This window comes from Castanea sativa, chromosome 5 (genome assembly GCF_040712315.1).
Source record: "Castanea sativa cultivar Marrone di Chiusa Pesio chromosome 5, ASM4071231v1".
NCBI classification, from domain to species: Eukaryota; Viridiplantae; Streptophyta; class Magnoliopsida; order Fagales; family Fagaceae; genus Castanea; species Castanea sativa.
The window spans coordinates 57,554,263-57,626,351 of record NC_134017.1 but is presented as its reverse complement, the minus strand read 5'-3'; the positions used below and the strand labels follow the sequence as shown (position 1 = coordinate 57,626,351).

Below are 72,089 nucleotides of genomic sequence, written 5' to 3'. Positions count from 1 at the left end.
TGACAGGTTAATTCCGCCATAGCGGCAGCCATGGACTGTATATGTTAAACGGAAGGCGGTTGCATGATAGGCGCTGACTGACGATCGCGGTGGGGATTGCTAGAAGCATCCCTACTCTCCTAATGGCCTGGGCTGGTAGCCTTTGATCTTGTCCGAACCATTCAGCCTTTTATCTGGGAAAGGCTAGTCACTGAAAACAAATAATCGAACGAAAAAAAATACTATTCCCATAAACGGCGCCAACTGATGATGCGAAGAAAATCAGTAGGCTGGATGCTTCGGATTTCAAAGGTGTGGTGATTGTCTTGATGGCCTGAAAAAGAAAGAACAATGATCAAAGGTGACCAGGGTCGCCAACCAAGAACCCTCGATGCCAAAGTTAGTTTTTCTCTCTTAAATTTTAGAGTTCCAACTTTTTAGGAAATGTCAAAACGTACATTTGTTTGGTCTGAATGGGCGTTTATATAGTGCACCCTAAAAACAATTATTAGACTTGTAATCTCCCCTATATTTGAGGAGGTTTGAGGGTTCAAGGATAACTTCCACAACCGTTTAGGAGCTACATTTTTTCATATAACTGTCACTGGAAGTTATGCATGTGATAAGGAGTTGTAGTATTGAACCAGGAATTCTTCTAAGTGTCAAGGGCTCGTCCAGGGATCTTCTTGACGAGCGTACCTTGCTTCCAAGGAAGGTCGCCCTTCTATGGACGACCTTCTCTGGGACGATCCTCCTTACATGGACGACCTTCCTACCTGGGGTGCATCTTCTATAGGCAAGCCTCTTCCTGCAAGGACAAGCTTGTCACTGACAAGATTTTTACAACGTTTGCTTTCCCGTCCTTGTCCTAGACGACCATCATGGGCGACATTGGAGTTGGTGTATTTTATCATACCCATCAATTATTATTATTATTATTATTATTATTATTATTATTATTATTATTATTATTATTATTAGTTTCTCAAAATATTATTATTATTATTATTATTATTAGTTTCTCAAAATATTATTATTATTATTATTATTATTATTATTATTATTATTATTATTATTATTATTATTATATGATAAAATTATCCAAATCATGCTATGTAATAAAATAATATTATATTCTTTATAATGCAATAGAATAACATTTAACAATTAGATAGAACAAAAAAGAAAAAAGAAAAAATTTAAACACAAAACTAAATTGCATCAACTCAAAGTAGAGTTATTAAAAATTTAAAAAAAAATTAATAACCCAAAGCATAGATGCAAGAAAAATAAAATAAAATAATTCACCAAAAAATTGAGAGAGAGAGAGAGAGAGAGAGAGAGAAATAACCTTTTTTGAGAGGGAAAATTATGCATAGAAATATAGAATGGAAAAGATAATGAAAAAATTATAATAAGAGGATAAGAATAAGAAGAAACGAAATAAATGAAATTAAAAAAGGGAAAGATAAAGAGTGATATTAAGGTAGAGGGCAGTGCGGAGATGAAAATGTGAAAGGAATGAAACATGTTGGAGAAAGTGTAAATGTTAAAAAAAAACTTTTTACGATTTTATAAGGAATTTTTTATTTATTTGTATTTAATTAAAACATTATATGTTAAATTTTTAAAAATTAAAAAATATATATTAATAATTTAATGATATGAAGGATATGGCTAAATTTAAACGGCCAATTGTTGTAGTGCTATTGAGTTTAGCTTGAATATATATATATATATATATATATATATTTGCAACATGAAAAGTGATAAACCCATTCTTATAACTAAATTAATGTTACTCTATGATGTTGAGTTAACAAAATGAATTGGTGGTTACCAGAAATCTAAGCATTTTTTTTTTGAAAGAATAAACTTGAAAGCTGAACATGAATTATCTTATTTTATTGCTTGTCATTTGGGTGAGATTGAAGCTTTGCATAAAGTAATGGAGCCTCATTAGACCTGTACGTACCCAAGTATGGTGGTTGGGCTCGACCCCTCCCTAGGCTCACAATCTATTTGTATTGTGGGCTTTGGATTTCCTACAATGTGTGGTCCTATGCTTGATGACTTGAATGCTCTCTTATTCCTGCAAACCCCCCCCCCAATGTTGTTCTCCTCCCTTAATCTGGTTGTTCCTTCTCTTCGTTCTCTCTCTCTCTCTCTAGAATTACCAACCCCTATTTCTTATTCTTTCCTCTTATTTATAGTCTGAGACAAGTGGAGATGTTATGATTATCCTTGACTATTACTAGGGATGGGGGTCCAATTCCATCGCTTCAAAGTGGTCCTAGTGGACATTCCACTGGGGATTATGGCAATGGCATTGGAACTGGTTCCTGCGTCCAGAAGGTTGTTCGGCAGCGATACTCCCCAAGACAATATTGAACCACTAGGACCTTGTACCCCCGAGAAGTAGCATCCTCGGGAGGAGGGTTTGCCAGGCGCTGAGGTATGTTCAAACCGAGGCTATCGATACAACGAGGATTAAGTCAAGTGTTGTAATTCAAGATGAGGGTCCATGGCCTAACAGGCCTGGGGCCCTGTCTTGCACGTTTCCACGAGACTAGGGTTCAAGGCCTAATAGGCCCAGGGCCTCTCCTCGTACAATAGCCCCCTTTGATTCGTGTCAAATCACCGGGAATGAATCAAGGATAATCTAAGCGGCGTTGATGGTCTACTGAGAATCCCGAGTATCATTTGCTGTGCAGACAGGATGATTATCAAAGCCTTCTTGAAAGTAGCATTGCACCAAGCTGTCACATACGTCAGTAATTATGACCTGACGGCTCGTGAACCATTTGACGGTTTTCGAACGATTTGACGGTTCATGAATCGCACCCACATGTGTGGGGGGGTTACCAAAAAGGGTTAGGGGGAGTTTTTCCCGCCTCCTGCCTCATTAAATGCTTTAACCTCTATATATAGCTTCTCCTGACTTCCTATTTCACTTTTTTCATCCTCTCTTCCTCAGTTTCCTCACTGCCGAGCACATTTCTCTTGTGTACACATTCTCCATCCCACAACATCGTTCCCTAGAGCCCACCAGTAAGTTCATCTTTCTTTTTTAATCTATCTTCTATCTTTCCTTCAGTCTCCCCTTGATCTTTGAGTTTAGGAATAGGCTATTCTCACCTCCTCTCTTCTAAAGCATCCTTGGATAGCTTTAGAGCAGCCTATAATGTTCCTGGAGATGTTGATATTGCCTACTGTCATGAAGGCGATATCGACCTCCATAGGCATACTGGCTCAAACACATATTTTTCCCCCTATGGCCATTCTTGAGGGTGGGGTTAGGTTCCCCGTGGACCCTCTTATTATAAGCACCCTTAGATTTTACGGCTTGTGTCCCAACCAACTCCCCCCCCCCCCAATTTTTACCAAGTGGTAAGCTGTGTTAGTAGGTTAAACCAAATATTTAGTCTGCAATTAAACCACCATGATATTATCTTCATGTACCGTCTGTGCGGAAACATTAAGACTGATTACTACCTAAAAATAGAGAACCTCTGTTTGCTTTAAATTCAAATGTTTTACTTAGCTATTTATGCGTATGCTAATCGGTCTGTTTGTCGATTTGTTACAGAAAGAGGAAGATTTGAACCAGATCTCAAAGTCGTGCACGTGAGAGATCTTAACTTCATACTTAGGTCAGAAATTTTTGTACATGAGGACGGACAACTCCGAGCATCCCATTTGATACTTCGCGCCAACCCGGTGTATACTACCTGGGAATCATTCAGCTAGGCATTGTTGGTTGATAGCCCGCTGCTATCGTATATCGACATTCGACATGCCAATTTTGCTTCCCCCCCCCCTCTCTCATGGTAGGTGAAGCAAGGGACCTTGGCCCCCGGTACACTACTACGGATGATCTTACTCCGATAAGGGATGCCTTGGCTGAGATCATATCGCAAAGCCGTAAAACCCATATGCCCGTTGGAGAGTCCGAAGCCCCCACCCAAGTAATTGACCCAAAAACAGTCGAGCCGATTAATCCTCTGGGCGCAGAGGCCGATCAAGATGAAAGGATGGTGAAGAAGAGAGTGATAATCATTGACTAGTTTTTGCCCAGCACCCGCCCCACGGCTATACCTCAATACCCTTAAGGAGGGGTTCCGGCTCTTGCTCTTGCTAGTCAAGCTAAGAAAAGGAAGTGCATTGCCGAGAAACCACCCCTGGTCCCGGGCAATGCTCCCTCGAGGACCCCTCCCCGTGTATCTGGTGGACCCATGATCTAGGAGTCGATTGGTGGTTCTCAACCAACCATCCAGGTCAGGACCAATGTGGCATCTTCTTCTCAGTCCGAGGTGGGTTGGCAGACCATCTTTAGACTGGGCAATAGGCCTTTATCGGTGATTGCCAATGTGCGGACATGGGCACAAGGTGAAGGGGGACGAGTCGCCCAGAGTTTAGCATGGGGTCTCCTTCTGCCCAAGGATGCTCATTTCTTCTTAAATGGGGATGACAAGTCATTGGCTAGGCAGCTACAGTGGCATACCATAACAGTAATTTACAATCTCATCTCTCTTTTTTTTTTCTTTTTCTTTTTTGTAGCAATGCATGTGTACCCTCTTTGTCTACACATACTGTTTTATCTTTGCTGCGTCATCAGGCTGCGCAGCTGACTTGCATCATTGGCGAGAGGTTTAAAGAGGCTACCAAGGATACCAAATGGGAGAGGGTGTTGAAAGACGTTGTTGTTGCTACGGTGGATGAGAAGGGCAAAACTGCTAAGGTTTTCGAAAGGAAGGCTCAAGCTACTGAGAAAGCTTGATTGGCGACAAAGAGTAAGTTGACAGACATAAGGGCTAAACTAGGGGAAACTAAGCTCAAAATGGCGAAGGTAGACAGCCAAAATTTGGCCCAAGCTAACGAGATTGCTGACCTAAAAACAGCCATTGAAACCTGTGAGGACAAGTGTATAACATAGGCTCCACAGAGGCTGAAAATTCTGTAGAGCCCATTGTCCACCATGCCCGACATCATAGGTTCGGGGAGGGGTGGTTGGCTGCCCTACAAGCAATGGGGGTAGCCGAGGATTCTCCACTAAGAAATCCTGAGCAAATTCCCTATCCAGCCCCTCCTCCCCCCATTCAGAGTCAAGTCGATGCCGTGGACAAGAAAGATACCCCTAGCATGAGAGAGCTGGTGCGGGCAATTAACTCCCATGTGGAGTTGGTCAATCTGAAAGTCACCAGTAACATTTGTACCACTATCGAAGACATCCAAGCCCTAACACCCCCAACAACCCAACCAGCCGAGGATGCATCAGGACAACCTGCTACCTATCTTTCGACTACCAATCCTGCAGTATGAGTATTGATGCTCCACTTGTGTCAGACCCTCTTTTATTTTATTTTTTTGTTACTTGTTACGTGCTCGGTTTGCCTATGTCGCCGAGTTGTGAAGACAAAACGATTGTTTAACCTTTGAATTGTTTTAATTAGTCATCTTAAAATGGAAACTGGACGTTTTTCTCTTTTCTCTCCCCCTCTTCTTTTTTAAATATATCAAGGTTTGTAGATAATTGCTGAGTTTATACACAATTGTGGTTGTTAATCTACTCATCATACCTTACTTTCTCATTTATGATGGCTAGGTACCCTCATCAGGGTTTACCCCGTTTTAATGATATAAGCTCACCCTTTCATTCAAGAGGGACAGACCACATTGGTGATCAAAGCTGGGTCCGAGGTGGGCCTCTATGTTTAGGAAGGGTCGTTAGATTTACCCCTCCCCGACGCTTGATTTCATTTGTGCTAAAAGCACTGTCCCCTATCCAGTGGTTAATGTCCAGCCAGGAGTGTGTTTCTGCCCACAAATGTTTTGATTCATTGTTACCAACTGCTCGGTGATGATGATCGAATCGGGAGTAGGTTTCTGCCCTTGAATAAAGTTTAAAATTAAGTTTCCACCTACTCGGTGATAAAGATCGAACCAGGAGCAGGTTTCAATTAGATATAGTTTAAGATTAGCTTTCCACCTGCTCTATGATAAAGATTGAATCGGGAGCAGGTTTCAATCCTTAGATATAGTGTAAGATTAGGTTTCCACCTGCTCAGTGATGAAGATCGAACCGGGAGCAGGTTTCAATCCTTAGATATAGTTTAAGATTAAGTTTCCACCTGCTCAATGATGAAGATCAAACCGGGAGTAGGTTTCAGTCCTTAGTGTTTAAGATCAAGTTTCCACCTGCTCGGTGATGAAGATCGAATCGAGAGAGTAGGTTTCTGTCCATAGGATGATTTCTCAGCTCTTACGCTTGTTGACCGAGGATAATGGGTTAACAATGGACGTATAAGTATAAATTCAACTGCATGGATAATCAACACTTTTGTATTACTCGACAGTATGCACATATATCATTACATTCAATCTATACCTCCCCCCCCCCCTCCCTCCCGTACTAATAATCAGTGGTAGAATTTTTTCAAATTGTGAACATTTCACGGCCGAGGAAGTGGTCTTTCATCCAAGTCTTTCAAATAATATGCCCCTGCACTGGCAATGGCGGTGACTCTATAAGGTCCCTCCTAGGTCAGTGCTAATTTCCCCACGTTGATATCTTGCATATTCCCCACTACCTTCCGAAGTACCAGATCTACTGCTCCGAACTCCCTACTCCTCACATCCCTATTGTATCTCCGAGCAAGTTTTTCCTAATATCCTGCCAGTCGTATGGTTGCTGATTCCCGATGCTCGTCCAACAAGTTTAACTGTTTCAACATCAACTCCGAATTCTCGGCGAGGTTGAAGCCCAAAACTCGAGCATTACGCAAGTTTATTTCTGCTGGAATGACGGCCTCCGCTCCATATGTCAGAGAGAATGGGGTTTCCCCCGTGGACCTTCTCGGGGTCGTTGGGTATGCCCATAGGACACTAGGCAACTCCATTGCCCAACTACCCTTAGCACCTTCTAGCCTTCTCTTCAGCCCGTTCACAATGGCCTTATTTGTAGCCTCGGCCTGGCTGTTGCTCTGCGGATATACCGAGGTAGAATATCAGTTTTTGATGCCAAAACTGCTGCAAAATTCACAAAAAGCTCGGCTATCGAACTACAACCCGTTATCCGATACTAGAGACTCTAGTACCCCGAACCTTGCTACTATGTTCCTCCATACAAACTTCTTAACATCCACATCCCGGATGTTAGCCAACACCTCTACCTCTGCCCATTTGGTGAAATAGTCCACGGCTACCAAAACAAACTTTTGGTTTCCCGTAACTCGGGGGAATGGACCAACAATATCTAGCCCCCACTGTGCAAAAGGCCAAGGGCTACTAGTGGGATTTAACCTCCCCGCTAGTTGGTGGATCATCAGGGTGTGCCTTTGACACTGTTCACATTTCCGCACATACTCGGTAGCATCCCCTTGCATTCGCGGCCACCAAAATCCCTGAGTCATTGCTCGGTACGCTAATGAACGTCCTCCCACATGACTGTCACATACTCCCCCATGTAACTCGGACAGGAGTTCTTCAACCTTGCTGGGGTGTAAACACTGTAGGTAGGGCCCGTTAAAAGACCTTTGATACAGCTTGCGATCAGCTAATATCCAATACTAAGCAGCTCTCTAATGTACTTTTTCTGCTTCCTTCTCATCATCAGGTAGTCGATCCTTGGGCAAAAAGTTGATGATTGGGTCCATCCAACATGGCTCAACAATGGTAACAAGTGAAACACTTACTCCTGCATTAATACTCGGTTCTACTACTAGTTCCACCTTAATTAACCGTGGGATCCCCTCAGTTAAGGAAGACGCCAATGTGGCCAAATAATCGGCGTGTCGATTCCGCCCCCTAGCTACCTGGATCACCCTAACATTTAGAAAACGGTCCATAGTTTGTTTTACCAACCTTAAGTACTCCATCATCCAGGGATCCTTAGCCTCAAAGTTTCCCTGTACTTGATTGACCACCAGCCAAGAGTCCAAGTAGACCTCCACTTCTTTAACACCAAGATCTGCAACAACTCTCAATGTGGCCAACAAGGCCTCATACTCAGCTTCGTTGTTGGAAGCCTTAAAGCCTAACGTAAAGGAATGCTCTAATTTTATTCCTTCTGGGGTGATGACTACAATCCCAGCCCCGGCTCCTAATACACTGGACGCACCGTCCACAAATACCTTTCACGGGATTACCTCGACAGGGCAAACCATCTCCTTCCCCACCCTCGGGGAAAACTCTACAATGAAATCAACAAGGACCTGACCCTTCACCAAGCTTCTAGGCCTGTATCTAATATCAAAAGAGCCAAGCCGTGTTCCCCATTTAGCTATCCTTCCTGTGAAATCAGATCTTTTCAATAACGACTGCAGGAGATACTCGGTCAATACGTAAACAGTGTGAGCCTGAAAGTAGTGGGGCAACTTCCTCATAGCATGAACTAACACCAATACCAACTTCTTTAAAGGCAAATACCTTGTCACGGCATCGACCAAGGTTTTGCTGATATAGTATATAGGCTGTTGTACACCCTGGTCTCTCAGCAGCACAACACTTACTACATGCTCAGACACCGAGAGGTACATGTATAGATCTTCTCCAGATTCAGGGGCCATTAGTAGTAGGGCTCATGTCAAATACCCCATCAGACCCTGGAAAGCCCTCTCACACTCTTCGTTCCAGTGGAATCCCTTCCATTTTTTCAGAAGTTGGTAAAATGGATGGCATCGATCAACAGACTTGGAAATAAACTGACTAAGGGCAGCTAGCATACCAGTAAGTGCTTGATCTTCCTTCGGATTGCTCGGTGGTTTCAAGCATTTTACCGCTTCAAGGGGTTGACTTCTATTCCACGATTAGTGATCAAGTACCCTAAGAACTTGCCAACCCCCACTCTGAAAGCACACTTCTAGGCATTGAGGTGCAGCTTATGCCGTCGAAGCATTTCGAACACCTCTTTGAGGTCACCAATATGCTGCATCTCCCGTTTGCTCTTTACCACCTTATCATCGATGTAGACCTCGACTGTGTGCCCAATCTTATCTCTGAATATTCTTATCATCATCCGTTGATATGTGGCCCCAACATTTTTCAATCCAAATGGCATCACGGTATAATGGTAGTTAGCGTCAGGTGAAATAAACTTCGTCTTCTCTTGATCTTCAGCAACCAAAGCAATCTAATGATAGCCCTGAAAGGCGTCCAGAAAGCTCATTCTCGGGTGCCCATAAGTGACATCTACCAGCTGATCAATCTTCGGCATAGGAAATGGATCCTTCGGACATGCTAGGTTCAGGTCGGTAAAGTCAACACAAACCCTTCACTTGCCCTTTTTCTTTTTTAAGACTACGGTATTCACAAGCCACTCCGAAAAAAATGCTTCCTTTATTGCCCTAGCTCCTTTGAGTTTATTAACCTCTTACCTGACAACTTCGACATGCTCCTTAGTTGATCTCTTCGACCTCTATTTCTTAGGGGTGTAAAGGGTCCACGTTAAGTTTGTGAACTATGAACCCGGGATCCACACCAGTCACCTCATACAAACTCCAAGCGAACATGTCCACGTTTTGTACAAGGAACAACTGCATCTCTACCCTCTCTTTGTTCTCTACGCCTGCTCCTATTAGAAAACTCCTATCATCATTCGGCAATATTCTCACTCGTACTAAGTCCTTGGCATAGCCAGCCCCCACTTCCACTTGGGATTCCTGTAATTGCTATGAGGGCGCCTCCTCAGTTGACTCCTTTTGTTTTGTTCCTTGGACAGTTGTGGCCACCAAGCATTACTTGGCCACTTACTGGTTACCCCTCACTGTAGTAATACCCTGCTCTGTGTAGAATTTGACCTTCATATGTAGGGTAAAGGGTATTTCCCCCATTGTATAAATCCATGGCCTCCTTAGGATCGCCATGTAAGGAGAAAAAGAAGCGACCACTATGAATGTTACCATCACCTCCTTGCCTCTCGTATTCGCGGGAAGCAAGATCTACCCTTCTAGGATCACCATCCAGCTATCAAACCCCATCAGCGATGTGTCGTACTAGGATAGATCTTCCTTCTTTATACCGAGCCCCCTGTACAGGTCTGGATACATTACCTTGGCACCACTCCCTTGATCTATCATTACCCTTTTTACTATGAATCCATTTATCCGGACTATAACCACCAACACATCATCGAGTGGCTGAATCGTGCCCTTCAGGTCATCGTCATCAAAGGTGATGGGCTCCCGAGTATACCTCAACTTCTTCTCAGCGGGTTGATCACCTGTGCAACTTTTCATCGGTACCACGGCCAGTACCCCTTTCTGTTAGACATCTGAGTGCCTCTTGGGGCTACATGGATAACTTATATCACTCCTAGTAAAGGTGGGAGATGATTCCCTCGAGGTTGGGCACCCTGCTCGGCTTTTTGATTCTTAGGATCCACCACAAATTCTTTCAAGTATCCCACCTTCACCAACTGCTCTAGATGGTCTTTTAACACCCTGCATTATTCAATGGTATGCCCCTTATCTTTATGGTAAGTACAATTTAAGTTCTGATTTCTCCTAGACAGGTCTCCCCCCATTTTGTTTGGCCACCGAAAATATGGCTTATTTTTTATCCAATCCACGATTCTATGCGCTAGCTCTTTGAACGCTGCATTAAATTCCCCGATTCGCGAGCCCAGCCCCTAGACCCTCAAATCTTTCCGAGGTCTTGCCTAAAAACCGCTATCTGAGGCATATTTATGACCGGGGCCTTACCTTTGCTCTGTAATCAATCATCTTCTAACCATTTATACTCTTCAATGTGCCTCATTAACTGTCTCATATCCTCGGAAGGCCTCTTTGTCAACAAGTCTCATAACTCAGAATCTTCAGGCAATCCCATTCGAAAAGTACTTACTACGATCTTTTCATTGCCTCTGCCAATTTCGTTGTACAACTCCCAGTACCGATTAGCGTAGATAAAAAGGGTTTTGCCAACCCCCATTTTCATTGATAGCAAAGCATCCACAGGCTGCGGAACTCGGCTATAGGTCATGAACCGGACACCAAACTCTTGAATTAGCTCGAAAAAGCTGTGGATCGATCTTTTTCTCAGTCCGTTTAACCACCTCAAAGCGGTGGGGCCAAGACTCGAAGGAAATACCTTGCACATCAGTGCATCGTTATGAAAGTGCAAAGACATCATTTGAATATAATGGCTTACATGTTCTATTGGGTCCGTCTTTCCATCATAAGAATTGAACGGCAGCCACGTGAATCTGCTCGGCATAGGGGCCTCCTCAATGTTCCTTGAAAATGGTGATCAGGCCACTCAGTACAATGCGCGGGCACATAGAATCCATAGCAGCATTTCGAGGTCGTTGCTACTCGAGGGAAACCAAGTCCCGGTCTACATACTCTGGTATCGATGAAATCCGGATCGATGGGATCCTGCTCCATAATGACCTCTCATACTAGTTGACTCTTCTCCCCGCTCCTCATGGACTCTTCTCCGTCGCCTATCTCTTGCCTCCATCTCCAAATCCCTTACCAACCTATGAAAACGTTCAAGTTCTTCATCCCTTAATTCCGGTTCTGCATCCCTTTCATTGTAACGATTATGCCCAGAAGCATCAGAGATTGTCCGGTATGTTTGAAACCACCTTTCTCTAAGGCCAGACTTCCCTTGATCCTCATACTCCCTATCTTCGGGTCTTTTCAGCCATCTTTCCCTCCAGGTGGAGCCTCGAGAGGACCTCCCAAAGCCACTTTCAACATAACTCCCTAGATATTTTCCCTTGCAGGTCTTGATAGAACTACAGCTTCATAGGAGAGCCCCACAATGGGAGCCAATTGTGCGTACCCAAGTATGGTGGTTGGGCTTGACCCCTCCCTGGGCTCACAATCTATTTAAATTGTGGGCTTTGGATTCCTACTATGGGTGGTCCTATGCTTGATGACCCGAATGCTCTCTTATTCCTGCAAACCTCTCTTCCCCCAATGTTGCTCTCCTCCCTTAATCTGGTTGTTCCTTCTCTCTGTTCTCTCTCTCTCTCTCTCTCTAGAATTGCCAACCCCGGTTTCTTATTCTTTCCTCCTATTTATAGCATGAGACAAGTGAAGATGTTATAATTTTCCTTGACTATTAGTGGGGATGGGGGTCCAATTCCATCGCTTCAAAGTGGTCCTAGTGGAAGTTTCGTTGAGGACTATGGCAATGGCATTGGAACTGGTTCTTGCTTCCAGAAGGTTGTTCGGCGGCAATACTCCCCAAGGCAATATTGAACCGCTGGGACCTTGTACCCCCGAAAAGTAGCATCCTCAGGAGGAGGGTTTACCGGGCGCTGAGGTATGTTCGAACCAAGGTCATCGATACAACGGGGATTGAGTCAAGTGTTGTAATTCAAGACGAGGTCCCATGGCCCAATGGGCCTAGGGCCCTATCTCGCACGTTTCCACAAGACTGGGGTTCAAGGCCCAATGGGCCCAAGGCCTCTCCCTATACAAGACCTATCAACCATTATAGCTATAAAGAATACCAAAAACTAAAACTTAGCACAAATCAGTACTTAGCCTTTGCAAGCTAAAAGGCTACACTAACAATCTAACGTACATCACTACCCAACAATGTTTCAACTCACCACACAGCAAATAATCATGCAAATGAACTTTGAAATATCCATTTGGTGTTACGATCGATGGTATGTAGCTTTTAGGGAAAAAAAATGTAATAGTGGTAAAGTAAACAACACTATTCAACTACCCAGATTTATCACAATACAAGGAGAACATGAATGCATTATGGACCTCTTTGTTTCTTATGGCCCATACAAAACTAAGAAGAAATAGAATTCTAAATATATAAATAGAATAGTTTTTGTTAGAAGTCAATCACTACACATGAGGATAGAAAAAAAAATCAAATGAAAAGATAATGTATCAAGTCTAAAAGCAATTTCATAGAACAAATTTCATGTTGTACAAAAATAACATATATAGAACAACTAAATAGGTGAATTCAAAGCAACCCAAACTAAGAATTTAAAGAAAGACACATGTAATAAAATTAACAATTAATCACAAAACTAAATCCCATCAACTCAATATAAAGTCCTAAAGAACACAACAATTAATCAACCTAAAGCAAAGATGAAAGAAAAATAAAAATAAAAAGTCCACCAAAAAATTGAGAGAGAGAGAGAGAGAACCTTTTTTGTGAAGGAAAAATATGTGAAGAATGGAAGAGAGAATGAAAAATTTATAGTAAGAGGTTGTGAATAAGAAAGGACAAAAAAAGGAAGATGAAGGGAAAGATGAAGAGTGTATTAAGATAGAGGGTAGTGGGGAGATAAAAAGGTAAGGTAAAGGGTAGTAAGGAGATGAAAAGTGATATTAAGGTAGAGGGAAGTTGGGAGATGAAAAGGTAAAGGATAGAGAAATGTTGGAGAAAGTGTAAATATTTATAATAATAAAAAAGACTAAATACTAAGAAAAAATTATAGGAACATTGGAAAGAAAAATAATAATGACGTGGACGCTAATGTGGCTCAACTTGAGCGTAGCAACAATAAATGCTACGCTTCAACTTTTAGATATATATATATATATATAGGTGTGAAACTACACTCATACATGTATACCAAACAAGAAAGTTTGCAACTACATGAAACTCATATATGCAGAGACCTCATGTGGGAGTGCATGAGATTCTGCCATGTGCTGCATTTTATGACATTCTTCTTATTTAGGCTTTCACCTCATCAAAATTTAGCACTTATGTCAAACCATTAATTAATGGCAGATGTATTTATTTCAATGTATTAATAAAATTCAAAAAAAATTTATGCATTTATAACTTTAAATGCTTTGGATACAATCAAATGGATTTAAAAAGTCATGGGAAAGATAGGAATTAATAAAGCTTTTTAATTTTCTACAAAAGACTTGTTAGGATTAGTGCCCTTAAATCCTATTGTATGATGCTATGTATGATATTATGTATGACATTATGTATGACTTAATATTGTGATTAATAAAGTTATTTTATTATTATCTAAAATAATAGTAACATGAATATGGGACATTATCATATAGTCCATGAGATGCATTGTATGTGATTTATGTGAAAAGTCACAGAAGATGTAAATCACAAGTTCTTTGTAAACTCAGAATTAATAGTTCGTAGTCGGTGATGAAATTGGGCATTTTATCTGCGAAGACTATAACGTGTCAACTACGATGATTTGTCTTGATCATGGAAGTGGAAACTTCTAGTTGATATGTTGATATGTTTTAAGAGTTAAAACATATTGAACAGGACCGCTGTGAGATTTATTATTCTTCTAACGACTGTCAAATGAATAATAAATCTCACGACTTCTATTTGCATGAACTCTTAATCCTGAGAGAATAATGGACCTGATCATGAAGTGTAGGTTGCTTTGATATATCAGGAGTGAGACCTGAAGTGACGGTCAAAACCTCAGTATGTTGGGCAGCCACATTTAGTGTTGATGGAACATATATTCTCAAGATGGAATTCATAGTCTCTTGATGGAGATATAAAATATTCCCTTGAGATAAGTTTAATGGGTTCAGTTATTCAGAGAGTTAGGCCTAACCACTTTAGTAAGAAATTACTAAAGTATATATTTATGAAATTGAATTTCATAAATATATAATGAATAACTTTAAAGAATTAAACCGGGTACTCAAGGATAAGATGTAGTAATTTACAAAGTGGCAGTCTACATTTATGACTTTGTGTTACTACGAATATTTTATGAAGGGGTTACGTGTATAATAAAGTTTTGGGATATAATTTATTAATAAGGCCTAGAGTGCAATTATATTTATATAGTGGTATTAAATATAATTAATGGTAACTTTGGACTTGTCAAGAGTTGACGGAAAAGCCCAAGGCCCATTGGAGCTAGTGTCTTATTGGTCCCTTTTGGTCCCACTCCAAGCCACACACTAAAGCCCAATTGGAAAGGCCCAATAGGCCAACCCAATTAGATAATCAGTTAGTTATAAAGGGAGAAACATACAGAATTTTTATTAGAGGTGTTTTGAAAAGAAAAAGAAACTGTGTGTAAGAGAGTGTGAGACACACTTTCATTCTCCCTTTGAAAAACTGATTGAGAGACCACACATCTTGGGCGTAAAGTGGAATTGGAGTGAAGATTAAAAGTGTTCCCAAGTGCTTCTAATCTTTGTTTTGAATTTCTCCACACCAAGGTACGCTATCTTGTTCTTAAATTCTGAAATTTATATTGTGCACGTTATCAATCATGAATGAAATAGATCCTTGTTCATTGCTTCCGCTGTGGGTTTTGCATAAGATGCAAAACCAGAATTTTTCCTTCAAGACTAACTTCAAAGCATAATTGCAAGAGTCAAATTGAATGAATTGAGTAATATGATTATTTGTCTCCATATTTATCCAATATAAATTCTCATTGCCTTTGGCCTCAAAAATTAAACTTCCATAATTTCTTTCACAATATCTTTAGTTCCCTTTCTGAGAGGTATGTTAGTTTCTAAAATATTATGTTCATCTTAAAAAAAAAAATTTTAATTTTATGTATACATTTTTGCTGATGTAGCATTGTAATGTGTTTAGATTGGTTTTTTCATATTATGTGCCTATTCAGATTTTTGGTTTTCTGTATGATGCATATACTTGGTTGGGATTTGTAGTATTTTTCGTATTTTGGCTACTTTTAATTCAATCAAAATTTGGAGGTTGAATTGTGATATTATTGTGTCAATATGACATTATTTTTTATTTTATTGTATTATGAAATTCTAGCAATTTTTATAGCTAATTGATTAAGATATCCTTATTTCAATTTTCACCCTATTATAATTAGGATCTTAGGAAATCAAACTTTTCTTCAATTAGAATGTTAATGTGCCTTAATTTTATCTCTGTTGATGTTGGGCTCGTGTGGCTTGTATTGCCAAGCCCAAGTTAGTATAAGATGACCGAATTCCAATTGTAATTTGAATTACATCTAGCTGACTTAACATATATCTCTATATATATGTGATTAGGTGCGGCAAAGTAAAAAGAGAGGAATTCTTTATTAAAAAAAAACCTAGCAGCAACCGCATAAGAAGAAGAATAGAGTTTTCTTGTCTTGTGGGTGAGAGAGAGCTAGGGTGTCTTGAGATTTGGGTTTCTTGAGAGTGTTCTTATGCACCATTGTATTTCCCTATTTTTATAGTGAAATTTCCCCATCGTCGCTATAAAGGTAGGCAGTTTGCCAAACCACGTAAATTCTTGAATTCATTGTGTGTGCTTTTTATTTAATATCTGCTTATATATTGTTATTGATTTGAGTCCTAGGGTGTTATTTGCACAACAAGTGGTATTAGAGCAAGGCTAGAGTTCAATCCTTTGAATACAGTAAATATGTCAAGCACAAAGTATGACATAGATTAGTTTTGTCAAGCACAAAGATGTCAAGCACAAATGGTAATGATACTACAAGGAAAAGTTGCAGTCTATACACTGACAACACAAAATTATGGCATATGCGACTTGGCCATATTGGTGAATGTGGTATGTTAGAGCTACACAAGAGAAATTTATTGAAGGGGGTGAAGATATGCAAGCTATACTTCTACAAGTATTGTGTGTATGGGAAGCAGTTTAGAGTCAGTTTCAAGATAGACCCTCATACAAGTAAGGGTGTTCTTGACTATGTTCATTCAGATGTCTAGGGACCAATATCAATTTCTTCTCATAGTGGTACTTAGTATTTCATCAATGTCATTAATGACTACTCTAGAAAGGTTGGATTTATTTTATGAAGCATAAGTTTGATGTGTTTGGCATATTTAAAAAGTGGAAAGCATAGGTTGAGAATCAAACAGGCAAGAAAACAATATACCTTAGAACAAATAATGGCCTGGAGTATAGAAATAAAGAATTCATAAGATTTTGTGAATTAGAAGGTATTACTCGTCGCTTCACAATTAAAGGAACTCCATCGCAAAATGGGGTTGCAGAGAGAATGAACAGAACCTTAGCAGAAAGAGCCAAATGCATGGGATTGAATGCAGGGTTGCCTAAGGTGTTCTAGGCAGAGACAGGTAACACAACAAGCTTCATTATTAATAGATCTCCATCATCATCCATTGATTTCATCAAGATTCCAATTGAGGTTTGGTCAAGTAGACTAGTTAACTATTCGAGTCTAAAAATATTTGGTTGTCTAGCTTATGTGCATGTGCAGAGTGGAGAACATTCTAAATTGGATTCAAAGTCAAGAAAATGCATATTCCTCGGTTTTGAAAATGGCATTAAAGGCTACAAGCTTTGGGATTTAATCTCAAAGAAAACGGTGACTAGCAGAGATATCATATTTGATAAAGCCTTTATGTTAAAACAGAATGAAGCAGAGACATGTGATGATAGTTCATAAATATAAATTAATTGTTGAGGTGGATTTTGATAAGAATAGTTCACCCAAAGGGTGGTGATGATAATGATATTGATCCATAGCAGTAACAAGAAAAGCCTTATTCAGTTGCCTAAGGTAGAAAGAAGCGGGTTCACAAATCACCACAAAAATATTTTGAAGACATGGTTTGCTTTGCTCTCATAAGCAATAGTGAAGATCCATCGTCTTATAAGAATGTAGAAGAGATGGGGTCACTACAGAAGAATAGGACTTGGGAATCAATCAAATTGCCCAATGGTAAAAAGGCTATTGGTTACAAGTGTGTATATCGCAAGAAAGAAGCATTATTAGAAAATGAAGATGAAAAATTCAAGGCACAGTTAGTGGCTAAGGATTACTCACAAAAAGAGGGAGAGAATTGCTTGGACTTGGTTGGTGTTTGCAGCTTGTGAGCCCCTAAGGGTTAAGGTGAAGAAAATGGAGGAGTTTGCTAGTGTATCTTGATCAATTCAAGCCAAGGTGGAGATTTATTGATGTTGGGCCTGTGAGGCTTGTATTGTCTAGCCCAAGTTAGCATAAGATGACCGAATTCCATTTGTAATAAGAATCCCATCTAGCCGACTTAACATATCTCTCTCTCTCTCTCTCTCTCTCTCTCTCTCTCTCTCTCTCTCTCTCTCTCTCTCTCTCTCTATATATATATATATATATGTGTGTGTGTGTGTGTGTGTGTGTGTGTGTGTGTGTGTGTGTGTGTGTGTGATTAGGTGTGGCAAAGTTAAAAGAGAGGAATTCCTATAAAAAGAAAAACTAGCAGCAGTCGCATAAGAAGAATAATAGAGTTTTCTTGTCTTGTGGTGAGAGAGAGATAGGGTGTATTGGGATTTGGGTTTCTTGAGAGTGTTCTTATACACTATTGTATTTCCCTATTTTTAGAGTGAAATTTTCCCGTCATCACCGTGGAGGTAGGCAATTTGTCGAGCCACGTAAATTCTTGTGTTCATTGTGTGTGCTTGTTATTTAATTTTCATTTATTTGCTATTATTGATTTGAGTACTAGGGTGCTATTTGCACAACAATCTCTTATGTCAATTCGAAAACTAAAGAAAATCTACTTTCACTAACATAAAAATTGTAGGTGTTGATATAGTGGAGATAGAGACTTTAGTGTATGGTAGAAATTAACATTGTAGAATCTATATGTAAAGCATAAATCAACCAGAAAGACACCTAGGAACCAACAAGTTTGTAGGTGACAATGTGAACGGTGATGTGGTGACATTTGTTGGTCACATGGATCTTTCCACCAATGTATTTAGTTTGAATTTAATTCTACTAACAAACTTTGTAGATTAATTGTGACAAACAATAATGGTATCGATGAAGTCAATGGGTCATAAATAATTTCATACAAAATTTATCAAAATGCATTGCACATCTTGCATAATATCGACTAGTTATATTCTAAAGACATTCAACTCAACCAAATTAGTAAATTACAAGGAGTTATTCATCATCTCTTGTGATCCTGAAACACTTTTTACAGTAAATTTACCTAAAGATGACTAACATGATTTACTAAGAACAATTTAGGGACGCAGCAACAATTTACCTCACAATATTTCCAAATTAATCTACTACCCAGTCAAGCCAACACTTGGTCTAACGAAAAATAAAATAAATGCAAAACCTGCTTAGCTTAAGAAAATACAATTTTGATAAAAATTCTTGTAGAAAATTTAATTTTTTACGATTAATCAGGGAAAATTACACTTTATCATCATAAACTATACCCTACATTACAGTTTGCACCCTAAAATATTCGAATTTACGTTTTGCACCCTACATTACACTTTACATCCCGATGTCAAGTTTGCAGTTAACTTAGATGAAAATCCAAAGTTTAGGATGCAAAATGTAATTGAGAGTATAGTTTAAGATAATAAAGTGTAATTTCTCCTTTTTTTTTTAAGAGATTGAAAAGATGAGTAACTAGGTCTTTTCATGTAATGTCATAATTTTTAATCAAAGTTAATAGCAAACTTAAAGTTGGAGTGCAAAGTGTAACAAGGATCATAGTTTAGGGTGCAAAACTTGTATTTGAAAAGTTTAAAGTGCAAAGTGTAATCTGGAGTATAGTTTAGAGTAATAAAGTGTAATTTTCCCGATTACTCATAGGTTGTTTAGCATGGTGGTGTTCAAATATATTTCCTCAAACGATCTGAATTCAAAAGGAATTCCTCAAGGTCAAGGAAGAACTAGTGGCATTAGGTATATGGGATAGTTATATTCACCATTTTGCTGGCAGCAGCTACGCTCTCCTGCAGTTCCAGTGCATGTTCAAGGCAGATCCTCATGTCACCTCCTCCAAGCCGAAGCAGCTGCCTTGCTATGGGCAGTTGAGATTGCCAACCGGGAAAAATGGACCCATGTGATTTTCGAGGGTGATGCTGAAGCATGTTTTGATTGCTTATCGACTGAAGACACCATACCAGACTGGTTGATCAGCACCTATATCAGCAATATCCGTAGTCTTTCTTTTAGTTTTATCTCTGTTAAGTTTAGTTGGTTTAGGAGCTTAGGCAACGCAGCAGCACATGAAGCTGCCAAATTTGCTCTAACCTCATGTCAGCCCTTTTTCAATAATGGTAAGCTCCCTGCTGTTTTACAGACTGTTTGTAGGGCAGATTACCTTCTTTGTTCTCCTTATCTGGTTTAATGCTATTGCAGATTATCAACAACAACAAAAAAGAAGTGCATGTTCAAGGCCTACATACATTTCATTCATCGCGACAATCCTTTCGCTTATTTTGCACACAAGAAGTTGCAATGTCCATGTATATGTTGAAACACTCTGAAGCTATCTTTCCCATTAGATATAGATCAATTATTTTATTCATGGTCTCTTCTCGTTTGCATTTTTTGTCCCAACTAGCTAGAGGCCACTGATGCTTTAACGATCTGATGCCTATTGCTTTTCTAGCACAGAGTAATTCAAACAGTGCCACACCAAAATAGTAGACGTCGGTCAGCCCACAGGTAATGCGATATATGGGATTCAGATATCTCAAAGTACTGAGAATCATAATATCCTGGTTTTCCCAATTTTCCTTGGTGATTTCGAAAATAAACCACTGACAAACCCAAGGATAACCATCTTGGATGACTTGAAATCTGACAACTTGAACTCCCAATTCTCATCCAACAGAACGTCGGCCGGCTTCACATCACCGTGGATAATAGTTTGCTTGACAGCAATGTGAAGGTAGTGCAGTGCAAGCGCCACTCCAATGCGAATCTGGAGTCGTAGACTAAGATATTCTCGCCTTCAGCAATACAATATTCAATGGAGGGACGAGGATAGGGTGGTGTAGCTGGCAAAGCAACACCACCTGGATCCTTAAGTCCTCGAAAACGAGACCCTGTCCCAGCTTGAATTTCAACCACTTAATTGCAACGATTCTGGTACAGTCATCAATAGACCCCTTATATACCCTGCCAAAATCCCCCTCACCAACTAGTAATTTATCATTGAAGTTATTGGTAGCAATCTTCATCTCGGCCAGTGAATATTGACCGCATAATCCCTCAGGAAGATCTAAAGACGGTTTTGCTCTCTTCCCAGACGTTCTGAATAACTTTGAAACACCTTTCATTGGCGGTTCAATCAATTGAGAAAAAAGTTGTTGAAGTCACTGCATGCTAATTTGGGTTTGAATTTTCTCAATTGACTTAAGCGTCAATGGAAGGACTTGAGAATATTTGTTGCAAAATAAGATTTTAGAATTTGGCAAGTTTGTAAATGTATTAGTTTTTTTTTTTTTTTGAGGAAGGTAAATGTATTAGTTAAGTAGCACCTCCGGCCTTTAAAATTTTTTCAATTATAAAATCCATGGTTTTAAAAACCGAATCGGACTAGTCAGTCCAACTAGTTGAACAAGGAATTGGCCACTAGTCTAATCTGGAAAAACCGGCTAAAACCAGTCAAAAACCAAGTTGAACCGAGAACCACAGGCAAAATTGGTTTTGTCTCCAGTCCAGTTTTTAAAACCATGATAAAATCAAAAGATCTTGAGTTTCATAAGCATATCAAGATGCGCTAAAAAAAAAAGTCCAAGAGAACTTTTTTTTTTTTAAGAATCAATTCAAAACTAATTAATATTAGGAATCATGATAAAATGGTTAAAGGTCAGATACCTCATTCAATTATAAGAACTTAAGTAAAACTCTTGTCAAAATATAGAGTACTACATTGGTCGATAAGAAAGTATGTTCCTCAAAAAAAAGAAAATAATGCTAAACAAACAAGTCACGCCATCACCAAGAATTTTGATATCCCTTCCCTCTACCACTAGCTCAAGAAACTGAAGAGTAGCTGTAGGAGGCAAAATTTTAAGTCAATTATAAAATGTCACATCAAAATTTAGTGACAAATTTTAAATTAATATGTCATTAAATTAATTAATGACATGTGTCATTCAAATTGACATCACATTGGCATATCAAAATTTGCCACATGTCATTTGACACACAAGATAAAAATAAATTTCCTATTCAAAATTTATCAATAATTATCTTTATTAAAATAAATAAAATAAAAATAAAGATAAATTTTCTATTCAAAATTGACGGATAATTATCTTTATTAAAATAAATAAATTAAATAGAGATAATGATTTATCTTTGTTGATTATTATCTTTATCAAAATAGATAAATAGAGATAATTATCTCTAAGAAGAATTTGGGCCAATCAAGAGTCTACTACATATTTTCAAGCATATCAATTCAAAGTGAAGCTTATCCTCTGAAACCACTATAAATAGATGACATCCCCTCTCATTTTCAACACGAAGTTTTCAAGAAGCCAAAACTCTGGAGAAATTCTGCCTCAAGAACGAACAAAGAACATTCAAAGAATTTCACTTGAATCATTCTTCCAAGACTTGAAGTTAAGAACATTCAAAGAATTTCACTTGAATCATTCTTTCAAGACTTGAAGTTCTATTGGAATCAAGCTCAAGAGCCACCACAAACTTCAAAAGTTCTAAATCATTGAAGTTCAATGGATCAAGCCTCTAAAGTACTGAAGAATTTCAGTCAAGAATCTTTGAAGAACTTGAAGAACATTTGAAGGACTTGAAGAACAAAAAATCTCTAACAAGATCAAAGTTGAGATTCATTGTAAAAATTGTTCGATCTATCTTCCAACCAAAGCCAAGGAGATTTCGCGTTCAAGTCAAGATAGAAGATAGAATTAGAGGAGAACTTTTTGTAAAATAGTCAAAACAGAGATTGTACTTACTACTTGATTAATACAAAATTATATTTGTACAACACATTTTTCAATTTGTTTGATTTTCTCTACTATTGAGAAATTGTGTTTTAATATTCCAACTCTCTCATTGTGTCACATCATCCCCCTGTATTTGTATTTGCCTATCAATTATCTGAGTAATATCAATTGTAATTGTGTGAGATAAGTTTTGATTATCATGATAATCTCTTTAAGTGAATAATAAATTTGAAACTTAAAAATTTTAGTTGTACCCAAAAAATTAGGAAAATATAATACATAATAACAATTGTTAGAAGAATATGGATCACTTCAAAAAAGAATTGTGGGGGTAAAATAATTAAAATATGCCTTTAGGCCTTGGGCCTGATTTGGTGGAGTAAGCCTGTCCAAGCTAAGCCTGTCCAAGCAGAGCCTTTGAGGCCCGCAAGCCAGTTCATGCTAAAAGGGTTGGAGGATCTGTCCAAGGAAGAGTATCTCTTCGGATGGGTCAAGTAAAGGTCATAGGACATGCCAAGGTGTTTAGAGAGAGAGTTCCAGAAGATCTGTTGGATAAAGGCGTAATCCACACAGTTATTGGAAGGAAGAACGTATAAGAAATATCAGAGGAGAAACGGCTGCTACCACCGCATTAAAGACCCTGCACCTACCTCCCTGTCCACATTAATGGAGAAATGACCTCTGAACAATAATGTTCAGCCTTCCGGCTAGCGTTTGAAGATTTCAAGAAGGTGCTGGATGGGACAAGTATCTAATTGGAAAATATGTGTTACACGTGGAAGAAGAAAAGAAGAATAAGAGGAATATAAGAGAACAAGAGAGGTAGAAAAAAGGGGGGAGAAAAGAAGAAGAAAAAGAGAGAGAAAAGGTTGAATACTTGAACTGTAATTGCAATATATTTTCTGAAAGAAAGAAAGGTAATACAAGTGGTCCTCGGCTTACGTCCGAGGAGAGTTTCTCTGCCATCTTCATCTATTGAATACGTAGATAATGGCAATCTAGCTTGTTTTTTCTCTTTATCCAATATCCATAGTCTAAGTTTCAAGCCCAAACTCTACAAATTTTATTGTATAAGACTCTTTGGGCCTAAATCCATCTAGTGATTGGATTGGGTACAAATTGTGCACTTACAAGAATAATATCAATAAAAAAAAAACAACAAAAATGATAAATTTATATATTTTTTTAAAATAAAGAGATAGAAATTACTTTTAAAATTTGTTTAATTTTTAGGATAACAAATTATCTACAATTAAACTTTATAAAGTAAATTATACATTATACCACATCTCAAAATAATTATAGACTAGTATACTTACAACTCAATGCATATCTATTTTTTATAAATTTAATTATGAAAAGCTAGTCTATATATATAACCGAATCTTTTGAAACTCCCACAATTTTCCACATCAACAATAGTTATATAAATAATTATAAATCTTTTTGTTTTTCCACCTAATACAAATTACAAACTCGATTCATATTAAAACTTGTTGGAAATAAAGGAGAGATAATACTTGAATTTTCCTTGAAAATTGCACAATTTGATTTTACCAAAAGAGGTGGCGAAGATGAGGCGTGGACCAAGTCACTGTCTTGAGACAAATCGTGCTGTCTACGGTATATCCGATGTAGTTAGACAAATAGTTTCTGCACGTTATCCCCAGGATACAACAGCCCAACCACCTTTGCTGATTATCCTTGCGAGCCTACACTGCTCATAGGATATAAGCTCTCTATAGTATTTTCTTTTCCCAGAAAATTTTGTAAAAACATAGAATATTTTTGTGAGTAGTAAGAAGCAATAGATGAGAAGTGTTTAACGGGAAAAAAAATTGTTCTTGAAAAGTTTGCAGCTTTGTAATTCAAAAAATAAAATGTGTATATCTATTAAACTTTCCCCCCCCCCTCTCTCTCTCTCTCTCTCTCTCTCTCTCTCTCTCTCTCTCTATATATATATATATATATATATATATACATGGCCATACATGTGCTTGTCCTTAGCCAAGAAATAAAATGTTTGCTATCTCTTTTTTTTTTTAACTTTTAAATGAGTCAGTATGTTGAGAACAAAAAAACAAAAACGGAAGGATCATAAAGCCAAGCATTTAATGACCCATTATTACAATAACTTTTCAAAAGTCTTCTTTCTGAATTTATGTTACAAACATTGCTAGCTAATATTTCCATTTACTCTCAACAAAAAAAAAAAAATTGCTAGTTGTTTGATCACTTTCCATTAAACCAAATAGTAAACATTTGTGTATATATGGTAAATTATTGTAATATAAAATAATTTAGCAATAGCTGTACATTTAAGTGCTGAAGATTCTTGCATATATAATGTTATTATGTCATATTTAAATAAGAACGTTTGAATACAAAACGTTTAGAATGGAAAGTACACTAAAAGCTGACAATATATGGTATTAAAATTCACATTAATTTTCAGAGATTTCCTAATTAAAACCATTGACAATAATTATTCAAATTTTGAATTATATTTGAATTTTCAAAATTTAGCAATTAACGTATCTGACATTAAGGGATAATTGATTTCCTCAATTCACATAAATGAGTATTAAAATAAATATGATATTTTTTATAAAAAATATCCAACAATCCCCCACTTATTTTTATAAAAAAATAAATAGGTAAATATATATATAAAAGAACAATTTTTTTCTGGGTTAAGTAGAACATTATGCATAATGAGAGTGCCAATGGCTTGAACCCTCATTTAGTGTTTCAGCAACATTGTTCCAAAGTTAATAGTGATCTAAGTCTTGAACTATAACTTTTTCTATGAATACAAAACATTACATCACACATATAATATTCCAATACTCTACTACAAGCTTTTAAGCCAGCACATTACGGCCTTCTGCTTTATCACAGCATTCATGAGCTATTTAGAGAACTAGCCCCATTCTCAAAGGAAGCAGCCTCACTTCCATACTCACTTAGGTGTGGCTATCAAGGATGTTCTTGTAACTCTAACATCCCACTCATAAGAGCTATAGTCCACATTAAGAGTTTTTAAAAAATAAAAATAAAAACTCATCCTATATAACATTACAAGATACATGCATGCACACCATAGGGAGTGAGATGAGTATTATTACTCATACATATATTTAGTGCATGTTAATCAAACTACTCTATGATTAGTTTTTCCCTTTGAACCTAGTTCTTGGGATCTCCAGTCCATAGGTAGGGTATCCTCATAGGTAGTTTATTCTTCTTTGGGCTTAAGTCCCATCCCCCTCGATGCTATCCGGATCTTTTCTCTAGCTATAGCTTTAGTTAATGGATCCGCAATATTATCATTTGTACTAATATAATCAACATTTATGGTACCATTGTTTATGTATGATCTCACAATACTGTGTTTTCTTCTAATAGATCTAGATTTAACATTATAGTATTTATTGCGCACTCTACCAATAGTGGCAGTACTATCACAATGAATTAAGACAGGTGAAATAGGTTTCTCCCACATGGGAATTTCAAATAATAAATCTCGTAACCAACCTGCTTCTTCACTAGCTGAAGATAAGGCAATTAATTCTGCCTCCATGGTGGATTTAGCAATAATCTGTTGTTTTTTAGATTTCCAACTTATTGCTCCACCACCTATAGTAAATACATAGCCAATGGTAGACAAAGAATCACCTGATAAAGTGTTCCAACTAGCATCACTATATCCTTCAAGAATAGCAGGATATCTTTGATATAGCAAACCATAGTGCGCAGTTCTTTTTAAATATCTCATTAATTGAGTCATGGCATTCCAATGCTCAAAATTAGGTTTGCTAGTAAATCTTGCTAGAACTCCTACGGCATAAGCAATATCAAGTCTAGTACAATCAGTAGCATATCTAAGACTTCCAATAATACTAGCATATTCCTTTTGATTGTAAATATCATATTCATCTTTAGTAGGAAAAAGATGCACACTAGAGTCAAAAGGAATACTTGCAGGTTTACAATCAAAGTAATTATATTTTTTCAAAATTTTTTCTATATAGTGAGATTGATCTATAAATATGCCATTTGAAGTTCTATAAATTTTCATGCCAAGAATCACATTAGCTTCTCCTAAATCTTTCATATCAAAGTTATTTTTAAGAAGCATTTTGGCAGCATTTATAATATCCATATTAAGACCAACAATTAGAAGATCATCAACATATAAACAAATTATAACATGAGCATCATCAAAACTTTTATAATATATACATTTGTCACTTTCATTTGTTTTAAAACCATTAAAAAGCAAACATTGATCAAATTTCTCATGCCATTGTCTAGGTGCTTGTTTTAAACCATATAGAGATTTTAATAATTTACATACGTTATGCTCATTACCTAGCATTGTAAAACCTTCTGGTTGGTCCATGTAGATTTCTTCTTCTAAATCTCCATTTAGAAATGTCGTCTTTACATCCATTTGATGTATCATCAAATTATGAATAGATGCTATAGCAATCAATAATCTAATAGACGTAACTTTAGTAACAGGAGAAAAAGTATCGAAAAAATCAATATCTTTTTTTTGTTTAAAGCCTTTAGCTACAAGCCTTGCTTTGAATTTTTCAATAGATCCATCAGGTTTTAATTTTCTTCTAAGTACCCATTTACATCCAATTGTTTTACAGCTTGGAGGTAAATCTACATGTTTCCAAGTATTATTAGAGATAATAGAATCCATCTCATCATTGATGGTTTCTTTCCAAAAACCTGAATCGGGAGAAGATAAAGCTTCCTCTAAGGAAGTAGGGTCACCTTGTAAATTCTACACATAATATTTAGGACCAAAAACCTTTTCAATTCTAGGTCTTTTACTCCTCCTAGGTTCAAACTCATATTCTTTAACATCTTTTGACTTAGATGTTGAACATTCAAAATTCTCTTGTTGTTCAAGACCCCCACTATTTTTATATTTAAATGGAAATTTATTTTCATGAAAAATTGCATCTCTAGATTTAATTATTGTATTATTATCAATTTCAAAAAATCTATAAGTTGTGCTATTTAAAGAATAACCTAAAAATACACATGTAGAAGCCTTTATCCCAAGTTTAGGTCTTTTAGGGTCAGGTAGTCTCACATATGCTAAGCAACCCCAAACTTTGAAAAAATTCAGATTTGGTTTATATTTTTTCCATAGTTCAAAAGGAGTTAAAAAAGTCTTTTTATGAGGTACTCTATTCAAAACAAAATTTGCAGTTAAAACAACTTCACCCCAAAAATATTTAGGAGCCTCAGAACTAACAAGCATAGCATTAGTTAAATTTATAAGAGTCCTATTTTTACGTTCAGCTACTCCATTTGAAGATGGAGAATAAGGGGCAGTAGTCTCATGAACAACACCAAGAGATTGAATATAATTATTAAGACCAAGAGTATCATATTCTTTTCGTCTATTAGTTTTAAACCTTTTAACCTTTTTATCAAAAGTATTCTCAACTTCTTTTAAGAAAATTGATAATTTTTCAAAAGCATCACTTTTATTTTTCATAAGATAAACATATGAACATTTTGAAAAATCATCTATAAAGGTTATAAAATACCGATTACCTCCACGTGTCAAGTGTCCTTCAAATTCACAAATATCACTATGGATAAGCTCTATTAATTCATTATTTCTTTCAATTGATTTATGAGGCTTTTGAGTAATTTTAGCCATGCTACAAATTTCACATTTTTCAAGTTCATTTTCAAGTTTAGGAATTAAACCTAAACCACTCATATTTTTCATATATTTATTATTGATATGACATAATCTACCATGCCAAACATTCACACAAGAAACAATATAAGCAAAACTTGAATTTTCATTCATCTCAACATTAAGTTTGAACATGTCATCACAAGCATAGCCTTTGCCAACAAACATTCCCTTTTTAGAGAGTACATATTGATCAGCATCAAAGACTTGTTTGAAACCAGCCTTATTCAACAAAAAACTAGAAACTAGATTTTTTCTAATGTTAGGAACATGAAAGACATCTTTGAGAGTGACTTCTCTCCCAGAAGTAAATTTGAGAAGCACCTCTCCAATACCCACAACGTCAATGGTATGAGAATCACCAAGCATAATTTTCTTTTTCTCATCCAAGATGGTGTAGGTCTTGAACTAGTTTTTATCATAACAAACATGTCTGGTTGCCCTAGAATCAATCCACCACCCTCCTAAGCCTTCGAGAATATTAATCTCGGTAACCATAGCCACAAGAGGCTCTTCAATGACATTGACTACGACAATTTCTAGCTGAATGTCTAGGCTTTCCACATACAAAACATGCATAATTGCTATTATTAGTGTGGTTGCCATTATTTGGAGCATGCTTAGGATGGTGTGCTTGGTTCTTTCTTTGATTAGAATGGGTCTTATGTTGAGGCTAATTTCCATTTGGCCTACGTTTGAAGTTTCTTTTCTTAGGCCTTACATAGTCATTATTTTTTGCACTGGCTTTTGGCATGTTTTCATTTGAAGAGATAAAATTTACCTTAGGACCATTTGCTCCATGAAGTTCAACAATTTTGTCTTGGTTTCTTGCCTCTTCCTCCACTCTCAAACAGGTGATAAGGGATTTAATGGAGAGTTCATTTTGCGTGTGTCCCAAAACTTTGGCAAACTCCTTCTAAGATTCAGGCAGCTTGTCAATGATGGCTGAAACTTGCATTTGTTCATCTACACAAATGCCTTCAGATCGAACATCTTGTGCAATCATTTGGAGTTCATAGGATTTTTCCACCATAGACTTGCCTTCAACCATTTGAAATCTGAAAAATCGGCTACATGCATATTTCTTGGATCCAGCTTCCTTTCTATCATATTTTTGATTCAATGCCTTCTATATCTTTTTAGCTGATTTGTAAGCTTGATCATAAAAATCATACAAATCATCAGAAAGACAATTAAGTAAATAATTTCTACAGTAAAGATGATCCTTATCCCATTTCTTAACATCTTTTTCATGTTGAGAAAGATCTTCTTCAGTCAATTGTTCAGATTTCTTTTTCTTTGGTTTTTTTCTCAGTTAACACATAAGCCACATTCAAGAGGGTAAGATAAAATAAAGTCTTTTGTCTCCACCTCTTAAAGTTAACACCACGGAAGCGGAATGGCTTATTAAGATCACCCACTCCAGAGGAATTAGACATAACATTACCATTTTCCAAGGATGATTTTGTGTTCTCCATATCGATTTGTCTCAAATTGTTGGAAATAAAGGAGAGATGATACCTAAATTTTCCTTGAAAATTACACAATTTGTTTTTACCAAAAGAGGTGGCGGAGATGAGGCGTGGACCAAGTCACTGTCTTGAGACAAATCGTGCCGTCTACGGTATATCCGATGTAGTTAGACAAATAGTTTTTGCACGTTGTTCCCAAGACACAACAGCCTAGCCAATTTTGTTGATTATCCTTGCGGCCTACACTGCTCGTAGGATATAAGCTCTCTCTAGTACTTTATTTTCCCAGAAATTTTTGTAAAAAAATAGAATATTTTTGTGAGTAGTAAGAAGCAATAGATGAGAAGTGTTTAAGGAAAAAAAAAATTTGTTCTTGAAAAGTTTGCAGCTTTGTAATTCAAAAAATAAAATATGTGTATATTTATTAAACTTTTTTTTTTCCTCTCTCTCTCTCTCTCTCTCTCTCTCTCTCTCTCTCTCTCTCTCTCTCTCTCTCTCTCTCTCTCTCTCTCTCTCTCTCTCTCTCTCTCTCTCTCTCTCTCTCTCTATATATATATATATATATACACAGCTAGACATGTGCTTATCCTTAGCCAAGAAATAAAATGTTTGCTATCTCTTTTTTTAAAAAACTTTTAAATGAGTCAGTACGTTGAGAACAAAAAAACAAAAAAGGAAGGATCATAAAGCCAAGCATTTAATGACCCATTATTACAATAACTTTTCAAAAGTCTTCTTTCTGAATTTATGTTACAAACATTGCTAGCTGTTATTTCCGTTTACTCTCAAAAAAAAAAAAAATTGCTAGCTGTTTGATCACTTTCCATTAAACCAAATAGTAAACATTTGTGTATATATGGTAAATTATTATAACATAAAATAATTTAGCAATAGTTGTACATTTAAGTGCTGAAGATTGTTGCATATATAACATTATTATGTCATATTTAAATAAGAACGTTTGAATACAAAACGTTTAGAATGGAAAGTACACTAAAAGCTGATAATATATAGTATTAAAATTCACATTAATTTTCAGAGATTTCCTAATTAAAACCATTGACAATAATTATCCAAATTTTGAATTATATTTAAATTTTCAAAATTTAGCAATTTTCAAAATTTAGCAATTAACGTATCTGACATTAAGGGATAATTGATTTCCTCAATTCACATAAATGAGAATTAAAATAAATATGATATTTTTTATAAAAATATCCAACAAAACCCAACTACAAGAGGAGCCTAAACGTAGAAATCAGCCGCAAACAAAAAGCCACACCCACAGTCCAAAATCTATCAAACAACTAACCAACCATTACAAATCTGTATCAAATCCAAAGACTCGACCTCTACCAAATCTCCCTCTTGTCCCTTCACCTAAAAGTAAAACGCAGACCTTCAACCACCCCTAATTCTCTCTCTTTTGCTCAGAACTTCCACACCCAAGACTCCCAATGAGAAATAAATGTGTAGGTGGCTATCGCTGCTCAAGTCGACGTCATTGAGAGGCTTGCTATGGGTTAGTTAGAGACATAGAGATGTGGGTTTTCATTGGGTTTGAGGATGTGGAACGAAGGTTGGGTTGTATTGTGGTGGTTGTCTACTTTGGCAATTGGGTTGTATGTGTTTGCTACGATGTGGGTTAAGTTTTCCCCTTCTTCTTTTTTGGGTTGTGGCTATACTGGATATCAGCTGATGGTGGTTGGGATGAGATTGGTGTTTGTAATTGTGGAGATTGGAGCAAATTTGGTCGGATTTTTAGATTTGAGTTTTTGGTTGTCTATCATAACTTTTGTTTCCCTTATGGATCTAGATTTTGGGTGGTTGTCGGTGGTGGTTTATGTGCGTAGTTGTGTAATTATGCTTGTATTTGGTGGGTTTTGAGAACTATGGAATTTTTATTTTTATTTTGATGAAAAACAAACACTGAAAAATGATAAATTTTACAGGTAAAATATTGTACATTATAAAATATTTTATTTAGAACAACAATAAGCGTAAACATCATGGAAAACTTTCATTTGTTATATATTTTTGTTCTTTTACCATTTTTGCAATAGTTGATATTGTTCAATTTCCTTTTAATCAAACGTGATTCTAGTTTTTTAGTATGTTGAGTCATATTATGAGTAGAAAGCCAACCTATTCATTTTAAAGTGAGTTTTTAAGCAAAGTAAATATACATTATTTTTCTCAAATTATTCTGTGCATTGCACAGGTTAGCGACTATGTACAATCAAACTGGAAGAGACAAATAGTTGTTAACATCTACTTACATAATAGTTTTCCCGTGCATTACACAAGTTAGTGATTAGTTTACCTAAAAGTATAAGCTTAGAAAAGTTCAAAGGATTCTCAAAACAAAAAAAGAGAGAAAAAAGTTCAAAAGAACTTTTTCTTTTTGAAGAATCAAGGCAAAACTAATTAATCAATATATATATATATATGAGATGGGTTCAAGTTACACCTGGTGTAACTTCACAAGAATTACATTTTTTATAGACCATTGATTACTATCAGATCTAAGGGTCAAAAAATACTCATAATAATGTCATTATTACTCCTTAGAAATTAGTAATTTAGACATTAACTCTTCTTATTAAAGGAAAAGTTAATTTATTTAGTAAAAGGGATCACTCTTGGTAAAAGGACACATACTTAAATTTAGAGTCATACGTTATCTCTTGGAACTAAATATTATGGAACCCTTAACAAAAAAAAGTATTATTTTAATCTTCATTAATGGGAATAGAAACAAAATCTCTTTTATAATATCCCAGGAATCAAAGTTCAATATCAGCTTATAGCACAATAGAGTTCTCTATGTACTTTTGATTCTTCAGCAATTTAAACACTTCAAAGTAAGATTCTCAACAGCAGGAATCAAAAGAAATGGAGTTATTTCATAATTTTTAGGATGACAAACCCACACATGCAATGCATATAACAGTTTTTACTCACCAACAGATGGGGAATCAGATTTTTCCCCATTGACTGCTGGTTGGCTATTGACAGGGAGGAATCCCTTTGTAATAATCTTCCCCAGCTGCTCATTTATGATTCGTGTCTCTGGCTGAAGCCCATCTAACTCTGACCATGGACTGCTTCTCAATTTTCCAAGGCAGTATTTCTTAAATTTCTGATATAGTAAAAATTCAATGTAAAATTATGGAAAATTCACTGGCAATGAGGAAAGACTATTATGCCCAAATTGGAGACTGTACCTCCTGAATATCATCAACATTAGTCAAGGGTGTAGCCCATTCTTCAATAAGTTTCTTGTCACGTGCTCCTGGCTGCATGAACTGTTCAATAAATTATGACTTAGGTTATAGATGGCCATGACTAAAGAAAATACACATAAGATAAGAGTACATGCAGCGTAACCAAATTATGGTTACTTCCATTTAATTAAACTAAATTATTCAACGAATATTTTACGGAGGAAGAAGATGATGACATGAAAGAAAAAAAAATTTATGCTGTGGTTTTTTTTTTTCATTTAATAAAAAAAGTTAATGCCTAAATTACTAATTTCTAGGGAGTAATAATGATATTATTATGAGTGTTTTTTTACCCTTAGATCTAATAGTAATCAATGGTCCATAAAAGGAGTAACTTGAACCCATCTCTCTCTCTATATATATATAACCGAAACCTCTAAAACTCACACAATTTTTCACGTTAACACAATATTAAAAAAAACATAAACCCGACCCCATATACGTTCTGCCTTCTCCTTCTCCAAAATGCAGACCTTAAGCTCCTTTTATCAACTCCCCCAACCAAACGCTCCTCCACTACCAGCTCTCCCAACGTTCAGACCCAAGGCAGATCTCCTTCCTCAGACCTATGGCAAAGACACCATACCCACAGATTCCTCAATCAAAACCCACCATACCCACAAACCAACAGAGATCTCCAAGAATAAAACCTACCATACCCACACAAAAAAAAAAAAAAAAAAGAAGAAGAAGAAGAAGGAGCTAAAACCCGAGAAAATTTTCCTCAATTCTAAAAATCTTCTCTACTCTCTCTTCTCTACCCTTCTCTTCCTTCAAACGCAATTCTCTACATCAGCTTCCTCCAATTTGTTTTAAAAAGAAAGTCCAACTCCTTCGCTCCACAAACTCTGTCGTCTCCTTCTTCCTCAACCCTACCTTGATGCCGTAGTGGCAGTAGCAAGACACTCCGTGTTTTCAAATCAAAGTTCTTAATTTCATTCCGTGTTTATTTTTCCCCACATCAATGATCAAACATAAATCTTCAGATTTGCTACTAAATGATTGGTGAGGGAAAAAAAAAAATTAGAAGAAAGAATTCAGCCATGGGTTGGGATGGACGAAGAAGCATTCCTCTTGGTTCTTGAAGGCTTGCATCGAGTTTTCAAACTGGTATAGTGAGATGACTAAATGAGACTTGGAAATATAAAAAGGCAAAAGCATTGGAATGTGGTATCACGTGGGTAGGTTGCTGTACTTGGGAGTGGAGAAGTTTCATGATTTATAAAATTATAAATATGCTAATATATTTGTTTATTTACAAGAAAACCCAAAACATGAATTATTTTTTTCTCAATAACCATTCTGATCACTTTATTATGATTTTCTTTTTTGAAATATTGTAATAAATAAAATTCATTAAACTATATCATTTGGCTTAATCATAGTCATATATAAGTAATATATATGACTATTGGATATATGACTAGTATGCTGTGTGTCCAAGAATTAAGTCATTTTAAATATACACTACTGTAAGTTGTTTTAAGACATCTTCTCCTCTTCCTGTATGTGTGTTAAAATACTTGGTATCTTCAACAACAAAAAAACTTACATCGCAACATTTATTGGATTATTGAATACTATTTTTTATTTTTTGTTTTTTGTTTGATTGATATTTTCCAAGAAAACATTAATGCTAAAACAAAAAGAAAGTTAGTAATTTAATGTTTCATATCAAATTTTTAAGATTGGAATCTTAATATGTGACCAAAGAGGTTACAAAAGTTATATTTGTAAAACATTCATATAAAATAATAAGTCATACTCAATAGCTTTCCAACGCATTGCATAGGTTAGCGACTAGTATTAGGAATCATGATAAAACGGTGAAAGGTCAACTGCCACATTCAATTATAAAAACGTAAGTCATAATCTTGTCAAAATATAGAGAGTGCTACATTAGGCTATAAGAAAGTATGTTTCTCAAAAAATAGAAAGTAAGGTAACACAGACAAGTCATGCCATCACCAAGAATTTTGATATCTCTTCCCTCTACCACTCTAGCTCAAAAGCTGAAGAGTAGTGTTTAATGCTGTTATTCTCTCACTGTGCCGCATCATCCACCTGCATTTGAATGTGTCTTTCAATTATTTGAGTAATACCAATTGTACTTGTGTGATAAGTTTTTATTATTATCATAATCTCCTTAAGAAAATAATAAATTTGAAACTTAAAAATTTTGGTTGTACCAAAAGAAATTAGGAAAATATAATGCATAATAACAATAGTTAAAAGAATATGGTTCACTTCAAATAAGAATAATATCAATCATAAACACCAAAAATGATAAGATTATATATTTGCAAAAATAAAGAGGTAGAAATTACTTTTAGAAATTGTTTAATTTTTAGGGATGACAAATTATCTACAATTCTTTTCAAAAAAAAAATTATCTATAATTAAATTTTATAAAGTAAATTATACATTATGCTACGTCTCAAAATAATCATAGATTAGTGTACTTACAACTCAGTACATATCTAGTTTTATAAAGTTAATTATGAAAAGCTAGTTTACCAGAAAGTATAAGCTTAGAAAAGTCCAAGAGGATTCTCAAAAACAAAAAATCCAAAAGAAAATTTTCTTTTTTAAGAATCAAGGCAAAACTACCACCGCACACCTTTGGTGTGATGGTCACTCCACAAGTATAAGTACTTGTGGGGTGTGGAGAGTAAGGGCCGGAGTTCAAGTCTCCAAGAGGGTTTCACACACATATACACTAAGATTAAGTTAGAGTAGAAATTCTATCTTGTATTAAAAAAAAAAAATCAAGGCAAAACTAATTAATATTAAAAATCATGATAAAATGATGAAAGGCCAGCTGCCACATTCAATTATAATAACGTAAGTCAAAATATTGTCAAAATATAGAGAGCACTACATTGGGCTTTAAGAAAGTATGTTTCTCAAAAAATAGAAAGTAAGCTTAAAAATATTGTCAAAATATAGAGAGCATTACATTGGGCATTAAGAAAGTATGTTTCTCAAAAAAATAGAAAGTAAGCTTAGATAGACAATTTACACCATTACTAATAATTTTGATATCCCTTCCCTCTACCACTCTAGCTCAGAAGTTGAAGCGTATGATTTAATGTTACAACTCTCTCATTGTGCCACATCATCCACATGTATTTGAATGTGTTTATTAATTATTTGAGTAATATCAATTGTAATTTTTTGATAATTTTTTATTATCATAATAATCTCTTTAAGAAATTAAGAAATTTGAATAATAAGTTTAAAACTTAAAAATTTTAGCTATACCAAAAGACATTAGGAAAATATAATACACAATAACAATATATAGTTAGAAGAATATGAATCACTTCCAAAAAGAATAATATCAATCAAAAACACCAAAAAATTATAAAATTGTATACATGTAAAAATAAAGAGAGAGAAATTAATTATAGAAATTGTTTAATTTTTAGGGATAAAAAATTATCTACAATTAAATTTTATAAAATAAACTATACATTATACCACATCTCAAAATAATTATAGACTAGTGTACTTAAAACTCAATGCATATCTAGTTTTATAAGTTAATTATGAAAAGCTAGTTTACTTAAAAGTATAAGCTTAGAAAAGTCCAAAAGGATAATAATAATAATAATAATAATAATAATAATAATAATAATAATAATAATAATAATAATAATAATAACAACAACAACAATAATAACAATAATAATAATAATAATAATTGTTGGGAAATATAGACCCCGGTTGATAGAATTATCAAGTTTTAAATCCAAGTTGTTAATTAGATTTATTATGCATAAACTTGTTAAAATAAACAAACATCAATATCATGTCAAAAGTAAGTGCAACGGAAAAATAAATAAAACAAGATATGATGATCCCGGAAAACCAATGAAACCAACCAATTTCACAATAAAAAACCTAGGGGAAAACCTTTCCGAAAACAATTCACCATAATAAAGAGAATTTTCAGATCTAGTACAAAACATTTGTCCCTAGACTCTACAATTTTCATAGATGAATTCACAGTAGAAACTTTCTACCGCTTCAGAATCTCTGAACTCTTCAATATATGAACGCCACCCTTTGATGCACGGATCCCAGTACGTGACTCACTCCTTTGCATGATCTCAGTACATGACTCACTGACCAACTTGAGAAAGAAGAATATTGGCTGCAAAGTTCTTCACTTCATCAACAATGAAGATCAAGAAGCACTTGGTTACAAAACCCTAAGACGCAAAGACGCAGTAGCTTCATTTAGAGATAATAAGGCTTCGGTCATCTTTTGCATATGTTCTCCTTGTATTCTTTTATATGACGGCCTCAAAAATAAGCCTTATATATGTCTAGGGTTGTGAGAAAAGAAACCCTACACAAATACAAAAACTTGACCCAAAAATCAGATCTGAAAATTCTGATTTCCGTAACCTTGATAGATCGGATCCAAAAATCAGATCCAAAAATTCTGACCCAAAAATCAAATCTGAAAATTCTGATGTCGAGAAGTTGTCGAGCAACTATCCACAAGTGTCCACAGGTGTCTAGCTATCTGTCCAAATTAGTGAACACTTTTTCTTCACTTGTTTCTTGGTCCAATCTTCATGGCTTTAATACTAGACTTGAACAACATGTTCTTTGAAGTATTAAACACATTCTAGATCTACCCAAATACAAGTAACGTGTGTTTTGTCAAAGGATTAGCCAACTATATAAAATATGTCCTTAACAATCTCCCCCTTTGGCAATCCGTGACAAAACCACAACAAACAAATGAACATATGAGAGAAGTCATAAATCACTCAACTCATACTCACTTGTTGAATACAATAAAATCTACCCTAACACAAACTCTTGAAAAATTTTGTAAGAAAAGAGTTCATAGCGTGGAAGACTTTAACAACTTGTATTTCTAAAACACTTTAAACAAAACACATCAAAGCATCTTTGTGTGAAACAGAAATAAGAGATTGCATACAAAATGTAAGAAACATGTGTATAAAGATAAAAAAAAAAACAACACATGTAGAGATAGGTGAAGAAAACATGCATCATCACATATACCACTTGATAAGCATCATGCATGTAAGAATGGTCACAAGACCTAAGGTACAAGAAGAAGAAGCTAAAAGTAGCTTCTACAATAACAAGGAAGTAAACACTCCCCCTAACAAGATAAAACACATCTCTCCCTTATAAAGGCATATATTTCTCTCCCTAACTTGTAGAATCTTAAAGAAAAAAACCACAATTTCTCCAATTTCTCCCCCTTTTTGTCACGATTGATAGAGGGTACAAGAAGTTATAAAGCTTTACCCAAGAAACATAAAGATGATCAAGGATGATCAAGGGGGTACAAAGAATCCATAAAAATATATGAATGTAATGAAACAAGATTCTATAGATGACAAGATAAAAGAAACATGCAAGAGGATCGCGATGGATCGGGAGGTGTTGAGAAGCTATCGAGCATAACTCGATGGATCAAACAGCTATCAAAAAACTATCGAGGGGACAAAAACTTTCTCAATAGATCCACTTAGCTATCGAGAGGTGTCGAGATTGCGATAGAAAATCAACTAAAGATCTCGACAGATAAGCCAGGTATCGAGAGGTGTCGAGATGGCTTAAAACTAGTTTTTCAAATAGGAGAAAAACACAGATATGAATGCAATCAAGCATGCAACTCAACCAATGACCCAACCAACATTTTAACCTCTTAAAACATCTCTCAATCAACAAAGAGTTAAGCATTTAGCTCCCAAAAACACATACACACACTAAACAAGTCTAACTAATTTTATATTTCAAAAACAAATTAAGACAGTTAAGTGAGCATACATCAACGCATGGAAACCTTGTGATGGTCAAATCACATTGTACCTGCACATGTATCAAGAGTAGCAAATAATATTGCGTGTTGTGTGTGAAAAACATCGCAAGATTGCATGAGTGTCTCAAGGTTATGATGATTTGAGATATGAGAAAATCACTTTAACTCACACACAATTATAACTGTTTAATGAGGACTATCACCTTTGAGGTACATCCTATAACTCTCATATCTCCTAGAAAACACGTTTGCAATCATATTTAAAGCATTTTTGTTCTTTTTACTTTTATTTTCTTTGCATATTTTCTTTTTATTAAGCAAACCATGCATGGGTATACAAATGAGAGAGAAGAAATACTCAATTATGTTAAGGTTTTAGACATTGCACTTTTGCTATGCCGAAGCATACAGATGTCATTGACATTGCACTTTTGTTATGCCGAAGCATACAGATGTCATATCATGATTGACGGGTAACAGTGGTGAGATGGTTATTTATGCCTTTCTCTTACGATTTTCTAGTCCTTCTTATCAAAAAGAGTGATATGAGTATTGAGTACAAGAGATCACTTAACCTTACTCATCACAAATAAAGAGCCACAAAACTCACTTGCTTAATTTGTGCATAAGAATGCTCATCTAAGCTACAAAAGATACAAAGTTTAGAAAATTTTGTTTCAAAGACCATTTTAAGGTTCACAAGAACTGATGTATACAAACACACTGTTTTTGTATTTTTCTGATTTTTCCCTTTTTTTTATTTTTTTTGAAAAAACAACAAAATAAAAAGTAAACAACTAAAAAAAACAGACAAACAATATGAAACCATGAAAGAAAAGATGCAAATGCATGAAGGCATGATAGAAAGATGCAGATGCATGAAAGCATGATTCCAAAAGCAGATAAGAAATCAAGCAAAAAGAGTCCTACTTTAGATAGAAAGAATTAAAGCAGACGACAAACAGAAAAGACAATTAAGTCTTAGGTTCCTTTCTCACCCACACAGCACGAGTCTTTGGCCGTGAAGATAAAAAGGTACGTGTCCTAGTATGTCTACTAAATAACATAGAAGAATTAGAATTCTCTTGATATTGAGTTAAAAAACTCAAAGCTTTTAATAACTCTCCAAACATATGTGTAGGTCCTTAAGAGGAAACCTGTGACCATTTGGACACTTGCTTTTGAGGATACAACTTAAAGCAACTAGGACGAATGTGTCTAGAAACACCACAATGGTGACAAACATGAGGTCTAACAAAGGATTTAGAATTATCCAGATCAGTTTTGGATTTCATACCTTTATTGCCTTTCTTAAACTGAGGCACAATGACAATCCTTGATCTAAAAGCCATGGAAGAGGAGGGGTCGGAGGAGACAGCATATCCTAAGCCAGTCTTATCAGAACTAGGCTTTTGAGCACTCAAAACCTCATCAAGTTTTGCGCTAAACATTCTCTCCATTTGAGTTCTAGCTTGACTAAGCTCAACCTCAAGATTCTTGACCTTCTCTTCTAATGAGGTGTTCTCCACAATGAGAGTCTAAACTAACCTTGTAATCTCATCTAGTTTGACTAACAATTCAGTTTTTTCAATTTTTACCTCATTAAGCTCTTTTCTACAAAGATGAGAAGTCTTTTCAGATTTTATGAATTCAATGCATAGCTTATCATAGGCTTCCTGAAGGGTTAACTTCTTGGGTACTTCCTCATTAGAAGAATCCTCACCGTCACTAGCACTCTCCATAATTACCCTATCGGTTAAGGCAGCAAAGGCCATAACGTGACTACATTCATCCACATACTTATCAAAAGAATCATTCTCAATGTCACTCCAAGTAGCAACCAACCCTTTATCTTCTGACTTCTTGGCCTTTTCCCTCATAAGATAGTATGGGCACTCTATCCTCATATGACCAAAACCCTTGCACTCATGGCATTGGATGAGGGGTTTCTCATTCTTACCCTTCCTAAAGGATTTAGATTTCCTACAAAGTTTGTCCTTATCCTTTTTCCTAAATTGAAGAAGCTTGATAATCTCATCTCATTCTCATCATCATCTTCATCTTCACTTTCATCTTCATCTTCAGAGTCCTCAAACTCTTCCTCTATACCCTTAAGAGCCAAGTTTTTACTCTTTCCAACTTTTCCCATTAAGCTTAATCCCATCTCATAGGTTTGAAGATTCCTTACAAGCTAAGTTAAAGGAATTTGGTCAATGTCCTTTGCTTCTTCAATGGCAGTGATCTTGGCATAGAATTTTTCAGGTAAGGACCTAAGGATTTTTCTAACAATTTTGGATTTTGTTATAGACTCTCCAAAGTTAAAGGCAAAATTCACAATATCTTTGAGTTTAGCATAAAACTCATCAAATGTCTCATCCTCTTCCATTTTTATTTCTTCAAAGCTACTAATGAGTTTTTGAAGTTTCACAGTCTTCACTGCCTTGGTACTTTCATAGGTGATCTCAAGAATGGTCCATGCTTCCTTGGCAACTTCCGTGGATGATATTTTCTTAAATTCCTTATTGATCATCCCACAAAATAGAGCATTCAAGGCTCTACTGTTGAAATTTGCTGTTATGATTGTTGCATCATACCAATCCACTGGTGCTTTCTTTGGCTTAATCCAGCCAACTTCAACAGCTTGCCATACCTGCTCACCTATAGCCTGCAAAAAAAATTTCATACGAACTTTCCAGTACGCATAATTAGTGTCATCAAATAAAGAAAGAATCAAAAGAGATTGTCCACAATCCATAACAATGGGGGTCAAGGATCACACTCAGGAAATTAATCCAATCAAAGTGTCCCCGCTCTGATACCCCTTGTTGGGAAATATAGACCCTGATTAATAGAATTAACAAGTTTTAAACTCAAGTTGTTAATTAAATTTATTATGCATAAAACTTGTTAAACCAAACAAACATTAATATCATGTCAAAAGTAAGTGTAGCGGAAAAAGAAATAAGACCAGATATGATGACCCAGGAAAATCAATGAAACCAACCAGTTTCACCATAAAAAACCTGGGGGAAAACCTTCCCGAAAAGCAATTTACTATAATAAAGAGAAGTTTCAAATCTAGCACAAAACATTTGTCCCAAGACTCTACAATCCCCGTAGACGAACTCACAGTAGAAACCTTCTACCGCTTCAGAATCTCTGAACTCTTCAATATATGAACGTTACCCTTTGATGCACGGATCCCAGTACATGACTCACTCCTTTGCAGAATCCCAGTACGTGACTCATTAACCAAATTGAGAAAGAAGAATGTTGGCTGCAAAGTTTTTCACTTCATCAACAATGAAGATCAAGAAGCACTTGGTTACAAAACCCTAAGGTGCAAAGACGCAGTAGCTTCTTTTAGAGAGAATAAGGCTTCGGTCACCTTTTGCATATGTTCTCCTTGTATTCTCTTATGTGACGGCCTCAAAAATAAGCCTTATATATGTCTAGAGTTGTGAGAAAAGAAACCCTACACAAATACAAAATCTTGACCCAAAAGTCAAATCTGAAAATTCTAATTTCCGTAACCTCAATAGATACCTCAATACATAGCAGGTGTTGAGCCTCATTAAATCTCGATAGATGGCTATCTATCGAGAAGCTGTCGAGCAGCTGTCCACAGGTGTCCAGCTATCTATCCAGTTTTAGTAAACATTTTTTCTTCACTTGTTTCTTAGTCCAATCTTCATGGCTTTAATACTAAACTTGAACATATTCTTTGAAGTATTAAACGCATCTTAGATCTACCCAAATACAAGTAAAGTACGTTTTGTCAAAAGATTAACCAACTATATAAAATATGTCTTTAATAATAATAAGAAGAAGAAGAATCATGATATAAAATAGTAAATATATTGGAAATCATGATAAAACAGTGAAAGGCCAGCTACCACGTACAATTATAAGAATGGAAGTCAAACTCTTGTCAAAATATAGAGAACACTACATTGAGCTATAAGAAAGTAAAAACAGAGTTTGGTAATGTCAACAAGCCAACATCCTCACCAAGTGGCCAATATCCTCATCAAGCTTCAAATCAAGATCAGTGGCGAAGCACTTTTCATGACCCCAAGCAGAAGAACATGGAGACCAAATCTAGAGAACACGCAGACATAAGGTCCAACTCATGAGTTGGTATAAGTGTGCGTTTAGCTCCAAACCAACTTAAAAAGTCAGCTTATTTTACTATTCATTTTATTTTTACTACTATTTATGGGACTCACTGCACTTTCTGGTACTATTCATGAGTCTCACTATACTATTTTAGCTAACTTTTATTTTTATTTACAGTACTTTCAGTAAAAAAATTTCAATTTTAGCAAAATAAGCGAATTCCAAACAGACATTAAGAATAAAATCAAAAGATCTTGAGTTTCAAAAGCATACAGATGTATTGAATGAAATACGAACAGTTAACATTATATGGTACCATGAACGAATTTGTTAATGATGCACACTCATGAGGTATAGAACCTGAGATTTTTTTTTTTTTTTTTTTTAAAGATACATATAGAATTCTTATATAACTTAATCAACAAAGTAAAAGCTTTTTTCATTCTTTTATTAACTGATTTATGTATAGGATTCCATTCGCCGGTACATCTAAGAAAGGGCTGCATTATGACTTTCCACCAAATTTTCGATTTGATTTCACAGTTCTTACATTTTTATGGTCCTCTGTGGAGTCTTGTTTTATACAAACTCCCTTAAAAAGCTTTTCATTGTGAAATAAATGGAATGAAATACAGATAGCATTTATATGTTATCCATCGATAATAATGTTGAATTTGTAAATCACCTTAGCTGCCTACTTAATACAATTTTGTATAAATTTCTTTACAAGTACGTTAGTCTAGATCAATAGTAAAGTCCCACCCCCTATCTGTTCAATGGTTCTTCCCCTGATTTGTTACATAAAATATAACACATCCTAGCAACATTTTCAACTAAATTTGAAAAAATAAAAATTATCACCCAGAATTTATCAAATACTATAAAAAGAACCGGTGAAGAATTGTAGTTTGATCTTGTTGAAAATAAGCAAGTAAACCTGAGGAAGCAGCTTCCCCAGTTAGCAATGTCACTCATTTGCTGCTCAGCTGGAAGCATCTGTCAGTGATCAGAGACAGTGATACCATCTCCTTCTGAGCCTCGTCGCTTCTTCTTCCCTTCACCATGCCTTGAACGCCTGGGTGCCTCATCCTCACTTTCACTTTCATCATTCCGGAAATTATTACCAGCACCATATTGATCATCATGGTGAACCTTTCCATGCTGATATTGTGAGTCATCATCTGGTCCACCACCCGGACTTGGCATCTCTTGACCCTTGCCTTGGTCGGATCCTGCACTATACCTGTCATTTCGATCATTAGCCCTCTGATCTCTCTTCACAACCCGGTTGTTGTTTTGATTGGATGGTGGTGGGGGTGGTGGAAACATTTGGGGCATTCCAACCGGCCGGCCAGGTCGTGCCATATTTGCACCTGCAACCCCCATCCCTCCCATAAAGGGGGCACGGCCTGGACCCATCATCATCCCAAACCCACCACCTGGAAATACCCCAGGTTGTGAAGGTCGCCCACGAAACATCATGCCCGATGTGGGACCTGCAAAATCACCAGAGAATCTAGGACCATATGGTGCAAAAGCACGGGGGCCCACACCAAAAAGATCTGGCATAGGAAACCCATCAGGTGTAACAGGTCCATATGATAGCCCATCAGCACCTATCATAACAGGGGGGAAACCCTGCATCCCAGGCATAGGTCTGGCTCCACGTGCCAGTGGCATGTGAGGGGGCCACATGATTCCCCTGCCCCTTCCTCTGCCCTGAGCTGCTGCCCCAGGAACCTGACCAAAGCTCTCCTCCTCTTCTTCACTTTCTTCTTCTTCCTCTTCTTCATTGTCCTCGAATGGGACGATATCTGGGTTCTCTCCTCCATTGTCTGGATTGACTCCCTTGGCTTTCTCCTCCTCCCGTTTTGATTCTGCTGCAATTGAGATCGCCTGTAACCAAGGATAAATATACACTGACAATTAGATTTGACCATTTCTTACCATTTAAAACAACATACAAGAGAGGACATCTTCAAGTGCAATGCAGTTTCTTTTGCTGTCTGCATCCACTTCCTCAAAAAGGGTGCCAGACAGGGGATTGGAAAAAAGAATGATTTCCCTAATGATATCTTGCTGCCAATAACTAGCTCCACTAAATGTTCATATTTACGTGGTCAACAAACTGATTCCCTTTGCTACATAACCAATAAATCTCCCAAATGCATCTAAATGGACAACATTAAAGAAAAACCAAGATCTATTGAGAGATATTTCACTTGTTTAAAGATATAAGGAGAAATAACGACAATAATATTTTAGAATTTCATAAAAAATTATATAGGAACAAAATAACAATAGTTTTTTAATCCATAAGTTACACACACAATCTCATTATTATGGGAGGAGGAAGTACCACTAGAGCCATAGCTTATTGGCAACAAATAACAGCAGTTTATGAACACAAAATTTGATATTATATTCCTAAGTATATCCTAATATCCACTTATTGAACTTCAAAGCATTGCTTATAGAAGTTCCCTATGCAGATACTGATAGTCCCAATGTGTCCATATTTTAAATCTTTTTTTTTTTTTTTTTGATAGATCATATTTTAAATGTTTTCAATGTCATAAGATTTTTTTCCCTCTTAGATTATATTAGAAGTTGCTATTGTTGTCCTGTCATGCATGCTATACCATTTCCTAATATTACAGGGCAAGTATATCAATCCAAATAAAATATTTCTAACACTAAATTTTGACTAATCGTAATCCATCTTCCACCATGTAATCCCATCTAGATCATTCCCTCCTCCACCACCCATCCCACCCCCCTCCCCCTTTGCCACAAAGTGCCATGGGTAGAGTTCAACTGCACCTTTCTCCATCCATACTGCAATGCATCATTCTGTATTTTCATTCTACAGGAGCCAATGCATTGCTCTTATTTCTGCTCACTCACTAGCTCAATGCCTATTGCAAGGGAAACCAACTAGTAACATTGGGATTGGCTTATATCACCATCTTCTATATGTTCTCTCTTATTCCATACAAGACTGCAAACTGAGAGATTGCATCTCCTTTCACTGTAGAGTGTAGATAATTGCTGTGTCATGGACATTACTCTTGTTGAAGTAATTTTTCTTTGACTTTTAACTTGGTGTTTTCATTTCTATCCGTCCTTTATTAATAACTTAAAAAAAAAAATAGATAGTTGTGAAATTGAGAGGGTTTGAAGTTGGAACACAAAATATATGCATTTCAACATACCAAAATCCAATAGCTTATGTGCAACAATAACTAAACACTCGCATCTACACAGTTAGGACCTGTTCAGTTGCTGAGAATTTCAAACCTTGAGAGTTTTCAACTCACAAAAATTAGAATGCATTAGAATTGACATATATACTGCTTGGATATACTTAGAATTCGAATTTATATCATATTTTAGACAAACTATATATATATATATATATATATATATATATATATATATGTTTCATTTTCTAAAATTAACTCAATATTGTTAGTTTTGAAAAGGGGGGTTGATATAAGTGTTGCACTAATAATTCACACAAAGAAACGACACGCAAGAATTGACATTCCATAACTAGAAAGCGGAAATTAAAACTCACAAATCATGACAATTGAGATGTTCATTGTCAAAACAACAAACAAATTATTTGGAGATTAAAAATTCATATCCTAAATGAAGAATACACCCCCATTTCACTCCATTTCCTTTTCTAGTTTAATTTTCTTCTTTTTTGAAACCTACTAATCACTACATTGCATCCCAAAAGGAGTCAAAAAGAAAACATACCATAAGTTCACTATCTGGCTCAAGATAAAGCAAGGAAGCTAACTGCTCACCAACAGAAGGCTCTAGCTCCTGACAGTCTCTACTTATCTGCAATGACAAAAGCATAACAATGAAGTTGAAGCTCATTTTAATACATGGCTACAAGATATGGAATCTCACAAGCCAAATATACATTGGGACTAGAAATTATAGCAAGTAAAAGCAAGAGGTGAAACTGCATGCAAGATTGGTACAAAATATAGAGTTACATAGTTAATTTACAATATCACTTTGCAGGAGTCATCCTCAATCCAACTTCCAGTGAGTGCACCATTGCAATATGCACTAAATTTTAAACTCTATGGTTTAATTGTCTATAGAATTAGAAACTTTTAAGGTCATTATGCATTTTAGTTTCCGCCCTTGGTACAAGCTGTCTTGTGTTTTCTGTAATCATAAAAAGCCATGGTCCTCTTTTGCTATTTAATTTAATACTTATTTAGATATTAATAAATTGGTTAAAAGTTTATGGGTTCCCCCATTGTCTTAGTGGGATAATGACCTATCTTTAACATGAATGAACCTGAATTAGTTCCAACCAATTCAGTTAGCACTTAATGTGTCAAAAGGAAATTCTAACAGAAATAATGAAATCAGACAAGAAAATACAATGTGTGAAACCCCAACAGAAATAATGTAATCAAGTCTTGATTTTTTAGATCATTGTATGATTGGATGACTGCTTTAGGAATTGTCCATTTCATGTCTTTCTTAAAATTGATTTAATATTAAGTCAACTAATAAGAAGGCCAAGACAATACTCAGAAAATTGTTAATGTATCTTGCCCCCCACACCCTTTTTTTAAAAAACTTTTTTACTATAAGGATTGAAAGGTATATCACTCTTTAGAAAAAGAAAATTCATTAGTAGGACCTCTTGAAAAAAAAATAATAACACAGGCAGTGTGAAAAAGAAACAAGAAAAACATTTGAAAGAATACCAAAAGAAACAAGAAAACAAATTAAGAGAATATTTAGATTATAAAGTTATTATCTAAATGGACAAATTTCGGTTCCAAACTAGTTCATAGCCAATGGCTACAACTCCACTCAATTTTTTTTTATCGGATGTGAATTTTTACAAATCTACCACTAGATTATATTTTCTTCTTATATTTTTTATGGTTGCAAAATTTCCAAAAGAACAATAGCTATGTCATCAATCAAATGTTTAAATTTCAAGTTTTTGCAGTCTATAATTATGCATAAAAAAAATAAGTTTATGGATCGAATAATAAATAACATCCAATTAGCATGAAAATTCACATGCGTGTTAAGAACATAAAAAATATGCAATCTAACAATTAGATTTTCAGAAGACGTAGTCATGTTAATTTTTTTAGTAGGAATTGTAGTCATTGGCTACAAACTAGTTTGTACCCAAACTTTGTCCAATCTAAATTACTTTTAGATGTGTTTTCAAACACTTTGATGCTTCTTATTTATTATTTAAACCTAACATTAACATAAAATCTACCTAAAATTATATTTTTATTACTTAATTAATCACCTCCCTGGTATTGCATCCTAATTTTCCAGAATTGCAGTGTAACCATGTCCATATCCTGTGTATGTGTATCTGCATCCTAGCATATGTTTGTGTCCGTCTGTGCATGTGTGAGCCATTGTGAGTGTGCTTTAGGTCAGGTCAGAATCAAATTACTAAATCTCCATGTGAGGTTGGGTACAACCAGGGTCAAGCCATGATGATGCACTTATCTCTATAGTTTGGCCTAGCTCCAACTTGGTCATGGTTCAAGCATTAAAAGAAAACAAGTAGATGGAAAAGGAAGAAGAAGTCGAAGAATTAAAAAATAAAAATAAAAAACGCTGCAGCAGCAAAAAGAACAGAAACCAATTCTCATCATAGCCATCAGTCAGCTTTATAAATAAGAAATTAAAAACAAAGAGAGAGAGAGAGAGAGAGAGAGAAGAGGCTCAAAATAATACCTTCACTGGTAAGTTCTCATTGTATGGATTCCTTAGATGGCGAGTTTTGTGGAAGGATAGTTCACATAACTGCATATAAGAAATTGCAAATGGAATGACAACTTTTTATTTGTTCTATGTAGAAATGTACATAAAGCAATTAATACATGTAGCTTATTCAGTTTTATGCCCCATAATCTTTGCCTGGTATCCAAATTAGGATACTGACTTCAAACATAATTTCAACCAAATGCCAACAGTTCAGACATCCCACATAGATTTTCCTTTACATTAGAAGCATAAAAAAAAACCAGCTCCGGTATTATATATAATGCACAATATCTTGGAAGCTCCTTGCTTGTATAATACATGAATAAATCTCTTAAAATAAGTGCATTGATCAGTAACAAGAATCTCCAGGAAAATAACAACAAAACCAAGCTCCTCTAACAAGACCCTACCAAATTTTTGGAACTCAAATTGACTTGAAAAGAGAAATAGAACAAAATAAATTAAAATACACTTGGGTCATTTGATGGGGTGTACAGAAGCCTTGTCAGGACCATGGTTTTTGTCATCATTTACAGCATAAGAATTTTTGGAACCAAGAAAACCTTTCGGGGAAAAAAATGCGTGACATCTATCAGTACCATTAAGATGAAAAGAAATGGTACCTTTAACCATTTGACAGAGAAATTCCGCCCATAATGGGCAGTTCCGTGTGCATATTTCCAATTGCCCCCACCAACAGACCCACCAATTCTGGATGTCATCTTTGCACAACCCTGACAAAATATAGACGACTTTGCAGTTACCTCAAACAGACAACTGAGATCCGGACTGACCAAATAGAATGTAAAACCTAGTATGTAATGATTGAGAACCACAGAGGTCTAGAGCACAGATTAATTAGTTTTGTTGGATGCTAAATCTGAAATCTACCTGGAAATGTCGAGTTCGGTTGACTGAGAAAATCAGAATGACATTTTCAGTGGAGTCAAAAGCTTCATTCAGTTTAGCTTCATTGCTCCTTTGAGTTGCCCATACACCTTGTTGTACAGATAATTCCAAGTTTTCACGGTTGCAACTTTTAACAATAAAATACCTGGGTATGCATGTTAGAAAAGGAATTAGATCCAAATTCATAATATCCCATCTAAGTAAACAAACAGGTGCTTTAACCAGAAAGAAAATAATATATGGCCATTAAACTTAAAATCCAATCGCATATTAACAGTTTTGAAATTGACTGTTAATTGAATCAAGGAAAAACCTTTCCAGCATTAAATCTCTAAGCCTACATCATAGTACATCAAGCCCTCAAAACCAATAAAACAGGTCTAGAGGTATATGGTTCATAACAAAAGCTAGATGGCATATAATTGAAAAAATTAAAATAAAAAAATAGCTAGTTGAATATGATCAAGTAGCATAAACAAGCATGCTAACCACAAAAGGCATATCTTTTCCAATTATAGCAAGACAAAAAGTCATTCCCAACATACAAGACCTCAATTCTACTTGTCTGGTAGAGGTGATTAGTAGGCAACCTTACAAATACAATCCAAACAGCATTATCTTTCCCAAGGAGAATTAAAAGCAATTGAGTTATGTGTTTGAATTTAATTAAGGAACCTAATTTACTGCATCTAAGGAACTATACCCAAATTTTACCCTATTTTTAAATAACCAACTTTTATTTAATTTTTCACACCTTTAGCAAATAAGCTACAAAATATAGAGGATGCCAGACTTGTAATTCTATTCCATTCAATTATGAATTCCAAAAATTGTACCGGACCACTTGAAAGGTTGAAGCACCATGACTCACCCAAAAGAGAGAGAGAGAGAGGAAGAAGAAGAATCAGCCCTGCCACCGGTGATGAGGGACCTACTTTGGAGGGGCTGATTCCTAGACTTGAACCTCCAATACATCGCCTAGGTGGAGAGCACTTGCCATCACACCAAGGTCCAACCTCTTCTCAGTTAGAGTTAGATGGTCCATCAAATTACAGGTGAATTTAAAACATTAGACACATAGGAATGTAGTGTAAACTAGAACCTCATAGCAGGTTAAAAGAAATTATTAATATAACAAAAGTACATACTCATACAAAAGTAAGGAGTAAGATACTGGTGATTTTAGAAACAAAACTGGCTAGAAAATCTATTGCTTCGTATTTATTTTATTGTGATAACTATATTTTTTTATCAGTAAGTTACATACAGACCTAGTTGGGTTGAACACATGACTTTACTTTACACTACACCATGTCTTTGCATGCAGACAAGGTGTCATTTGAGCTAGAGCTCATTGGCTGCATTGCGATGGTGGTAACTAATATTGCCACAAAATTTGGACAATCTTCTAAAGAGAGAACCGCATAACACCGACATCATATCCTTCCAATCGAGAGTGATAACAAAATTCTACTAGGTTCTGTAAAATACATGACAAAGCCATATAGAATCCCAATTCTATTATCATCCAAACTCCCTAATCAGGGAAAAAACCCCTCCAAATGGCCCTTTAGACCAGTTGCATTCTTTAAGAAATACAGAATTAATTTTACTTTCTACTTTTCTTATTATTTTCAGCAAGAAATAAAAGGTAATGCCCAAGTACTCACACAATACAGAAATAAACCATACCATAACAACAATCAGTAGCTGATTAAGTTATGAGCTTTATGAAATTGATAAGGGATATTGAATAAACAAATCTTGGATCAACTTAAAACCAGGAGAGTAATATGTTGTCTTCAATTTGTGAAGCAAATGCCCTCAAACTGCCTGTTTCAACTACTTCACATCAGGCAAAGTAGCACCGACCTGCAGTCTACACCACACCAAATCTCACAAATATAATCCAACTAATACCTGACAAGGCAAACAGAAAATCTTTTTTCCCCCCCACCATATCAAATAAGCAAGGACTTGAACACAGGACCTAGGACTTGGCATGCCAAGGCCTCACCACCCAAGCTGGGTGGGTTAAGGCAAAAACACCAAATCTTAGCTGTTGAAAAGCATGGCATGGATTTTTTTATGGTACTTCACAGTAGCAATTCCAAATCTTCAGGCCACTCCACTTATCCCCTTCCTACATTACCACCAAAAATAAAAACCCTTACAAAAGGCATAACTGTAAGAATTAGTTCTCTTATCACTCCGCACATCCAAATACCTCTTGACATCTATTTGATCAACTCAAATGTCATCTCTGTTTCACTTTCTATTCTATATAAGTCATCATTTTTTTCTTCATCTCTTATACCTCCTACAGTAATGTCATTTCAAAATATGCTCACCCAAATCCTTCTCTAAATTTAAGCCATTTTTTGTTGAGTTACACGCACCTAGTAGGTTTGAGCCCCCCCCCCCGACCTCATCCTCCCCGCACACTTATGAGAGAAAAAAGTGCCATTTGAGCCAAGGCTCATCGGCAAGACTTGGCAGAAAATGAATTATACTTTCCTGCTAAATAATAGGAACAAAACCAATGACTAAACATCGACATGACCTTTGAAAACAATTCTAAAAAAATTTCAAAGTGCCAAGATCCTCCACAGGATGCCAAATTTAAGCAAAAAGAAACATGTCCTCAGACAAGGTGTTCAAGGAGCATAATCCATGTCCAAATAAAAAGCGCCTAGTAGTTCAATTGACACCTCCCAGTGTTTCTAAAGGAGACGTCCAGGGTTCAAATTCCACTCCCTCTTATAACTATCAAAAAATCATCCATGTCCAAATAAACTAGACATCTAGTCAGTTCAACAAAATAGGAAATCATTGGGTTTTTTTTCCTTTTTTCTCCTTTTTCTCTATAGCTATTCCCACATTCTTACTCAGTACATCAATAAAATTGTAATCTCAATGTCCTTGCCTTTCCTATCTTGCTAAAGCATCTTTTGAGCACAATAAGGAATTAAGGTTTTGTAGTTTTATTAATTTTATAAAAAGAATGTTATCAGAAAACAGCATTCTCCATAAGAAAATCACTTGAAAGAAACTCACAAAGAAAGGATCCAATTCAAGCAATAGAATTAAATAAAAATACTGCCTTAGTTATTACTTACCAAAGAATTCAAACACCTAATCTCTCAATTAAAACAGAGCAGGCCCAAAAAAAAGTGAACAGTCAAGTGTCAAACCCATTGATGTAGGATTTTCCCTAAAAGAGGGCAGAGGGGAACAAAGAATGAGAAAGGGTGTTAGCACCTACTAGATCTCCATCAAGCCTGTGACTAATCATCTCATATATCCATCCAAAAAAATTTTAATCAGACATTTATTTGAGACACCTTTAATTACTAAATTTTACAAAATCACATGTTTAGCAAACCCTCATAGCTTATAGTAAGCACGTTCCTTCCAACAAAAGGTCTATCATGTCCCCTTCAACTACTTAAATTAGTAACCTAAGTGAACATAAGTCCCACAGTTGATCTACCACACACTAACAAATCAATAGTAGAAATGTATTATGATGTAACATAAGCAAAACAAAATATTCTAGAGTAGAGAAAAACACAAATCTTGTCAAGCATTATTAGCAAAGCTCAATAGAATTTATCCAAATCAATACTGGACATGTGCCATTGATCTAATCCTAGATCTTGTGATAATAGGTACCAGAAATGAGATGAATCAATAAAAGTTTTTTAGCATGCATAACATGGTCCTTGGTGGCTTTAACCCTTATCTAAGATGTAAATGTTACTTCTTCTATAAACTATGCATTCACACACAACGTATATATGCACATATGTACATGTCATATATATATATATATATATATATATATATATATATATATATATATGACTTAGTTTACTGAAATATATTTTAAAAGGCTAAAGAGTAAAGAATGAACCCCAAGCACACAAGACACCATTTGATATAGATCAATACAACTCGCACTCATATGGAATTGAATACAAGACCTCACCCTCCACCATTATTTCTTTTTTCTTTTTTTTGGCTAGGTAAATAGGGGGAGGGGGGCTAGTGGGGTTTGAACCCCCAGTGCCCAAGCACCACAAAAGATGCTAGAACCACTGGGGTATCCCTTGAACCCCACTAATAGCACCTTTATGGCAAGACAAGATGCTATTTGGTCTAAAGACCATTGGCATGACAAGCATAAACTCATAATAGATGCACTAACAAAAACATAAAAGGAAAAGAGAATAGGGAAAAATTTAGGTACAGTTTCTTAGGTGTTGTACCTCAGGCTCCTTATTTAAATTCAACTATATGGCTGCATTGACCAATACAACACAAGATGTTTTATCTTCCCCAAAGGCAATTAAATTCAACTATGTGGCTCTTTGGTCTATGCAGCCACAGTTGAATTTAATTGGGAAAACTAAAGTATAGCACCTAAGGAACTATACCTGAGTCTTGTCAAAGAGAATATAGCATCAACAAGAAGCTCCACATTCCAATTAAAGTTTGATATATTGCTAACAGCTACACATTTAACCACAAGGAAAGACATTAAGGCACTCAAAAGGCGTCAGCCACAGGAATCAAGACATAAAAGCAGCTGATATGCAGTTAAGGCATTTTCCATGAGCATCACTAAGATGGATTACTCAAGGCACATGCCATAAATGCTACTTGAAATATATCTTTATGGACCTTTAAAAACAACATATTCTGCCTCACAAAATAAAATAAAATTTATCAAATGATGGCAACGACAACAGCAACCAAGCCGGGGCCAGCTATGGATATTCAACAAATTAGTTTGGGTTGCCACATGTATGCTTTTCTGCCTATCAGATGATAGCAAATTAATCAAAAAATACATTTTCCCAAAACTTCTGCTTACCTTCATATTAGTGTTGCTAATCACTTTTTTAATAAAATAAAAAAAATAAAAGAAAAAATTCACAGAAAAAGACCATTCCAAGTCCCTAGACAAAACTTTAGACCAGGAAGTTATCACAGTTGTTTGCTTTCCTCTATGATGCCCCAAGCAACTTATCCAAAAACAAATCCCCAGCAAACAAAAATTACAATGATGAAGTACACTGCATAAGACAAGAAGCAAATCCACAAATCATATGGTGTTTACTTTACTTTTAAATGCCCGAAGAAACAAAAATTATTATAATTAAGTACACTCCATAAAATGAGAAGCAAATCCATTCATATAATGGTGAAAATGAGAACAGTACAACATAAAATGTGTATAAAAATCTAAACTAACTAACATAAGCTTAAGGGAGGCTGATTACAGCTGTTAAACATGGACAGAATTCTTTTGGGCATTTTATTGGTTGAAAGATGAGCCCTTCATGACGATGCCCATATAAATATACAAAAACTTCTTTACAAAACCTAATGAAAGACCTCAGATCTCTGAACAAACCTAGATATTCCTTGAGGCAAAGGTGTAGCAGCTCTGTTTGTCTGATTGGGCAATCCATTTGGAACAATTTGTATCTGGTTCTGGCTGACCTGCTGTTGGGACTGCTGCTGCTGCTGCTGCTGCTGCTGCTGCTGGACATTAGCAGACTCGATCGTTGAAGATTTTCCAACCACACCTTGATTGGCAGTGTTGGGACCTTGGGGAAATTGAGTTTTTTCGGCTTGTTGAGAGAAACCAGCATTCCGTTGTTGAAAAAATTTGTTCGAAGGGTTGTAATTGTAAGAATTTAAATGCTGAATCTTCTGAAGGACCTCTTCAACAGTAGGTGGAGGTCCGGGCATTTTTGCATGCCTATACCGACAATCAGGACCATTTGGACAAAAACCCAACTTGTACCTGCAGTTACAGAATACCCCAATTCAGTAAACAACTTCCATGCTCTTATTATCATACTGGTTCTTTGTCTCAACATGATATACAAAACTAACCCAAATTAACATGCAGCAAATCCATTTTTTACAAAACAAAGATTTCCAGCTTTTCGTAATGCAGTACCATTGATTAAGTTCCTATATGAATTTCACAATCAGACCACAGTATATATACTGGAAACCATAAACCAATATTACAGCATACGCATTCTTGTAACTCCCCTTCCACACACTTTTCATACTACAGATTACAGAATACAGATTTCACACCTACAATATATACATAGCCAAAATACACCGTCAGTACCTAAATTTTAGCTTATGAGCAATTTTAGACCCTAAAGTTTAAAATAAATTCTTTTAATCCCTAACAAACATAAAATGATCGCCTTTAGTCCCTAGCAAACTTAAAATGATCACTTAAAGTCCCAATCAAGCAACGACGTATCAGTTTTTTGATTGGCTGCATCATCTAAGAGACTAAAAGTGATCAATCTAAACTTTAGAGACTAAAATCACTAATGAACTAGGGACCAGCAAATTATTTAAGCCTCTATATCTATATACTCATTCATTGAATCTTGTGCTCCCCCATCTATCTAAGATCAATTGCAAATCCCACAATTCATTCAAACATTAGCTATATACATATAACCACAAAAAATCACAATCAAAACCAACCCATCTCAATTAAAATCACAAACTTTATAAACAGTAAAAAAAAAAAAAATTACAAACACATAGATAAATACATACATGTTACACTCCTTGATATCTTCGTTGGTATGTTTGTAAACACAGTCCTGCTCGCGGCACTCGCCGTAGAGGCGGAAGAAGCGGCAGACGGGCATCCGCGACTTGTCGTATTGGTGGAGGAAGCCGCAGGCGTCGCCTTTCATACACAGGCTCCGCAACCAGTGACGACACACCGTTTGCCGGAAGCTCCGCCCGCCCGGCCTATAATTTCCAGCCCCAGCTTCCCCTCCTCCTCCTCCTCCTCCTCCCGATACTGCGGTGTGGCCCACGGCGATAACGTTGGCGTTGTTAGCGTTGTTGTTGTTGTTGTTGTTGGCGGCGTGGATTGCGGCTGATTCGGACTGGATTATGTGGGGCCCGGAGGTGGCCGCAAGATTGGCGGCGGTGGGGCCGGCATCAAGGCCGCCTTCGAAGTCGAAACTGAGGACTCCCTCCGGGTCCTCCATTAGAGAGAGAGAGAGTTTTTTTTATTTTGGCTTTGCTATCTGTGTGTGTGTGTGTGTTTTTTTTTTTTTTTTTTGATTGGCTAATGAATTAGGGTTTTGGGAAGCTTTTAATTTTGAGTTTGAGAGAGTGTGAGTGTGTGTGTGTTGTGAATGGAGGGAGGAGTCACGGTTATAGGGCGGCTGGGTTTTGCAACGGTGAATAGGTGGAATTTTGTAACGGCAGAGAAAGTGTGTGTTTGATGAATCATGAATGTTGAGTTTAGCAAAAATAAAAAAGTAACTAGCAAGACAAACCTTTTTAGCAAAGGGAAACACGAACGCCTTGCAACTGAGTAAAAATATCATTTAAGTGATGAATTTAAATTAGAATTACTGACAACTTACCGTATAAAATTTTTCATAAAAGTGTCAAGAAAAATACAAAATTACTTTAGGTTAAAATACTAGTTTAGCCCATAAACTCAAACAAAAATTTATTTTTCATCTCTGAACTTTGAAAAAAATTCTTTTTTATCTCTAAACTTTGTAAAGAGTTTCTTTAATAATTTAGAAACAAAAATTTGGATGCAAAAATAACTTTCTTCAATAATTTAGGGATAAAAAACAAACTTTTAGTAAAATTTAAAAATATAAATAAAACATTTTTAATAGTTTAACAATGAAAATGAAATTTTCAATAGTTTTGAAACTAAAAATGAATTTCTTAAAGTTTAGAAATAAACAAACGTTTAGTAAAATTTAGGGAATAAAATAGTATTTTACTTTTTTTATTTTATAAGAAAAGAAAATATTAAATTACAAGGTTTAGGATAATTTTGATTTTATCCATATAATTTTTTAAGAATTTTAGATTTAGATTGGACCTCTAATATGAAGTAAGGTAGTCGTTAAATGGCATATAATAAGACATCTTTACAATTGATCTAAATTTAAAACATAATGGATTCTCAAAAAAAAATTAAAACATAATCCATAGAAGGAAAAATATATATAGAACACTAGCCTCTAAGCACACGCATTGCACGTGCTCAAGGGCTCTTTTATTTTTTGGGTAAATGTTAATAATTTGCATTTATTAAAATTTGGTATTACTACAATTTCCAACCACAAAAAATCCTAAAAGTTTGATGAGTATTATGCATTTGTCACTATTATGACAAATATTAATCTAGCCTTTCGCATGCACATGATTAGAGGCTTTTTTTTCTTTCTTTCTTTCTTTTAAAGTACAAAACTTTTTAGTCATTATAATTCGAGGTTGATGCATTTTCCAATCACCAAAATTCCCAGATGTGTGATGAGATATAACACAAAATATAATACATCCAGAAAATACATAAATCTCATCACACCCCTAGGTATATTTGTAATTGAAAAATGCATCAATCACAAATTATGATGACTGGGAAGTTTTGTGCTTTAGAAAAAAAAATAGAAGAGTCTCTAAACACACACAACGCACGTACGAAAATGCTAGTTTTTCCAATAACAAAGAATATGTGATTACGTTGATGCAGTTTAGACAAATAATAATATTTACCATTTCTTAAAAAATGTCATTTGTCCAAAATTTATAAATCACATGCTCTAGAGCATGCTTTAAGGGTTTTCTATTTTTTGATTAATATATAAAATTTTATATTCATTACAATTTGGGGTTTATTTGTTTGGCAGTGACATTTATGTGTTTGCCAATCACTAAAATAATCATGAGTGTAATGAGATCTTACACCAATAATTAACACTGAAGTAGCATTGAGGTCATTTGTGTGTGTGTGTGTGTGTGTGTGTGTGTGTGTGTGTGTGTTTGGGGGGGGGGGGTTCACTTTTTGGTTCTAGTCTGCCAAGATCTCATCATACTCATGTTTGGCAAACAAATAAATGTCACTAGCAAACATAAACCACAAACTGTAATGAATATAATTTTTTATATCAACAAAAAAATAGAAAAGCTTTAAGTAATAAAAGTACAACTATTAACCTTAAAAAAAATACAACCATCAAGTGTCTCAAGAATATTGGTACCACCGCATATCCTTGGTGCAATGATTACTCCAGAAGTATAAGTGCTTGTGGGGGTGTAAGGTGTGGAGGGCAAAGGCTAGAGTTCAAATCTCCAGGAAGAAGTTTCACACACATATATACTTGGATTAAATTAAAGTAAAATTTCTATCTTATACAAAAAAATAAAAAGAATATTGGCAAAATAAAAAAGAGATTGGAAGGATTCACCCACTCAATAAAGATTTGAAAAATGAAAGCTTTTGATTAAGAACAGATTTTTGGGGGTGTAAGGTGTGGAGGGCAAGGGCTAGAGTTCAAATCTCCAGGAGGAAGTTTCACACACATATATACTTGGATTAAATTAAAGTAAAATTTCTATCTTGTACAAAAAAATAAAAAGAATATTGGCCAAATAAAAAGAGATTGGAAGGATTCACCCACTCAATAAAGATTTGAAAAATGAAAGCTTTTGATTAAGAACAAATTTTTTACAATCCTCAAAACTTCTAGCATTTCTTTCTCCAAAGCACTACTATACAAATTATACTATTAGCCACTGTATATTCATCTTACACATCTATTTTGATTTTGATGCCTACTGCTGCTATACACTAAAAGATTGCATTGACTTTGAGTTCATAGTAACCTTTTTAGCTTCAAAAGCCATCCATTTATACAATGTCTGAGATCCATTTAAAACATTCTAACCCTCCTCGAATTTTTTGTTGCAGTTGAGACTTGAGATAGTGGAGTCCACTTCTATTAGTTAGCCCAGCTATTTATGTTCAAGAAAGGGATCTTTGTTATTACCTTCCCAGTGGCCACAAAATGTTATATCAAAACATTGCAACTTCTGCAAACAAATAAATACTTAATCATGCAGCAAAGAAACGAATGATAGAATGAGTGACTAATTAAAAAAATTGTCATATGTTTTTGTTCAATGTATATTTCAATCCATAGCGTTTGATGTTGGAGATTGTTGTTTATAAAAGAAAATGTTGGAGATTGTCTAGCTCAATTAAGTTAAATATACCTAGTATTTAACGAACAAAGATCAAAGTAAAAGAAAAATAGTAAAAAGAGCAAGAGCAAAAATAAGAATATGGAAAAAGATTTTTAAAATAAATAATAATGGAGAAAGCAAGAAGATCAGGATAAGTAAAAGAATAGCCCCCAATATTTTCCCTTCCATCTCCCTCTCGGACTCAGTAAATCTCTCTAAGATTCAAATGGTATCTTACATCTCAAATCCACCATCACATAGAAGCCCTCGCAAAAAATCAGAGTACCCAAATCTCACGTAGCAATAAAAAATAAATAAATAAAAAGCTTGATCTCGCCCAAAATGTGCCCAAATCAATAGTGCATCAAAAAGGCATAGACTTACTAAAATGAACACTTCAACAACAATAGCAAGCAAAAACAATTCCCTTTTCTCTCACTCTGTCTCTCGTCCATTTGGTCGGAGGGGTAAAAAAGTAAGAGGATAAAAAATAAGAAAGGAATAAAAAAGGGTGAAGATAGAAAAGATTTAGTTTTCTCTCATATATATATATGAGTAGGACTTGGGAGAATAGAAAAGTGGAGAGATGGAAAACTATTAAAAATGAAGTTGGTATAAATTTACAATTATGTCCCTATTAAATAAAGCAAAAGGTAATACAATTTTTTTATACACATTTATTTATTTAAAAAATTATGTATGGACATTTCACTTTTTTTTAATTATTATTTTAAAGGCACAAGCCAGATCCAAAAAGTGGTGAAAAAATAAAAATAAAAAAGAGAAAGGAAAGTGATAATAACAAAGGAAAGAAAAAGAAAAAAGTCAGATGAAAAATTCTATACAAATCAAAATAGATTCTAAATTCACAAAATAATAATATTTTACCATCAGGCAGGCACAACATTCAACATCAAACAACATCATAAATAAGGTCAATTCATACAATAAGTAGAAGTAGTAAATTACCTTAGCAACCCTAGTGCTGCTGAGAATAATGTCGAAAGAAGCACTCTTTCCACCCTCTATTCGTTCCTTAATTGCTTGATGGATCATCAAGCGTGTTCAGTGTGGTTGAATCAGAAAAGACAGCAACAACAACAATTAGGACAACTATCAAACAATTCCAAACAATAGAATCACGGTTACATAGCCAACACCTCACCAATGGAGTGGACATGGACATGCAAAGGAGTTTGGTAAAAGATATATTGTGTTAATAGGATAAGAGACCCACCGCTGTTGAGAGATTTTGACAAAATATAACATACCCAAGTCAAGGCGATCTCTTGTTATGCGAAAATCCCCAAATGGTAATGACAATAGATAATAGTGTAAAACAAATAGATGTCTAAAAGATCAGTAGAAAAAAAATTAAAAATAATTTTTTTTTTTTTTTTTGTTGGCTTTGAGTTTTGACCCCTAAAATAAAACTTTGAACACCTCGACCTTGAATTTTTTTAAGCCCAACTAAACTAAGTTTGAATACGATTCTCTTAACAATATATTAGTCTTTTTAAACACACACACACACACACACAAAAAAAACCCAATAATTGTTGGGTATAGATTGTTCCTAGTTAATTAATTCAATTACCCAAATTAATTAATTAGTTCAAATTACATGCAAATCGTGGAGGCATCAACAAATCACCAAATAAACTAATATACAGTGAAAATTAAATGACGCAGTGATTTGTTGACGAATGGGAAAAACCTCTAACAAGGCAAAAACCCCACCAGGTGATTTTCAGGTCACCACTCACAATAATCCACTAATCAAGAACAAGCGGATACAAGTATATAGAATCTTACCACTCCCTAGGACTATCCCCAAATACCAACTTACAGTTGAACCTTTGCTCCAATCCCCAATTGGACTTAATCATGTAGAAGACTTCTCCTTTGCACGAATCTCAGTACGTGACTAACTCCACAGCAACCCTTTGATTGTTGCAATTGATTTACAACAGGTTCATATAGAAATACCAATAAGATCTTCAATATTGGTGCTAGAGACTCTGCTTGGTTACAGAACCTAGTAGCAACTCTAGGAATTTTTTTTAGGGTGATCACTAATAAATTTAAATTATACAAAATCTAATAAAGCAATAACTTGAATATTTGCTACAATTGTGAGTCAAGTCACTAAGGAGAGTAAAATTGTTGTGTCTGTAAAGCCAAAAAAAAGTATAACTGTCATCACCATCAAAGAGAACTAACAACCACAATATTTTTCTTAGTACTATTTTTTAGGGAAAAATGAAATTAGAGATTATTTTTATTGAATAAGTTGAACAAGCTACAAATTTAAATGTTCAACGATTTTTATCTTTTTGTTTTGTAGTAGGCTTTTTATTGAATAATTAGATCACTTGTTGTTGTTTGGTCTTATCTTATTTTTGTTTGGTTTATGTTTATTGTTATTTGGGCTAGTATTTATTGTTGTTATTTAAGTTTTTTTTTTTAATTTTATAAAAGGGATTAAGGATTATGCTTGGGGGCAAAATTAATTTTGAAGTAATATTATATCCACAATATTTTTACAATAAATCTTATGCAAAAAACTATTATTGGTAGGTAAAAATATAATATCAGTATTGAGCCCAAATTAGAATCAATAATAACTTACCACATTGGATTTGTGATAAAATTATTGTGAAAATGTTGTGAATATAGCATTATTCATATTTTTTTTAAACCCAACTTTTTGTAATTCTCAAGTCAGAGTGTTCAACATTTTATTAGAATGGTCACAATAGATTAGTTTAACATATAATTTTTTTTCGGCAAATATATATATGCAATTTTTTGCAAGTCAAGGTGGTCCTGTGACCACCCTAGCTTGCATGTAGAGCCGCCAGTGCCAAAGGCATACAAGAAACACAACAATATCTTTTTCTTCTATAGGAGGAGGATAGGGTTTCAAAAAGAAAACTTTATGAAACTTTCTAGGGTTAGGGTTTTCTTTTCCACCTCTTTAAAAAAATAGGAACTTAATGGGCCTTTTAATTAGGCTCTCCTATTCTGATTAGGTTTACACAAATCTTGGACTTTCTTAATCCTATTAGGATTATACAAACCTATATACAACTAGCATCTTAGAATAAAACGTTGCTGGCTATATTCTGAAATCTATCAGCTCGATAGATCAAGCTTGTGTCAAGCTTCTTCATTAAACCTCGATATATGCTAATGTCGAGACTAGTGTCGAGCTTCACTAAATCAGCTTTGCTTCACTAAATCAGCTTTTCTTCACTAAATCAGCTTTTCTTCACTTGTTTCTTGGATCAATCTTCTTAACTTTAATGATACCACTTGATGTCTCTAAGCAATATACTTCTTGATACATTAAACCCAACTTAGATCTACCAAATTACAAGTAAAGTGTGTTTTGTCAAAGGATAAATCAATACATAGAAAATATGATCCTAAAAATAACAAACCAATTTGATATAAAATCTGGGAAAAAAATTAATAAGCCCAACAACAAAAGTAGAAATTTGCTAATCTTAAATGTTAGGAAAAAAACCCATTTAGATTTTAATAAATTTGAAATAAATCAATCAAATGGGAAATCAACTGATGAATAATTGTTTGGCTGTGTACATGGAAAGAGATATAGCTCATAGAATTGATAATAAAGATATCATGCAACGATTTCAAAAATATGAAATATCATAGAAAACAATTGTACTTTATGTATTTCAGATTTTTTTTTCTTTTATTTATTTTGTTTTTTGTGATGTTGATATATTCTAATTCTCTTTGTTTAAAATTTTGTATAATTTATGTTTCTCTTTGATATATCTATACTACTATTTAAAGGGCTTCTTCTGTTTAGGATCCTCATTTTTTTGTTCAAACATGTCCCTACACCTTTATGTTTAAGTAGAAACAAAACTAAATGACAATCCAATAAAAATACAACTCTAACTCCCACTAAAACATTGCCTAAAAAATATAGTCACTCTCCTATTAATTTTCAAATTGGAATGAATGAAAATTAGGACACTAAAAAAAAAAAGGCCTTATCGCTGCGCGAAGTATGTGTGATGAGGCTATGTTATTTTAACCTTTTTTAAAACTCTTCTTGGGGATATAATTGTTGTATTGATTGTTTTGCATAACATTCTAATAGATATATAAGAGGATTCCCCTCTTTCAATTAGACTTTTATGTAATACAAAAATACCCTCAATAATGAAGGGTAATTTCATTTAGAAATAGGGTCATAAATGTCAAATAAAAATAAAAAATTTTGAATTAAAAAAAAGAATTCCTAAAATTTAGGATTTTTTCCTTTCACATTCAAAAAAGAAATTACAGTTACTGCTTATTTCTAAAATTTATCATTTTTATTTGTTTGAAAAACAAACATTTTTTCAAAAAATAAGTAAAACATGAGAGCCTTTAAGTTTAGGATTCAAATCAACATTTTCTCATTATTTTTAAGAACGAAGAGATTCAATCATTCATTGATACGTAGAAAATCCTAGTACAAAGTATCTATAGCAAGTGGTGATGCATCTTCTAACCAATACATATCATCAGCAATATTCATAGCAAATCTAGCTAATGAATGAGCCACCATATTTCCTCCTCTTTTCACACAACTATTAGAAGCAAAATGCAAACCGCAAATATAGCAAAGAATATCCTCAAAAATATGGCCTAGCAAAGAACTATTAGCTGTAGAACCCGATATTGCTCCCATCACATTCGAATTATCCCCTTCAATCACAAGCTTTGAAAAGCGGACTTCCATGGAAAATTCTAGTGATTTTCAACACGCCAGAGCCTCTACTTCCTCGTTGTTGTTCACATAGGGTCCTTTAATAAACATTCCAATCATCACCTCACCCACTGAATTTCTGATTATTGCTCCAAAACCAGAACAGTTCGAGTCTGAGAAAACTGTCGTATCGAAATTCAATTTGTAAACATCTTGTGGTGGAGGCTGCCAAACGTTTCTGCTTGGTGCTAAGCTTGTGACCACTAGATTTTCCTCTGCTTTCTTGTACTCCTCTAGAAATTCTGTTGCTCTATTTTTCAGCCATTGTGGATCCTTCATTTGTCCTCCATGCACATCAACATTCCTCTAGTTCCATATGGTCCATGCTTGAACAAGGAAATGTTCAAGCTCAATTGCCGATAACCTGTCCAACAAAAACTCAAATAACTACATAAAATCAGAGTGGTTAGTCAAACATTTTTGCAACAAGGTAAGGCTTCTTGCCTAAACATCTTGGGCAGCCCCACAATCCCATATGGCATAAATCGCAGTCTCAGGTGCTCTTTTGCAGCAATGACATGTATTATCCAGGGTGATTTTTTGTTTTGCTAGATTCACTTGGGTTGGAAGGATTTCATGGCAAGCTCTCCAACCAAATACCTTCAATTTACTAGGTACCCGCATCTTCCATAATGCTCCTCATATATTCTACCCTCCTAAACCTCTCAAGCACTTGGCCCAACTATCCTTCCTCATCACCTTCCTTACTGAATGATACCCTGATCGAACTGAATAAGCCCCACTCTTATTTTGCAACCACAAAATTGAATCCTCCACATACTTTCGGCTTAGAGGAATTCTGCAAATTGCCTCAACATCTTCTCTATTAAAGGTTGCCATGATTATGTTTCACCTCCACCAGTGATGATTCGAGCCAATGAGGTCCGATACCGTCCAACCCTCCTCCTCCTCATGCACAGGATGTAAGATTTTATTTGATGGATAAGTGGGAATCCATTTATCAGTAGTCACTTTAATAGATTCTCCATTCCCCACCCTCCAACAACAAACGCTCCTCAAAATTTGCATGGCTGACAAAATGCTTTTCCATGCATAAGAGCTATTAGGTGAATCAACCGCATTTAGGAAATGGCACCGAGGGAAGCATCGAGCTTTGAAGCATTTAAAAAGAAGGGAATCATGGTCCTGCAACATTCTACAACCTTGTTTGGCTAACATGGCAAGGTTGTAAAACCTCAAATCTCGAAAACCCATTCTCCCTTTATTCTTTGTCTGAGATAAGCTATCCCAACTCTCCTAATGAATCTTCCTTTCATTTCCAACTTGACCCCACCAAAATTTAGCACACAATACATTTAGTTCATCACACAATTTCACTCTCATTATTGAACCATTGAATTATTCCAAAAAAAAAAAATCAATCTTTATCTCTCTCTCCTTCCATCTCTTGCATGAATGCTCATAATCAAACCGATCCCCTTACACAATGACCAATATGATAATCTACCTTAGTTGTTGGAAATCTATCATAATTTCCTTAATTAGGTGTACATTCGGATTTTTTTTTTATAATTATTATTGGTTTGGTATTGAAATCATGGTGGTTGGGTCAGGATCTTTGGGCTTGTGGGTTTTGTCACGTTGGTAAAGTAGTTTATGGTGGAGCTAGGTTAGTTCAAAAAGGGATCTAGCAAATAGCAATGGGTGTTTGTGCTTATGGTGAAATTAGTTTTTTTTTTTTTTGAGTAAATAGTAATACTTATTAAAACACACACGAAAATAGCAATAATAGTATTTAAAGCCGAGTTTATAATACATTTCATAACTAAAGTACAACTACAAAAGGGTCTAACCTTTGTAGTTGTAGATTGGGGTTATAAACAACGGACATTAGACACAAACAACCAATGTGGGATAAATTAAGTAATACTTATTAGAACCCACACAAAAATAGTAATAATAGTGTTTTAAACTGGGTTTATAATACATTACATAACCAGAGTATTACTACAAAAAAGTCTAACCTTTGTAGTTGTAGATTGGGGTTATAAACAGCGGACACTAGACACACACAACCAATGTGAGCTAAACATTCCTATTTTTTTTTTTTAGTAAACAATAATACTTATTATAAGTAAAATTAGTTAGTAATTCGTGCAATGCACGAAAAAAATAATATAATATGATTTTTCTCTTTTTTATATTTTTGACCCAAAATATAAAATTTGATAATTATGATAGTTATTAATTATCAAATTCTGCCATATGGTTTTTTTATCATGGGATGAAAGTATATTTTTTTGGTTAAGTAGCCATATGGCTGAATTTTAAGAAGGGAACCTAAAAAACATCATTTAAGTATATATATATAATTCTTAAGACAAAATTAGTGCCCATCTAAAATTGCTATATATTAAGTGAAAAGCTCTTTAGTGCTTTGATGTTATGATCCTAGTTAAGGGTGTGCTGTTATCCTACCAACTCGCCAAAACTTACCCGACCCAATCCAACCCACCGGTGGGTCAGTTTTTAGGAGTCGGTGGGTTGGGTTGGGTTATGAAATTTTTTTTTAATAATGGGTTGGGTTGGGTTTAGGTCATAACAATCACAAACCCACCTAACTCGACCTGACCCGTCTATATATTTAAAATTATATATTTAATATATATTTAAAAATGTATTATATAATTAACAATTTTTTATTCAATTTTTCCCCAATTTGGCTCTTCCTATATAAAACTTAATTACCTTACAAACCCTCACAATCTTATTTCTCTCTTTGCCACTGTGGGGAGTAAAAGGACCCAAGTGGGCATTTGGGCCTTTGGGCTCTAGCAAGGAGGGTCGATCTGTTCTTGAGCTAAGAATTTGTTAGTACTGCAAATCGGCCTATACGCCGAGGGTCCGAGGACACATCCGAGGGTGAGTTTCTCCTCGGACAGACCGAAGAGAACTCGGAGATTCACTACGAAGGTCAAGGCAGAATTCTGGAAAGACTGTTGGTTAAGAGGGGGAAACCCTGAACCATCTAAATACACCGGTGTTAGAAAAATATCATGAGCAAAGGCTGCCACCTCCACATTAAAGACTCTGCACCTACCTCCCTGGCCGCATTAATGGGGAAGTGACCCCTGAACAGTAGAACTGAAACTTCTGGTCACTATTCAAAGGCACTAAGAAAAGAAATATCTAGAGGGGAGGGGGTTTGAGCAAAACGTGGATAAAGTATCAGGAAAAGAAGTATTTAAGGGGGAAGGCCAAAGAAAAAGTGGGGGGCCAGTCTGTAACCAAAAAAGAAATTAAGAATTGTAATCTTTAAGAAAGAAAGAGAAATAATACAGAAGTAGTCCTCGGCTCACGTCCGAGGAGGTCCATTTGCAATTATCATTCATTATTTACAAGTTTTTGCACACCATAGCCTGTTATCAAGTTCTCAGTACTTCTAATCCAGATTTCAAGCCCACACTCTACAAATTTCATTGTTTAAGGCTCATTGGGCCTGAGCCCATAATAATCTTTGGGTCCAAGTGCAATTGTGCACTTACAGCCACCTCCCACTTTCACGCTCCCACTCCACTCCTATTTGTTTATAACTGAATTGTGATACTAGTTCATGTACATTTTATTGGGAAAATGATAAAATAATAAATGTTGTTAACAACTTTTTTATATTTCCCACGAAAGTGGTATCAAAAAATTTCTATTATGGTTTATTAACAATTGCCCTAAGGGCATCCATTAACATAACCCTATATTATTTTAATAGGATGAATATAAAAATAAAACCTTTGATGTTAGGTGTATTGTAAAGTAAGTTGTTAAAATAGATAAAATGGCCTTTTTGAGTTGCTGAATGCTAAATTTTTTAAGAGTTTTGCTATGGATGCTCTAAAATTTTTATAGTTAATTATATAGTTTATTTATTCCTAAAATGGTGAATTGCAGACTACACCTCTAAAGTTTGGGAGAATTTGGATTTTATACCATGAAGTTTTAGAATTTGGATTTTACCCCATGAAATTTGGAGGTGTTTGGATTTTTACACCTTGACATTTCAAATTTTGAATTTTACCTCTAAATTTTGGAGGCGTTTGGATTTTACTTCCTAAAGTTTAGAGGATTTTACACCCTGTAAAATTCAAACACCCCTAAAATTTAGGGGGGAAAATTCAAATTCTGAAATATAAGGGTGTAAAATCCAAATACCCGCAAGTTTTAGGGGGTAAAATCCAAATTCTAAAATTTTAGAATATAAAATCCAAACACCCCAAAACTTTAAGGGTGTAGTTTGCAATTTAGCCTTCCTAAAACATTCAAAGTTCAGCGAATCAATTTGATGAATTAAAAGAAAATACTATAACTTGGAAATTTAATGAGGTCTACTTTCTATAGATCCTTGTTGTTTGTCTCCAATTTACAAATTATATAGCCTCTGTATTTAATCGTCTAAAATTTGTTATTGAAAACACCTAATTTACTTATGCAGGAAGAATTAGGAGAGATCAATAGATGTGGTCATGGAACCTACTCCAACTAGCTATAGCAAGGAAGATTAGTCTGCAATTAGCGAACCCAAGTGTATAGATAAGATCTGTTTGAGAGTTTATTTATAATTAAAGGTCCAAAAGTCCATATCAAAAGAGAATGTTAAATTCTACTTTTTATTTAATCATGAAAAGAATTTTATCGTTTTTATGTTCGTAATCTTATTATGTTATGAATGTTTAAAAATATGCTTAATATAATATTTGAATTAATCATATTTTTATTGGAAAGAAGTTTAATAATCTTAGAGTCCGTTTGGATAGAACTTATTTTGCTGAAACTGAAAACTGAAAACTGAAAACACTGTAGCAAAATAATTTTTAAATGTGTGAATAGTACTGTGGGACCCATTTTTAATGAAAAAGTTGCTGAAAAGTGAAATTTGTGGGACCCATGAACAGTGCATTTGTGCACTGTTCATAGCTGAATAGTCAAATCTTGCGGCTGGGTTAAAAAAAAAAAAAAAAAAAAAGAAGCAAAACGCGGACGTGGGACGCAGACGTGGGATCCAAACGCCCTCTTAGAGTCGTATTTGAGATTGAAAACCAAAAACACAAAGCAAAAATAAAAAACAACTAGGGAGTAAGTTTCCTTTCTGATTTTAGAACCACTCTAATGACTAGGAAGTAAGTTTCTTTTCTATTTTCCTTTTTTGGTGGAACTAGAGCAAAGGCGCCCTTAATTGTAATGCACTCTTATTTTACATTAGAATAAATAAAACTCAGAGCATATTTTTTAGAGAAGGTGGGTGAAACCCTCCCCACCACCACCACCCCCCCACAAAAAAAAAGCCCTGCCGGCTTAACTAAAAATTGCATTTATTTTGCCTTTAATATAGTGCTTTGCAAACTCTCTTACTTAAGCTTTCATTCTTCGTTTCTCTTTTCATGGGGTATGGTATGACGATTGCTCTCTTCATCATCCACCATCATACTTTAGCTGAGTATTAAATGCAGTTGAAAACAAAAACTCTAGAAATTCTCTCTGAAGGGAAGTGTGTGTATAAAATACAATGACTGTATCAATGTCGATATCACTAATGCTTCATGTCCACTTTTTATTAATCAAACCATCATACTTTAACCATCTAAAGATGAATTCCTAATTTTGTCACTAGATTCATGTGACTTTATACATACATTACCTATAGTTATGGAAACTTGGTAAAAGTTGCAGGCTGAGTGTCTAGTTTAAATATATGTTGATAGTTTATTTACAATTGAAGGACCAAAACTCCATATCAAAATAGAACGTTTAATTCTACTTCTTCTTTTTTTATCATGGAAAATATTTTTATCATTTTTATGTTCACAATCTTGTTCAACACTAATTTTAAACATATATTTAGTATAATATCACTAATGCTTCATATTCACTTCTTCTACATACTAATGTGTATAAATTTAAGATGATTTCTACACAAAAAATGTTTGGCTCCAAACTTGAGCTCCAACCATCAAATAGGAAAATGACATCAGACATTGTCATGAAAAATATTTTTATCATTTTTATGTTCGCAATCTTGTTCAACACTAATGTTAACCATATGTTCAATATAATATCGCTAATGCTTCATATTCACTTCTTCTACAGACAAATATGTGTTTAAATTTAAGATGATTTCAACACAAAATAGGTTTGTCTCCAAATATGTTTGGAGTCTTAAGCTCCAACCATCAATAAGAAAATGACATTAGACATTGTCATGTGTAATGAACATGACCCACTTAACCCAACCAACCCAATGAGTCTTGTGCATTGCATATGACATGATACATGTCATTTTCCTATTTCTGGTTGGAGTCCAAGGCTCCAAGTTTGGAGCCAAACCTTTTCCTTGTCAAAGTCATCTTAAATTAAAACACATGTCAGTCCGTAGAAAAAGCTAATACAACACATGACAAATCTTATGATTTAGATACCCGCAAAACTCTCAAGTAAACCAAATTTTAGCAATGATGAGAGATGAACAGGTGAAGCTAATCAGTACTTCGGTTCTCAGCACGAAGACCACCATACCAGAAGTAGTAGAAATGGAAGCCATTAGATTGGTAGTTCAATGGGCAAGTAGTTAAAGTGTCAAGAGCTTTTACTAATGAGTGGGGGGAGACGCGAAATAGTGCATAATAGATGCAAAGCTACATACAACTATATGGTTAACAGAATCCAAGTCCAACAACTGAAAAACCAGATTCAACATATAGTTCATGGCAACAGGGTGGGTGGCTCATGACTCATGAGTTTGGACATTGGGGGTGGCAAATAACGAAGTACAGGGCTCTTTAGATTTACAGGACCTGGGCTTCGACTCCAGTCTCTCTTCTGATGCAAGTAATGAAGTACATGGTTCTTTAGTTTTTGGATGATTGTATTAATATCTATCCTTTTTTGGGGCTGAGAATCCTAAATACTCAATCAATTTACGTAATTTCAATTCTTACTTTCGTTTTTTTTTTTTTTTTTTGAGGGGATTCTTACTTTCGAAATTTGAAATCCAATTTTGAACATGATACAGGTTATAACACAAAAAATCCAACTATTTTTACATTTGCTCAGACCTATTTGGTGAAAATTAATTGATAGAATAAGTAGCAAAAGGGACAATGAAAATGTAAAACATTTTTCATTAATGCTCTATTTGTTTTGAAGTAAAATATTTTTTAATTTTCAAGTTTTTATTTGTGGGTAAAATGTGGTCAAACTTCTAAAATATTTTCCATTGACCGTAGAATTTTTTATAAAATTTGTAAAATGTTTTACCAAATTTTAAAGGTAATACATTTTACAAAAACATAAAGTGGCTTCCCTCACCCTATTTGGTGGCTAGGTCACTGGTTCAGTGGTGGTTTAGGTAACCGGTGTTGGCAATTCGGTGGTCGGAGTTGCCTCTCTGGCAACCTGTGCTGGTGGTCTAGTGGCCAAAGAAACTATTCCGATGACCGATGCCGAGGGTCCAGTAGCCAAAGCAACTATTTTGGCAACT

At 35.2% G+C, this 72,089-nt stretch overlaps 4 protein-coding genes across 4 annotated transcripts; all 4 read right to left on the bottom strand.

Moving 5' to 3' along the window:
- Nucleotides 1-7,559: 7,559 nt before the first annotated feature.
- LOC142635475 (uncharacterized) lies at nt 7,560-8,546 on the bottom strand. Its single transcript, XM_075809621.1, has 2 exons — nt 8,127-8,546; nt 7,560-8,006 (listed from the first exon to the last, which is right to left on the bottom strand). Exons 1-2 carry the CDS (start codon nt 8,544-8,546, stop codon nt 7,560-7,562), a joined length of 867 nt encoding a protein of 288 aa, XP_075665736.1.
- A 2,230-nt stretch (nt 8,547-10,776) lies between these two features.
- LOC142635474 (uncharacterized) lies at nt 10,777-11,193 on the bottom strand. The gene has a single exon (XM_075809619.1). It carries the CDS (start codon nt 11,191-11,193, stop codon nt 10,777-10,779), a length of 417 nt encoding a protein of 138 aa, XP_075665734.1.
- An 8,904-nt stretch (nt 11,194-20,097) lies between these two features.
- LOC142635473 (receptor-like protein kinase FERONIA) lies at nt 20,098-20,973 on the bottom strand. Its single transcript, XM_075809618.1, has 3 exons — nt 20,710-20,973; nt 20,461-20,615; nt 20,098-20,296 (listed from the first exon to the last, which is right to left on the bottom strand). Exons 1-3 carry the CDS (start codon nt 20,971-20,973, stop codon nt 20,098-20,100), a joined length of 618 nt encoding a protein of 205 aa, XP_075665733.1.
- A 22,693-nt stretch (nt 20,974-43,666) lies between these two features.
- Nucleotides 43,667-57,071, bottom strand: LOC142636380 (30-kDa cleavage and polyadenylation specificity factor 30). Its single transcript, XM_075810586.1, has 7 exons — nt 56,350-57,071; nt 55,163-55,558; nt 49,723-49,885; nt 49,455-49,565; nt 48,802-48,870; nt 46,813-46,899; nt 43,667-44,940 (listed from the first exon to the last, which is right to left on the bottom strand). Exons 1-7 carry the CDS (start codon nt 56,793-56,795, stop codon nt 44,044-44,046), a joined length of 2,169 nt encoding a protein of 722 aa, XP_075666701.1. The 5' UTR covers nt 56,796-57,071; the 3' UTR covers nt 43,667-44,043.
- Nucleotides 57,072-72,089: the final 15,018 nt, after the last annotated feature.

Bases quoted from the DNA above. Each gene is read 5' to 3' on its own strand.
- LOC142635475 (XM_075809621.1), bottom strand. From the start codon at position 8,546: ATGGCCCCTGAATCTGGAGAAGATCTATACATGTACCTCTCGGTGTCT. The intron at 8,007-8,126 runs GTAATCCCGTGA...TTAGGCTTTAAG, and splicing joins AGATGGTTTGCCCTGTCGAG to GCTTCCAACAACGAAGCTGA.
- LOC142635474 (XM_075809619.1), bottom strand. From the start codon at position 11,193: ATGCCGAGCAGATTCACGTGGCTGCCGTTCAATTCTTATGATGGAAAG.
- LOC142635473 (XM_075809618.1), bottom strand. From the start codon at position 20,973: ATGAAAGGTGTTTCAAAGTTATTCAGAACGTCTGGGAAGAGAGCAAAA. The intron at 20,616-20,709 runs GTGGTGTTGCTT...CTACGACTCCAG, and splicing joins TCGAGGACTTAAGGATCCAG to ATTCGCATTGGAGTGGCGCT. The intron at 20,297-20,460 runs GTTTGTCAGTGG...ACTCTGTGCTAG, and splicing joins TCCAAGATGGTTATCCTTGG to AAAAGCAATAGGCATCAGAT.
- LOC142636380 (XM_075810586.1), bottom strand. From the start codon at position 56,795: ATGGAGGACCCGGAGGGAGTCCTCAGTTTCGACTTCGAAGGCGGCCTT. The intron at 49,886-55,162 runs GTTTGTTCAGAG...ATGCATACCCAG, and splicing joins TTGCCTCAAGGAATATCTAG to GTATTTTATTGTTAAAAGTT. The intron at 46,900-48,801 runs GTATTATTTTGA...TTGTCATTGCAG, and splicing joins ATGAGAACTTACCAGTGAAG to ATAAGTAGAGACTGTCAGGA.